Raw genomic sequence first — 71,800 nt, 5'->3', positions numbered from 1 at the left:
CACCGCTTCTTGCACTGTACGTACTTTTAGCCAGACAACACTCTCCTTATTCAGACAAAAGCCAGAGGGGATGAATCACAACTTTTTTTTTTTTTTTTCCAGTTTGATAACCGTCTTGTGACGAATGAAAAATACCAACCAACATGCACATGTGGCTTTCCATCAAAAGCGTGTGTGTGTGTGTGTGTGTGTGTGTGTGTGTGTGTGTGTGGTGCGTGTGTGTGCGTGTGTGTGTGTGTGTGTGTGTGTGTGTGTGTGTGTGTGTGTGTGTGTGTGTGTGTGTGTGTGTGTGTGTGTGTGTGTGTGTGTGTGTGTGTGTGTGAAACAAACCACTGCTATATCAGATGGAGCTTGACGACATCTGCATAAATAAATAAATAAATAAATAAACACCACTCAATCCTGAGGTGGTCAGTTGAAATCAGTCAAGTGGCATAAATGCAAAGGACAGCATGATGGGAGAAGACATGCCAGTGGGACCGGAGAAAGATGAGAGGAGGAAGCAGAGAAATCCACTTGGTATGTCTGACTCAGGAGAGAAATGGAAAAAATGTATTTTAATTGGCAGCTGAGAGTGGGAGGTGGGAAGAAGTGCGGGCGAAGAAAGTGGAATCGAGCATGGAGGAATACTGTTGAGGGGGAAAGCATGTCAAGGACCTGAATGGGGGGAATAAGCAGAGTAGAAAACTCACACAGAACTCTGTGAAGCCAAACGCCTGGGATGAAGAGATTCTAAACACACACATGCTCCCAAAAAACAATGTGATTGTCTATAAGGAAATCAGTCATGTGCAAACATTTCTGACTCTTGTTGAGGGAATTTCCTGATTATTTTTCACCGCGCTTGTTTCGTGAAAGGAAATATTTTCTCACTTAGCTGTTGAGGAAGACAGACAGACAACAGAAGAAGAAAAATGCGGAGAGATTAGAAGATCTTGCATTTGCTTGTTTTAATTTTGCCCTTAAAGGAGCTTATTTGATTTATTACAGTTGGTTTAAGCTCAGTGACTCCATCGACAGCAGGTATCTGTGGCCATATGTCATCTGAGGGCTGGCGAGGGTCAAAGGTCAGCTTCTCAGCAATGATCACCTGCTGAAGCGTGACACTTTGACTCATTGTTTGTTTGTGTTACCACGGCGACAATACAACAGGCCGCTGCGTTGCAATCCGTTGAACACACCTCCCTCCGGTGTCATCCCAGCTTTTAGAAAGTCACGCTCAAGTAAACATCAAATGGTATGAAGTCAAAAATGTTGGACGTCGATAATCAAATGAAAAGCAACTGGGTCGAGAATTTAATAACTTCAAGCATAACAAGGGGCTTGATTCTTTGTAACCTTGTGAATTCAAAGTGTGGGTGGGAGGAGGGATGTGCTTTAAACCATGGCCAGTAAAACTTTGAAAAGTGTAGTCTTTTGGCTTTGTATCAATCCTGCCACAAGGCCACTGCTGAGAACTCTGTGGGGTTTGTATTTTAGGAGTATCTCAACATCAAATGAGCTGAAGGTCAAGAACGACTCACAGCAGATACAACAATATGAAGAGTTTATTAAGTATAAATGCAGATAAGTAGGTTTACATGACACGTGTTGGCAATCTACTGTCTTTACCACAGTTTTAGGTGTGACTTAGGGTTTGCTTTTGGGTGTATGTGTGTCCCTGTGAGCAGGTTTTTGTTTGTGAGTTCTTTGTCCACGTGCAACCAGCTGGCCGGTGTGTTGCCCTTTGTGACTTGCGTGAGGAACCAAGTGAGGGGTGGTCCGGGTCAAAGGTCAGACAAGGAGTCAAACTTTCTTTTTTGTCGCAAATGTCACACTTTATGGCCACTCTTTTATTCATATTGTGAACATGTGCACCGGAATGAAAGCGTTTAAATAAATATTTACCGTTTCCGATAAAAGGTTTATCGATGTTGCAAAGAAGAATTAGATATGTAGATTGATGACACTCGAGTATATGTTCACATGTCAAAAAGGAGCAAAGCAAATGTCTTTTTATTGTTGTACCAGAGTAAATCTGTGTATTCAGTGGCCCTATTAGACTCAATTTGATTTAGAGTGGGCCCAACCAGTAAAATGGCATCATAATGACGTCCACATAAGCACAATTCTATAGGTCTGTCCTGAATATATGAAAATTGACCAACATATGTTTGGTAAAATATTCGCAAAATACTAAAAGTTGTAAAAAAAAAAAAAAAAAAAGTAAAAAGTTGTAAAATACAAAGAACATTGACGCAAATTCAACATTATCCCCTTTTAAATCATAAATCCTGGTGCAAAAACAGGGAAATGTCAAAAATATCATTCAACAAATGCCTTTCTTGGTTATTTTCACACTTCTTGATCATCTCATGGACCACATGGGACGCCAGCCAGTTTTTGCCAGATGATCATATGTTTGACACCCCTGACCTAGAATGTCAACTGGCTCCTCTTCAGAACCCAGAATTAGTTCTGCATATAACAGTATCAAAGATTAACTGTCCTTTTTGGGTCAGGCTATAAAACAAAATGGGTCATAATAAATTGATTAGCCTGTTTTTAACTCTGCAGCCTCTGTGCTTCGCCAAGCTATGCTACAACCTGCTGCACTCCCAATACTGGGAATCCGGATCGTCAGGAGAATCTCATTGTAGCATTTACAGAATTCACATGACAATGACAAACAATCACATCAGAACCAAATTAAATTAAATTCTGGTTGGACAAAAATAAATTATCATTATATTTGTGAAAAACAAAAATCATGATCTTTGGTAAATGTCAAATAATCAATCTTGTAAATGTAATAATAGAGGGTGTAAATATACAGAGGGTGGATCAGAAGTAATTTGTAGGGGTTTAGGCCTTATTTAACCTACTGTGTGGAGGTTTAGGGAAACACATTTTGTTTGGGGGGGGGGTTGTTTTTTTTGTTTTACCAATTTAACTTTCAATCGCTCTCTTTCCCTTTCTTTATTTTTATTTGTGTTTGAAATAAAATAAAAAAAATCATCTTCACTGACAAGATGGGGACAAAAGGAAGCTCAGGAGATACATTTTACATTTATGCTACAATTATGAACATCTGCTGTCCATATGTTACGATGTTACAGCAATCAGGGCTCAGATAGAGGACCTGCGACAAGCGATCGGGGATTTGTGATGCAGGTCGTCAGACTCATAAGGGATACGGATAAAGAGACTCCAGGACGATGTGAACAGGCTGTGGTCAAGTCGTAGAGGCAAACCAGAAAGACTTCACGTAAAAGGCCGTGGTAGAATGACAGAAGGGAGACACAAGACACCTGAGGAGATGAAGGACAGAGCAGACGTCCAACACACCACAGACATTATGCAACATGAAGCCGTACAATTACTTCAGCCACAACATGAAATGTGAACCACATCACCTTAACTGGAACCTAATGCTTGATCCACAACTCTATATTAAATCCACAACGACACAAAGACCCATGAAGGACACTTGAGATAAGGAAGACGCACAAGTCATGAAGACGACTGATATTAAATGTGCTTTTGCTCTGAAAACTCCTATTTTCCAGTCACTTGGATTTTTTTTTTTTTTTTATGTACATGTCTTGGTGACAAACTATATGAGACGAGATTGTAATATGTTTTACGCGTGAGTAATGGTGGTTAGAGTTAAGTGAGTCAGCTTAGAGGCGCTCAACTCATCCATGATGATTTCACGTGAACTGAAATGTTCACCGAGGGGGAGCTGTGATCTGAGTGATGGCCATGGTGCCAACAAGCTATAGGAACCATGCTTTGAGAACCGGGAAAGAAAAGCCAAGAATAACTTTGGGAGACAGTTTGACAAGTGGACTTTAATAAAGCTGGAGAAATGCAGACCAAAGTCAACTGAATATATGAGCAGATTTGTGTTCGTCCTCACTTACACCCAACCGGATCTGCAACTTTGAAATAAAATCTTTCCACATCCTGAAATCCTCTGAGAAAATTAGATTTTGATGAAAAAGCCTGAAGAGTATCCTTCTTCTATTAGATCATTTTCTACTGTTATATTCTTATTCACACAAACAAATACTTATCTACACTCACTATAAATCCACAATCCCCCCCCCCCCATAGACTCAAGAATCTCGCTGCATTTCCATAATTTCCCACTTTCTGAAGTTGGCTGCCTCTGAAAGACCTCCCAGTGTGTGTGTGTGTGTGTGTGTGTGTGTGTGTGTGTGTGTGTGTGTGTGTGTGTGTGTGTGTGTGTGTGTGCGTGTGTGTGTGTGTGTGTGTGTGTGTGTGTGTGTGTGTGTGTGTGTGTGTGTGTGTGTGTGTGTGTGTGTGCGTGTGTGTGTGTGTGTGTGTGTGTGTGTGTTTCCACCACCTTAGCGCTCAATGCTATGACTTACGGCTCACGCCACCGGCCTGTTATTCATGGATCCCTTTCGGCCTGGCTGTTCTTTATTTACCCTTCTGTTTTCTGGACGATCACATCACAAATCAGACCAAAACCCCACTGCTTCCAATGACTGAAATATATCCCAACCTGCTTTACATTGACAATCTCATTTTCTGCAGGAAGACATTTGTTTTTGTTGCCCGAAGAGAACATTTGCCGCCGTTGTTTTACGGCTTTGTTAAGGCTTGTCGGTGTACACGCAGTGTTGAACTGGTAACATTACACGTAGCCTTTGAATGCTATGCAAAGAGCTGTCTTATCTCCAGTGGTGTCCAGCTCCTTCCTTTGGGGACTGGCACAATAAAACACTAGCTGGTCTCATGCTGATTAACACATCCTCTCGCTCGGCAACATCTGTGGCCACGAAGAGGGCGTGCCCCTAAAATCACTGAACATGCGCCCATGACAGGCCTTTCTCTGGCGAATAAAGGAGAGGATTAGTGACATCTGTTCAGTTTTACCAGATCTTCCTATGATTAGTTTCCATGTGCATCTGAATGTTGTATTAAGCTGCAATAGTCCTCTTGGCCTGTTGTACCTCATCCATTTGGATCAGAAATATAGATAATTGGTCACGCAGCCCACACAACTTTATCTCCATTCATAGCTCAGTATTTGTTGAAGACAGATCATCTAGTGTTAACAGATACTGAATTGGTCCTTTGTTTGTCCCCCTGCTCTATTGAGTGAAGTGTCTGCTGGAGTGGGGGCCATTGTCGCAGTGGCATGGGGGGGGGGGGGGGGGGGGGGGGACATTTGGTTCTGTGCAATCACTCGCCTCTCTGGCCATAACTCTGATGTTTCTCACACCCCTCACATCAGCGAGGGGACAGGAAACAACTATGTCTGCAACTGTGGCTGTCGGGTGTCTGTGTCTCGCGATGGAAATATGTTGAGATGCAAGAATGCTGCACGGAGATGCTGGATTCCGAGGAATCCCCCCGCTGACGCAAGGCCAGCCAAAGACATCTGCTGCTATAGTCCTGTTAAACCAGAGAGCAGGACACGTGCAGCCTTTAGACTGAAAGACACTGCGGATACTGCATCATGTGTATTGTTACCATTGAACTGGTGCTATAATGCTACTCTAATCATCCGATGTCTGTAGAGGTGGAGTTTGGATTTAGGATACACCAGTGATGGTCAAGAGAATGTTTCTGTTGCAGGCCGATGGTGGTATGTGGCTCCCCGCTTTCTCACACTGCCTTGAGCAAAGCACACGTAGCCCTCCCATGTAGTTTTTTCAGTTTGTGCCCGACCAGAGAACGTGGACCACTGGTCACCATAACTCAGGCTGAGCTCCAGGGCTAGGTCTCAGTGACCCTTGTTTGGGTGGGGGTACATGATTGTTTGTGTTTCCTTGGTATGGGAGACATTTGGACATGTTTGTCTGGGTGTTCATTCTAGACCTGTTCACTTTGGGTGGCCCTTCCAGGAACACTAGAATTCAACATGTGAGCCAGACAGACAGTCACAGGGTGCTATTACATCTAAATATAGTTAGGTGTAATAGTTCTTCTTCACATGCATGGGTAGATGGACAATAATAACAATGGTGTCATGACTCCCAGTCCATATTCTCCTGGGACTTGGTAGCTTTATAGTTGAGAATCACTTTCATAGCAATCTAACGTCACTGTTTGTCCATAAGAATGTCCATTTATTTACCATTGTCAATAATTAACGTGTATTGATCTCTTGTGCATGTGTGTGAATGTGGTTCCATGACAACAACCAACAGCACCCACTAATGGCCCAACATGCTTTTTTTTCTCATGTCAGTTTTGATGGAAAGACAATAAAAATCATGTCATACATTTTAAGATATTTATATTTAATTACATGGAAGGTGCATCAAGATGATGTTAAACTGTTTACTTCCTCAAAACCCGATGGTTGAAAAATCCCGTCATGAGAATACAAATCTCTTCAAAAGAAATGACGACGTGCCCAAATCCAGTCCGACAGGAGAGGTTTCTGGGACCTTTGATGTAACTCTCACCTTTATCTGGAGTGTAACAGTAATGAGGAGAACAGTGCATGTCCGCTGCTGTATGTGATCCACAGCGCTGATCAAAGACTTCAGAGATCAAGTCAGTCATATGATCCGTCCAGGCAAAAGTTAAAAGACTCGCAGAGCAACGACTTGAACAAATTCAAAGCTGATGAACAAGGTTCAAAAATGTGTTTGCTCATGTAAACAGTTTAAGGATGTTTTAAAGAGTGATCTTCTTCAGCAGCCTTTTTGTCCCGCAAAATACATCTTTCCATCTCAAAGGAAAACAATGGGTACTATTCACTCATATTCAATCTTTAGTTGGTTTTGTTGATCACAAATTGACTCTGTTTACCTTTATATCTTGTCAGATTTTGGGTGTCTCATGGTGGAAAGCATCGAGACCTGCCCTGGTGAGAGGATACTTATTCTATTGTGTACTAATCTCTGCCTTTACTCACCAGTACAAAACAATGACTTTGTGTCTACATTTTTGTTCTCTGTTACTCAACTGCACAAATCCAATAGATTGATGAGGATTATATAAGCGAATCCAAGTCATTTTGCTTAGTAACCAAGTGTCTGACTGAGGTGCTTTGTAAAGCTCCACATTCCCCTTTAAATTTCCAAAATGTCCACTGTCTGCACTTTGTCACTTCTCAGCAAAATAATGGTAGCTTCCATTTTTCTTTTATACGGGCTTTTTTTGTGTGATTTACTCCCTTTCAGGCGAATCTCCAGGGTAGTCCCACATTTCATTTACTGCTGATGTTAAAGATTCTGAATTTCAGGAAGTGAAGCCATTCTGCTGCATGCTGTATGCACGAGCCATAAAATATGTGGAAAAACTTCTACGTGCTCTTAAAACAGCAGTAAAACACTGTTTGCCCTGATATGTTACATTGAGCACGGCCATATTGAAAATTAATGGTGGCTGCCTGAAGTTTACTGAACTACCATCCTGAAGTTGGCTTGTCTGTGTTTGTTTTTGTTCTACAGCTATAAAAAAGGTTTGGAATCATGAGCCATGTAGCCAATGGACAGCAGCATAAACTCAGGGCAGCTTCCAGTGTGCAAGTTTCTTTTTCAAATTGGTAAAGTTCTCCACACATCAGCATGAATAAAACATTCTTTTCATCTATGATCAAGAAGAAATTGTGTCAGTGAAGCTTTACTGGACAATGCAATATTGTGTTTTGCAGGACTTTACAACAGTGTATGTTAAAGACAGCGATGTCAGCAGTCGAAGCAACTTAAAAGTAACATGTGCACTTAATCTTTGATACATGGTGGCAGCATGAGATACTTTAATACAAGTTGTGTGTCCATGCAGTTCACACAGTCATAATGATGATAGGTTTAGCAACAATAACATTATATGATGACGTAAACATTAATGAGTCAATGAATGAACTGGCTCAGTGGTTTGTGTCCCACACAATGAAATCAAGTTCACTTTTGGTCCATCAGTTATATGAAGTTCCACGTCTTACACTTGAACAAATTATTAAATTGATCATCAGAATTGAACATTTTGAAAACTTAGAGATTTAAAGAACACTGGTCAGAAGTTAAAAGCTTGTGTCACAACCTGTTGCTGAGTTGTACTATTAGTTCATCTCTCAAGTATTTTGACTTGAGTTTAATGAAGTCATACGTTTCCCATGCAGAGAACTCGTTATTAGAACCTTTGATCCATGCAGACTAACAGGATCATCTCATGCCGGAGCTAAAATACCAGTGAAAATTGCGAGAGTGGTTTCAGTTAGCCGCGTAAGGGTGTGAAGAGGACGAGCACCGCCCATGTTTTCAGACACTCTAATCCTGACACCAGGTGTAAACAAGACAGGAATGTGAAAGTGACTTCATTTCACCTTGATGCACAGAAACTACAAAGGGCTGGCATGTAACCGAGAGCTCAGCAGAATGCCCTTATTAGGCTGTAATGCCACGGCATTCCCCGCATGTCACTCTCAGGCATCGACTTGATTCCTTCGGTTAAAGGAGTCACGGAAAAACTGTTTTATATAAGCAGCACTTCATGTGTCTGAGGTCCTCTCCTCTTCTTGCCACGTTATCTCCTGCGTGCACAGAAAGTCAGCGTCCTCAACCCAAATTATAGGCTGAAAAATACTTATGTAATAATTACTGAGTGTGATGGATTGTGGGCATAAATGTTCGCCTGCGATACAGCTCGGATGATTTTTACAGTTCCCAGAGGATCGTGCAGCGCGGCACGATTCCCAGGCCTTGACTCTGACCTTTGTCCGTCGTCTCATAACCACTTGATAGATTCAGTCTGTCCGAAGACGTTCAAGACGTCACAACCAGCGCCTCGTTCGCTGCTGGAATAAACCCTGAACTCTGCTTTCGGATCTCTGATAGATTGTTGGAGTGACTGGAGGAAGCCTCTTTAGCGGTAAAACGAGAGGACAGTACACTGATATGACAAAATGGGGAGTGATGTGTGTGATAAGCACGTAGCACCATTTAAACGGTGAGCAGGCGCTCACTGGAGGGACTCTTGTTCTCTTAATGTGAAGGAAGTGATGCAGGGAGGTGATAAGACCCAGACGGCTTCTGGGAATGTTTTGTAAATGCATCCTCTGCACAGTCTGGGAGGCTGCGCAAAACAACAACATTCATGGAATTCAACTGTTTATGTAGAATAAACGTGTTGTGACAATAAATAACTCTCTATTCGGATATACAATCCAACAATTGTTTTTTTTGCTTTTGTTTTTATATATTTCAAAAAGCATAATATTGATAATAATCAATGGACTCTTTCATATGATAAGTTGTCTCAACAATGAATGCTTTGAAACAAATTGACAAAGTGAATCCCGTAAAGCAGTTTGAGAAGATAATACCAGTATAAAAGTAGCAAGTAAATGAAATGAAGTTAAAAAAAAAAAAAGTAGGTAAATCAAAGAAAATAGAGACTTTTTTTATAGTTTCAACATGATTTTCTAAATAAATGACTGAGGAGGAGTTCCTATGTGTCACAATATTTTCACTTATCTGATACATTATAGAGAAAACTGTCCACCAATATATCGTCATTCCAACATATTATCCTGAATAAACTTCTGTTACGGTTTACTTTCAGCACGGCGCCACATGAAGAAGAGAAACAGAAAATCAAATCAGACGGAAAACGTCTCACCTCGATACTCAACTTGTGTAACGACTTATTGTGGATTTCACACAAGGGCCGGGCTATTTTAAGTTTCTCTAAATCTCCCTCTGATTGCACAATCATGTTGATGACACAACCGAGGGTGACAGAACAAAACAATGACAAATCAGCAGAGGCATGTCAGAAATGAAGACGGACGACATTGCTCTCTGCTGCAGCCGTGGGAGAAAATGATTTGTTGTGGTAATAACATGGATTAGCTGTGAACTGTGAGAGTGTGTGGGCCATCGGAGGAGGGTAGTTAACGAATGGTGCAGGGGGAACACGATCCGTCAAACATGACAATTAGGGAACGGGGAAAGAAAAAGTGCTGGTGGTGATTGATATCTCGCAGGTTTGTGTGCAGGTGTGTAAAGATTTGGTCCTGGGACCTGAAAGTCAAAGCGGTGATTATGCCGCTGTGGTATTGGGGAGTGGTGGGGGGTTCTGGCCTTTGACAGACATCTTTCCATACTTTCACAGCTTTCCTTTAACATCAAACCTATGCAACCTAAAGAAACAGGTGGGGCATCCTCTCCTGATAGAAAAGGGAAAATAAAACAGGTCACAGAAGATAATACAGGAGTGGAAAGTCTGAGGACGTTTTGTGTCAGTAATTAAATTAAATGATGTGACTTTAGTATGCATTTGAGTATAAGAAATGCAAAAAAAACCCAACAAAAAAACCCTGCACATTTTAGATTGTTCAAATACAAGGGGATTCTTTATATTGGGCTCAGTGAATGCCACATATTCCAACACAATACATGTTGTTTTGTCTGCACACTTGGTAACAGAGTCTCCACAGCCAAACAAAAGCAGGTAACCAGGTGGTGGGTGGAGAGCTGCTGATTTAATCTGTCTGTGAACAACATGTGACAAGAATGCACATTGTTTGTAGAGATGGTTCAGACGAAAGTAAAGCTGAAGCCCACTCTGTAGGAGCAAAAAAAGCAAACAAATCAAACAAACAACACATTTAAAACACATTTCTTATAATGAAAGTGGTAATGATAAACCACCCTGCCTTTGTTCAGTGCCAGGAAGATATTTTGAACATTCTTGGGCAAATACCAGCATTACTGATTCACCAGCCGTGCCCCGACACACCACCCATCACCTTCACTTACCACATCACAGGTGAGGGACTGATGCATGACGTGCCTGGTATTCACCAGCCGCTGCACCTGGAGACACAGACAGACGAGTGGAAAATAGTGTATGGGCCAATTACTGAATTGGCCCCTTTTGCACGATAAAGTTTTGTGCAAGCGCATCATTTTTGCATTTTTGTTTTAGAAGAGTTTTACATGAGAACATTCTAAAAATGATGTCTGTTTACGTGGAAATGGCAGAAATGCTGAAGATGATGTCGTTAGCATGTCCATCTATGGCTGTTGTGCGTGTGCACAGAAGCAGGATTTCAGAAATGTTGTATTTTCATGTAAATATAGTACGAGTGTTTTTTAAAAGTTATGGAAACTTGAACACTGGTATTGAAAAGTTATGGAAAAATAAATGCAACATAAGATACAGTTTCCATGCTTATAGTAAAACTCTCTAAGCACATTTATGAAAGTATCCTCATTTTAAAGGTTAAAATGACAAATCTATTGGAAAGTGACATTAATGCTGCTAATCCCTGGTACACGAGCAATGGATTTTTCTTGTCCTAATTTCTTTTTTTTACAATGTATATTTCTAAATTGAGTGTTGATGTAAGTGATTGTGTTTGTGGACTGGTGACCAGAAGATGAAATGACTTTAAATGACTCAAACATTTTGAGATTACTTCGATTGATTTGTCGCACGAGATGTTTGTCGTGTGTTGTCTTCAGGTGTGTTTTCTCACTCAGACCAGAGGTTTGACGGATCATATCTGTACTTGAACCGTCTGAATTTGGTTGTGCGTGTTATCTAACAAGCTGGATCTCGCATTGAGACAAACCTTAGATACATAGTTCAGATACATTTCAGCCCATCGACCAAACAAAAAAATCCTCATCGTGGTGCAGCTGCAGGAGGTATGCATGCAAATCAAACTGACTTCTTCCTCTCTTTTTTTTGTTGTTTTTTCTTGCTCCAGCCATGACAGAGATATCAGTGCTCAGGCTGAACACAGGTCAGGTCTAGTCCCACGACAGACTGGAGTGCTTGCAGGCTCAGAAAGGAGCAGGAACAGGATGTCCCCAGCATAATGGTGAGAGAGAAAGTCTTGCACAGTTGAATCGAGGCGGAGGAGACATTTCTCATGACACAATCCCGGCCATTTCCTGCAGCTCTGAGGCTTTGTATACAAACGCTCCTGTGGTATACCAAAGCAGCAGGTCAAGCGTCGGCTCCCCCGGGGTCTACAGCTGACGTAAAGCCTTGCGTACAGTGGGTGCTGTGAACTCTGTAAACTCTATGAGCTAATATATCAAAACCTCTGGGGGGGGGGGGGAACCATGCATGTTTAAAAAAAAAAAAGATCCCTGACTATGACAGGACATGAATGATATTTGGTTTTGCTCCGGGATGAAGATGAAGAGGAAGATAAGAAGATCATGTGCAGGCTTGGGGTTGTTTCTGTGCAGAGTTTGAATTGTCAGTTTCTTCTTACTGTCGCATAAAAATGCATATTAGGTGAATTCACGTCGCTAAATTTAGGCAGATGGGTTGAAAAAGAGTCTGTGTGGTTATCTCTGTGTTCAGATGGGATACAATAGTACAGAAGATGCATGAATGGAGTGGGAGGTAAAAAAAAAAAGTGTAGAACACAGAAAATTAAAATGAAGATTAGGAGCAGAATATTACATTAAAGGCAACTAATCTAATCTAAAGAAAAACATCCTAAATTGTTCTTATCGTGCAGGGGTGTTGAAAACATTTTAGTTCAGGGGCCAAACACAACGCAATTTCATCCTGAGTGGGTAAAATAGTGCCATAATAACCTTTAAAATTAAACTTTGTAGTTTTTCTTTGGTGTGTTGCAGAGTTTACGTGATGAAATGTGTCTATATTCTAACAAAATCAAACAACTACTATCAAAAATTATACAATCTCCACATAAAGCCAATTTCAATGATACTTTCTGGTGCATAATACAGTGAAAAGTCCTGATCAAAGGATGTTTTGTTTGTATTTTTTTTAATATATAAATCTCGAGCTTGTTTAACAATATAACTATCCTGAAAACTACCTTTTTGTGTGTATGTGAATATCACAGGGAATAAAGTTCTTGTTGACTCTGCCTCCATGTCTGTGGGTCCAAACCCTTTCATAGTTTCCACTCTGCCTCTCTTGTTTCGTTGATGATGGTTTTAGCAGGAGTGAAGCCTCGCCGCCTGCATGAAGCCTTGTGAAAAGCAGACTGTGCATTTCTCAGGCGGTCTTTTTTCCCCCCTCTTTATTGGTGGGAACTCGATAAGCCATCAAACTGTCAGAACAGAACCATCGCCCTGGGGTTTGGTTTAATAATTCTCGATTACGTTCTGATCCGAAGGAAATCTCACTTCACTCACAGACGTCCTGATGGATGTGTTCCACTTCACGTTCACCATTTTTCACCTCATATCTCCACATCAACAACAGTTTTCTTTTATTACTTGAGTAAAAGCTTGAAGAAAGGACACGTGTATGCGGTGAATGGCAAGCAAAGGTCACACGGGGAGTAACTGTACCTCACCGTATGCAGACGCTCATGTTTTTTTAAGTGAAATGAAACCCGCCAGGCAGGTGGAGAGGGAATAATCTGATAACTAATGCAACTCCAAGAGACATCCAAGCACATTTCCTATTACAACAAATGCAAACATATCAAATATGCCATCCTCTAGTGATCACAAATGACAATGGTCTGTAATTAAGAGCAAAATCAATGTTAAAACAAATTTCCCTTTTATTGTTTTGTCAAGACCAAAAAGTACAGGGTTGCCTGTCTCTCACATGTACTGTCTCTAATTCATAATGAAAGAAGGGCTCAGGTATATTCACAGTTCGTTCATTGCCAAAATGAAACCGCAGTTTCCCTGATTATGAGTCTCTCATTGAAATGCTGTGCCTCAGTCTGTTATATGAGGATGTGTCAGGGCACTGTTTCGCTTTTACATATTTTTTCTGAGTTGATCCGTAATAGCATCAATGCAAAAAAACATGAAAGATGTTTTACCAAAGAATTAAAACAGAACATAATGAAACGAACACCAAACAGAAAGAAATGTAGATTTTACCATCTTGATGTCTGACTGAGAGTGAAACCACTGTGAAGATCCGGCAATAAAACTTTGTTGTAAATTTATAATCCCCTCTTTTGCTTTTGCTTTGTTTGTACATCACCTGTAGCTGGTTGATCACATTGCTTCCACTCACATCCATGTATAAACCTAAAGTATCTTGAACTTTCATTCACAACAAGTCAAATGTTCACATGTCAGTAATTCTATGTTGTAGGTACAATATAGGTGTTTTTTGGTGGTCAGAACTTTCACCTCACAGCGAGATGATTCCTGGTTTTATTCTCGCCACAGATGCTTTCCCATGTTTTCCCGGTGCACATGAGGATTTATTTTTCTCAGTGTCCAGTTTGCTGTGTTTGTCCTGTAATGTACTGGTGACATTTGCAGGGTGACCTTGACCTTCATCCCCTTATAGCTGATGAGCTCCAATAACCCATTAACCCCGGATGGATAAATCAATATTAAAGATCAATGGCTGCACCTTAACTAGAGAGTCCCTTTGCTCTTTGTCTTATTGGACTTATCTGACTGTATTAGCACATCTTATCACATGTAAGACAGGCAGGCGATATTAACTGCATATTGAAACACCTTATCTGTTTTATCTTGTTAGCTTGCATCATAAGGTGTATGTTTGCAAGAAATTAACTCTCGGCGTAACGTACTGCTAGAGATGACCCTGCACGACAAGAAGAAGCGTTGTGCTGTCAGATATATCACGTGACAATTAGGCTTCACCACAGTCGCCACGACCCGTATTCAGCCGTTTCACTTCCCCTCAGAAACTCTCACACGGGGCATCCTGTCGAGTGCATCTGCTTCTGCAGACTCTCAGTATGATAGGTCTTGTACTGTATAGTGCCGCATGCTCGCTTCTTCACATGTGTCTGCTCTTAAATAGCACAGTCCGCCTCCACAGGCTGAGCACATGAATGGACCCACACCAGGGAGTTGTTATGCTTCCCCACCTGGGACAGTAGAAAATACTCCTTTCACTGTTTGCACTGCGGCTCCCGGGCAGAATCTATGACCTTGAGCCAGCCTGGCGCCTCAGCTGTGTCCAGAAAACACTTTTCCTTTTCTCTAAAAAAAAAAAAAAAATAGGCAGAAAGACACACGGCAGAGCACACTGAACTTCCTTCTCTAAACAGCTGTAAAATAAAATGTGTTTGCTCTCAGTGCTGGAGACCGGTGGTCACTAAGGTTTTTCCAGGCCACTGTGCACCACCACTGGACCTTCTCTCAATAATTACTGGGCTGAAGGAAAAAGTCAGGCCACGTGTAGCGGGAAGCGTCCCAGCTGCAATGGACCGTGCCACGATGCCAGAATAGATTCAAAGAAGACTAATGGAAGAGTTGCAGTCTGCGCTTCTTAATGCTGCTGGACTGACTGTGTTTGACAAAAGTTCAGTCAATTTGCATGAGGTCATGGGTCGTCTTTGAAAACATTCGGATTAAAGCACTTCAACTGTTTTATGCTGTTAATCCATCACCACAAACATTATCAGCATTTTAAAAAAAGTGATCACGAATAGATGCATGAAGTTGAACGGCGAAAGCTCACTAATGTCCGAATGTCCAAGGTCAGTCAGTTCAAGAGTTTGGACAATGCTGGGCAGTTGTGTAGATTTGAAAGAGGTTCAAGGCCTGCTGTTATCTGTCCCACAGATTCTGGGACAGTAGCCAAGCTGATGCCATCTTGAGGGGAGAAGTGCAACAAAATAGCAGGAAATTCCTCCTTGGTTTGCTCACATCAGCAGCAGAAAGTCCTTTTTTTTTTTTTTTTTTTCCAAATCAGGCTGAAATGTTCCATAAAGATGCAAATTCTTTTGGCTGGATATGAACTCAGCTGTAGGAAAATGCAAATGCAATGGTAACCACTTAAATTTCATGGAGAGCAGAAATGAAACGACCAGATCAGAAAAGTCTTTCACTAATAAAAGCCTCAAAATAAAATGTATCTAGAAGAATTTCACCCACAATATCAATAAAAGTAAATGACCTGAGCTCCATCTGCAAAGTGTATTCTGTCTACAAAGTGTCTTAGCAGATAGAAGTCATGCTACATGATCAACCCTGTGCTACGTTAACTTTACCAATGATTCTTTTACGTAATCAAGGTTTCAAAGGAACTATCTCATTACTGTAAGTCTGTATCTTGGCAGCAGATAATAATTTAACAGGAACCAGTCATCTTTAATTGAAGAAGAAACAATTGAACAAAACAATTTTGGAAATGTGTCACTTACATAACAGGTTTTCAGTGACTGCGAAAGAATTTACATGATGGATTGTTTGAAGTGTTCAAACTCTGGATTTTAGTTCAAGTTCCTTCATTCAGAAAGGTCCAGGTTTCCCTTTCACTGTAAATAAATATTTGTGAAAATTGTGTTTGAAATCTGCAAATCCTTGTCAATCCAACAAGACTTGCCTTCTTCTCAGATAATTGATTTTGAGAAAAGTTTAAGTTTTTCTCTTCTGTATTTTTTTGGGTTGGGGGGGGGGGGGGGGGGGGGGGGTTGACGCACGTGTCAGGATCACAGCTGCTTTATCAGATATCAGTGTGGCTTCGGTTACCGTGTTGTACTACACTGATGATTTGCTGCCATCTCGTGTTCAACTTGTGTAACGTTATTCACAGTTTCCAGTGAGCCAGGACCACAGTTAAAATAGATTTTTGTTGCACTGATCACTACATCCTACAGGTGTTGAAGACACAAACTCTCCGAATCTGTGGAAATAGCTGCTGTTTCCCACACGATTCAAGGTCAAGACAACTAGTCGAAGCCATCCAGGTGTCAGATGTCTACAATCAATTGGCCTTGTGATAGTACAAGACAAAACACCAATGGCTGAAAAGTTCCCACACCTCCTTCCCAGCATCCGTTTCATTTGGTGATGCACCCTCCGGCGGCTCAGAGCTGCTGTCAGATGGAGGAGGACATTGGCGAGCCAGGCTCCATGGACAAGAAGGTGGTTCTCATCACAGGCTGCTCCTCTGGGATCGGCCTCAGCCTGGCCGTCCGGCTGGCCTCCGACCCCAAGAAGACCTTCAAAGGTAACAAAACCTGACACACAGCTTGTGAAATGTCCTCTCGCGGAGATTTGGCTCAAGAATTTTATTGATGGTGACCTTTAGAGCAACTCCAACACTCTTACACAAAATTTAACTAATCATCATGACGACTTTCTTCAGATCCTTTACGGTCCAGTGTGTGAATTCCTTATTTACGTCAACGTTACAACATTCCACTTGTTTCTGTTCAGTCTATGCCACAATGAGAAACCTGGCCAAGAAGGAGCGTCTCTTAGATTGTGTCAAAGGGCTGCACAGAGACACACTGGACATCCTCCAGATGGACGTAACCGACCAGAAATCCATCCTGGATGCAAGAGAAAGAGTGGTGGAGAAACGAGTTGATATTTTAGGTAGGTGGCTTCTTCACTGTGGGCTCATGACGGCTGGTTTAATTAACGAGGCCACCAGCAGGTTTTACTAGGCTTTTCCTCGTTGTTTGCAGTATGCAATGCTGGTGTTGGCCTAATGGGACCACTAGAGGCGCAGTCTTTAGACTCAATGAGGCAGATTCTGGAGATCAACCTTCTGGGGACTGTCCAGACCATCCAGGCTTATCTGCCAGGGATGAAGGCGCAGGGGCAGGGCCACATCCTGGTCACTGGCAGCACAGGGGGGCTCCACGGTGAGACAAGCTGATGGTTGACAGTATAGAGAATGTCAGCAATGTGGAGCAGGTGCAGCTTTAAACCAGTCACTCTTCTCGCAGGGCTTCCGTTCAACGAGGTGTACTGTGCCAGTAAGTTCGCAATCGAGGGCACGTGTGAGAGTTTGGCTGTTCTCCTGCGACACTTCAACATACAGTGAGTTTACGGTCACTTTATGTTCTGGGTTTGTCAAACATCTGGCCCGTGGTCCATCACAGGCCTGCAGGAACATATAACATGGCCGGTTGGATCAGTGCAAAAAACATTAACCTACTGTACATTTTTCAATGAAAGTATTTGCTGCTTTTTTTTTATTTTCTTTGTTTAATGAGGATCTCAGTCACTAAACAAGACCGTGTTAATCGGCAAGAAGAGTAGTGAACATACTGTAACTTCAGTCAAGAGATCAGATGATACAGATTTAGCTTTAGGGGGTGAATTTCTGAAAATATGCACGTTGAAGGCCGCACCTACCGAGTGCAATGAGCGGTGAAAGGCTCATCAGGCAGGATTCCAGGCCCTGGATTTGTGCACTTCAATGTGTTTTTCACCAAAATGCATCGTCAAAGCCGTGTATTGACTGCATGCTCTGTCCTGCAGTGTGAGTCTCATCGAGTGCGGTCCAGTCAACACCGACTTCCTGGTCAACCTGCAAAAGGCAGAGCTCGGTGACGTAGCTCTGCAGCAGGTCGACACTCAAACGCTCAGTCTCTATGAGAAGTACCTGCAGCACTGCAGCACCGTCTTTCAAAATGCCGCCCAGGACACCGATGACATTGTGAAGGTTTGTCCACAATCTACAGCAGATGACCAATATGCCAACACTTCTTTGATCATTGTGAAATAATAAACTAGTGTTTTGCCATAGATCTGCCCATAAATGTGTGTCAGCGGATGAAATCTTAAATTTCTCTCTGCTCCTATGTGTTTCTTGTGTCCTCTCAGGTATTCCTGGAAGCCATCATGTCACCCAGCCCTGCATTCAGGTACTTCACCAGCGGGATCATGCAGCCCCTCACCAAGCTGAAGATCACAGATCCTGATGGACTGCAGTACATTAACACTATGAGCAAGATGATCTTCACACAAGAGGAGCAATAATGTGTTAGGTGAAAAACCTGCTAGAATGATAGGAAAGAGACAACCCCAGTATCGAGAGCAATAATAGTCACAACAATCAACATTTCTTGCGCAAGGGCAGAGAGTGAAGTCACCTGACAGCTCGTTCATCAATCTCCACCGTTCTTCCCTCTGCTGCCCGCTTTTATTCCCAATGTTGAAGTAGGCGGTTACATTCTTATTCCATGATACAACAAAGCAAGGTTAACACTGGATCTCAGGCCTGTGCATGTGTGTGTGTGTGTGTGTGTAAGTACATTTCTATGTGAGCTGAGAAGGTAGGAATTCCCTAAGATAAGATATTCCTCTGGCCTGAAGGTCAGAGACCTTGAAGACATCTCAGAACAGCGCAGTTAAAATATCTTCTCAAAAGTACAAGGTACAATGACTCGTGGCCTGGCAGGCGTAAAGCAGCGAACAACACAAACATGCATGAATCAACGATAACTTGCCAAAATGTTAACTCCCATTATACCAAGTACTAATCTTTAATATAAAGTACAAATTTACTTATCATAAGGTTGTTCCCATCTTTTTCTCCCTTTAATTTTAAACCAATGTGCAGACATTTCTCTTCTTGTGTGCAGTGATCATTTGCTTCTGTACCTTTGATCAACCAAATAAAGTTGAAACACTCTGACTCACTGTTGTTTAACCGGAAAAGGCAGAAGGTTTCAGGTTTTGAGACTTCACAATGTTTCACAAGGACTTTCACTCTTTCGTTGTTTGTTTTTCACAAGGTCAAAAAATGAGTTGTACGAGTGTCACAAAAAAAGCTAAAAATACTAAGAAATACACATTGAAGACTGAGTAAATTTTGAAAAACTGAAGAAATGTTTTAAATATATTTACACTGATTTAAAATGACAAGAATGTATTGACGTAGAGGAAATTTACAGGCAATGTTTATTTAACTTTTGACCTCGAAGTACAAGGTTGCTCTGACGCCCTGCAGTGGGTTCATGTTGCCACAACAAATGGCAATACAATGACGTGGCTTATTTGAGAATAAAATGCAACAAAAGGCTCCTTTTTCATAATTTGCAGTTCCTTGTCATTTGATCTCATGCCGTTATATCTTATGAAGGTGAAAGTTCAGCCTCGAAAGGTTAAATGGAGACAATCAGTGATAATATATGACATAAAAATGTGGATTACCCATAAACAGAATCAGTATTGCCTGTATGAACCAGTGACATTGAGTACAATGACCCCATGACGCCAACAATTAAACCATTATGCAATCTAGCCAGTGTCCTGTGACAATGACAGATCAGAAACAAGAAATGTGAGCCACAACAGCTAAAACGGATGTTTTCTCACAACTTTGTATTTAATTAAAGTATAAGGGTAAAGTCTCTTTGACTGTCTTGAAAAGCACAATACAAATAAAATGTATTCTTGTTCTTCTTGTTCTGGTTCTTCTTCTTCTTGTTCTTGTTCTTCTTCTTCTTCTCCTTCTTCTCCTTCTTCTTCTTCTTCTTCTTCTTCTTCTTCTTATTAATATTATTATTATTTAATATCGATCCATCTTCTATAGGCTTCCTACTTTATCCAGTACATCCATGTACTGTAATTTGTAATCTTCCTGAATTAATTGCTTATTGGTGTTACCAAACTGTAGCTTCATGAATAAAAGACTCAAGAAGTCTCACCTATTGCCCGTCCATGACATTTGACCCCCATCTGTGACCTTTAAACCCAAGAGTCTATTATTTGAACATGACACAGGTTATCTTGTCTGTCCCTCCTCAGGCTACGTCTCTAACCTGACTGTGATCGGACTGACTGAGCTCCTTAAATCCTTCCCTCATCAAATGCCCTAATTCAACCCTGGACATCTTGAAATGGCTCCTGAGCCACCAGGTCTGCCTGTTACAGCACAGCCTCTTAATACAGCAGAACTTAAAGGTGCAATAGCCTCTTAGTCCGTGAAGTCTAATACCCGCTATGTTATTATACTGATCTGTAGATTATTTTAATTAGAGTAGGGCTGAGGCTTCTGGAACATCTGAATCTGATTTTACCTCATTTTTTGTTGTTGTTTTTTTTTTTCTTTGACTGAATGATGACCATTTCTTGGCAGTATCAAAGTTACCAGTCTCGATTGCACTCCAGAATTTTAATTCAGCTGACTATTATAATGCTCGTGCAAAAACTATGTGAGAAAGTGTAGGTTTTGAGTCCAGACTGAGGCTTTCTGCGTGGAGATTGCATGTTGTTCGTAGGTTGTCTGCTCTGGTTTCACAGTCTGCAGAGAATGTGAATGTGTGTCTTGTGTGTTTTGCCCTGTGGGAGACTGATGACCTGTCCAGGGTGTGTCATGCCTTAACCCTTTGTGAGATTGCATCAGCTGTGACCCAGAAATGGAAAAAAAAAAAAAAACAACATTAATTGATGAAATTCTGATGTACCATAATTAATGCATAGCCTATTGGGTGACATCATATGAAGTTAATGTGAATTATGGGCACATTCTGTGTTTTTATGATGCCCAAAAATGACATTTGGCTCAGTTGGTAGAGTGGATATATGCTTCTAACTACATGTTAAAATACGTCTAGTATTCCTCTCGCTGTACTTTTTCACATTTAACACAAAATACAGCCCTCCACGGATAACTCACGCTCCAGGGTCAGAGAATGTTCCACGATTTAATTTAACCACAAAACAATCCGAAGAATCCTGACAATGTTGCTTCTGCAAGGAGGACATGACGTCCGGACCCCGCAGCACGAAACGGGGGGGGGGATAAGGCGCTCAGCGATGTGATTGGCCAGAGTCACCGGTACCTGTCCTGACGTCACTGCCCTCCAAACAAGCACGAGGGAGCGGAGCGAGTCGGCATCAGTCAGACGGACGCCAGGTAACAACTGCCGGTCACAGGAAAACTTTTCATTTACTTTAAAACAAGCAAAAGGACCATGGCGAACAGGAGGAGCACCTCGCTGCTCCTCAGGGCGCTGCTGCTGGACGTCACCGGAACCCAATCCGCAGGAGCTGCGCGAGGAAACGTCAAGAGAGCACAACTCAGGTGAGTCACGAGAACTTTACTGGAGAATCGTCTCACCTGTTGGAAAATGTAATCAATATATAGGATCGCGTTTTATGAGGGGGGGGGGGGGGGGGGGGAGTTGAGAAAGTATGCGATCACGATGGGAGGTCTGTTTCTTCACTGGGGGGCGTTAAAGCGCGCGCGCCCAGCCCCCCAAACTTTACGCACGACGCTTTGTCTCGGTTCAGTGCTGCCCTTAGAAATAACACTTAGATATTCACCGCTCTTCCTCAGTTCTGCTGAGAAAACAATGGAAGAGAGATCCTTCCTGCGAGCATGTTTAAGTGTTACATGACACTATTGCCCTTTAATCTGTTCCTGTGAGACTTTAAGCTGCACTGCTCTCAGTAACACCACCATACAAATAACACCACACCTGGACAAACTAATTTTTTAAATGCCCCTTAATTTTTTACTTATTTTTTTAATGCTCTTGTGTTCAATATATACTGTTCACAACATCATCTCTGGTAAATTTCCAATCACTACCAGCATTATCATGCAAGAATGTAAACTAACGTTGCTTTTATCATGTTCTTTTTTATGTTCTTGTTACTGTTCTTATTGTTTTTTCATACTTCCTATTGTTGTTTGGATTCTTTTCCTACTCTTTTATTACTATTCAGTACTGCAACATTGCAAATTTACCCATTGTGGAAGAAATAAAGTATTGTTATATTATCTTCATCTATTCATGACATGGATCTGCTAATTATTTTGCTTGAGTAAGATATAAAGTATTTATTTTAATAATCAACAAGCAGCAACAAGAGAAAATGAAGAACAAAAAATATTATCCGTGTTAGAAAATGATTGTGAAGTAAAGAAAACTTGGAGTTATTGTTTCACTGCCACCTCCCTCAAACAATCCTCAACAGAAGTAGTCGGTCTCCAACAAATGGCACCATTCAAGAGAACAAAAGGATCCAACAAGAAAAACAAATGGAACAATACCATTAAAAGGAAAATAATAAATAGCCATTTGAACATTATTTAAGTTTGTCATCCAAACTGTTCCTCAATCTCACCTCACAGAGCGAGACACAAAACATTTTTCAGTTTGTTTCAGTCTTCTATGAATATCCAGTAGCTCCTCACATTCGATACTGTGATTCCTCGACTCAGACAACTTGTTTCCTGTGGGCTCCTGGCAACACGGAGGTCGAGTCTCCAGCTGCGTCCTGCCTCCGCTCTGAGCCCACCGAGCCGCACGTTCATCAACCTCGCTGCTCCCATCATCACCCGGAGGATGGAGTACAATGAGAGCCGCACCATGAGGTGAGCTTCGCCCTTAAAATGATCCCCCCCCCACTTCAACAATATACTGTATGTATTAACAAAACCTTAAGCTTTAACTATCGTTTCTGTTTTGTGTCTGTGCTCAGGTTCACCCCGGAGCAGATGTACACTTTAGTGGCCAGTGTGGACCAGTACCAGGAGTTTGTCCCCTGGTGTAAGAAGTCTCGTGTCAGGACGGGGAAAAACGGTGACCTCCGGGCAGAACTGGAAATAGGTTTCCCTCCCATGACCGAGCGATACACGTCCGAGGTCTCCCTTGTTCCAAACCACCAAGTCAGAGTAAGTCCTGGTTCTGGAAGATCCAGAAAGTTAATTCTAGAAATATATGATGTTATAACCTATATAGGCATCTTTAAAAAGTCTATCCAATAATGTTTATTTTAAAAGGAGGGCTTTCTGATATTTAAGAAAAGTGGGAAAAATCTTCTGGATGTTTGTTAATATTTGATTTGAATGGTCTTAGTTTAGACCAATGTGTTATGTTAGTGATGGATTATATATATATTCTTAGGTTTTTGGGGACAAAAAAAATGGACACTTATAAATCATATGAGTCACGATTGTGTGTGTGACTGGATTGGGATTTTTTTTGAGGAATTATTTGAGAAACTGCAAAACTAAATATACAAACAAAAACACAGGGAAAGAAGAATATGTAAACTTCATGTTGCTGGAGATGTTTCACGGTTTTGAAAAATAACTGCATGAAAAATCAAGGATTTCTGTATTCATGTGAAGCAGATTGTGAGTTGTAAACTTCCAAAAAAAAGACTTTATTCTTGAGTTTGTGCTGCTCTAGAAAATAAGATTGAGAGAACATATCACTTTGTGGCGATTTCTCAACAACTCGTTTCTTTTGAAACAGGCCTTGTGTAGCAACGGATCCCTGTTCAGCCATCTTGAAACAATATGGAGGTTTGCCCCTGGAGCCAAAGGTCAAACAGACTCCTGCAAAGTGGATTTCTATGTAAGTGTATGCAATTTAATGACTTTCTAAACTTGGTGTGGATAGGAAATCATAAGTTTGTGTAAATGATGAGAGGAATGTCAGAAGAAGTACTTTACATCTAAAAAGCCTGCTGAATTTACATTTTTAAAAAGTTGCTCAAATGACTTTGAGACTTGTTTCAAGCCTCCGTTCCTGCACTGTGGTGAATGGATTACAGACAGAGGAAGTGTTGCGTAAAATCTCATTACTCTCTAAATTGAGTGTTGCGTAGCACGCTGGTGTGTCTCGTGGCCTGAAATAGCCATCAGGAAAGGGAACACCGCCACGGGAGGCTTGACCTTAATATAGGCTCAGATTACCTCTCTTCAAACCAGGAAGTGTCGGATATAAGCAAAGCTTATAAAGTCTAGCTTTTAAAAACACTGTGAGTTGATGTTGCTTAGTAAAGATTTGCAAAATAAAACCCTGCATGCTTGTGTTTCTAGAGTACGTGAGCATTGATTAAGTGTTTTCTGTAGGTATCCTTTGAGTTCAAGTCGCTGCTGCACTCTCAGCTGGCCGGCCTGTTCTTTGATGAAGTGGTGAAGCAGATGGTCAGTGCCTTTGAGAAGCGAGCGGTGACACTCTACAGGAGCCAGCAGGGGGCATCGCTGAGGAGGCGGTCGGCCTGAGGCAAACTCTTGGACTCTCCCCCTTCAAACACACAGATTCAGAAGCAAAACCTGCCAGCCGACGCTTTAACCCACGATGGAGCCTCGCTTCCAAACCGGAGACTGGATCTCCTTGTTCTTGATTTCCCTTGCACATGAAAGACTGTTGTTTTTTTGTTTTGTTTAATAATTCATCAGTTTTACGTATTGTATACATCTTTTCAAATAAAATGTTAAGTTATTGTGATGATACTCTTGACAAACGGTTGTAAACTACTGATGAAATCTCTAATGATTTTATAGTATTTATTTTCTTAAATAAAAACGTTACTCTCACTTTTGTTTTGTATTATTTTGGTCCATCTTGCCTATGTAAATATTATTAATGAGTGATATTCATTATATTATAAGACAATGTCTGTTACATTGGTCATATGGGTTTATGTTGCATAAACAATGACCTGAAGCACTTTGCTTTACTCAGTCAGTCACATATACACAACAGTAGAGTGAAACTTATGTTTGGGGAACAACTCATTAAACAAACTCAAAGATCAAGAATAATTTATTTGACTTGTCTTTTGACCCATTTAAATTTTCCTCTTCGTCTTTTTTCCTGATGGAAGATAACTCCTCCATTTTGCCCCTAATAAACATTAAACATGATTCGAAGCAACAAAAGTACTCTTCATCTCTGAAATTCCTTTATTATTGTGTAATTTCAATACATACAACTGTACATCCCCCCCCAAAAAAACCCTGAGTCTGTAACAATGTGACTTGTTTGAAATTTGACCTGTGTGAGATATTTTCAGTCAGGCCTCATAATGTGCTGTCGTCATTAGTATTACAATATGAATGTGCCACACAACAACTAGCAACACTCAACATACAGTCTTTATACATCTTTTAGACAATAAAAATCTACTGAATAGTTAATTTGGCTGAGCAGGAAGTGTCTCCGTGGTCATTAGTGGCTCTGCAGGTGTAAATATTGGTGTCCTCGGGGACGACCTCGGCAAGAATCAAGGTGCAGCGCCCGTCTTCTTCATACTCGATCTGCACTGCCGATGACTCCTCCAGCGGCTCCTCGCCACGCAGCCACACCACCTCTGGGTCGGGGTATCCTGCCACAGTAGATCACTACGATAAGATCTGCACAACAGAGCTTTTTGCTCCAACATGTTGCAAACATTTTCAAGGCAGAGTGTCTCAGGGTTCAGACCCTCTTTTGTCATCTCAGTTTAAATCCCACCTGTGAGGTGACACGAGAGACGCGCGCTACATCCCCGAGCCACTGTCTGGTCCTTTAAGCTCTCGGTGAACAGGGGTGGTCCTTGCATCTTGCGCTCGAGAGACAGCAGGGCATGCTCGGCCTCCGGGCTCAGAGGTGAGTCTAGGAAGGAGGGAGGAAGTAGGATCTTAAAAACATCCTAAGTGGGGGGAAAGAAAGCAGGATTTCTTTTTAGGGAACAGCTTGAAAATGGAAAGAAAGATGGTCTCACCCGCTCCTGCGCTCGTGGGGGATACACAGCTGTCACTTTTAGACAACAACGCCATTCTCTTCAGAGCCAACAAGGCCTTGCCAGCTTTCTATAATGTAAATATATGACAACATTAAAAAAAAACAAAAAACTTCAGACTCAAGTCAAGCATTAAATGTGTTTAAGGCCTTAAGTACCTTCCATTTTTGCCTGGCCAGAAATTTCTTCATCTTTTCCTTTGACAGACTCTTGGTGGCAGCATGATCTTCAGAATCGAAAGCCGCCATCCAAGGGTGAGCGAGGGCTTCTTTACAGGACAGCCTTTGCCTACCGACACGGACCGTTACAACAAATGGTGCAGTAAAGAGACGAGGCTGAGCAGGAGTTGAATGCTCACCTGGCGTCCTTCTTGAGCAGGGAGCTGATGAAATGTTTGGCTTCCTCTGTAATATCTTCAAAGCTGTCCTCATCAAACTCCCACTCGGCGGCGGTGACCGAGGCCAGGGTCTCTGCATCGCTGTCTCCCTGGAAGGGAGACTCGCCACTCAGCCTGATGAACAGACCAGGGGGTCGTGTCACTGTGGAGCAGACATGGCCAACAAGTCGCACATCCCATCTTCTCTATACTCCGCAGCCTGCATGCCAATTTCCATGATTGGAACTTACTGATAATGCTTGATAATGCAAATACTCATTTTTATCTAATTTGCTACCTTGTGTTGGATGGGTTTGGTCACAATTTGGCCCTGTGGCAGTGAGAATCACACTTGCGGCCGTCACCATGAACAAAGTTGCCCGTCTATGAGCTATCTTCCCCCACTAGGTAACAGTGAGTGGCTAAAAGTATTAATAATTAACTATTCACTTGCAATAAAACCACTGCAGTGTCCAGTTTCTATGTAAGTGTGTCTTACTTTGAAATCAAATATTTGATATTTGAATGTGATTCAAGCCAGACAAATCTGCTCTCAATGATGCAGATTAAAACACCTTTTGCTGGAATCGCATGACGCATACACTAAAGTGTTCCGTGCCTGAATAATGGACGAATAAAAGGTTTCCACCTGAATCCACTTAGGTAGTTTAATTTTGTCTCCTTGTCCTAAAGTAAGTCTCTTTATAAATGGCTTTAAAGCTTACTAATTAACAGCTCATGTTGTTTTTAATCAGGTTAAAAAGCTGTTGAGTAAGATCAGCATATAGTCTTGCGTAGCTTTGTTTGATCCTCACTGCAGAGGGAAATATCTGCCTTGTTTTGTCTTTGAAAAGCGATGCTTTGAGAGTGCTGAGAATGAACCAAAAAAAAACCAACTGATAAATAATGTACAATGAAAGGAGAAAAAGCCAAGAAAAGCAAAATACCCAGGTGATAATTCACTAAAATTACCAGCTGTCAATTTTTTTTAATAGTGTGAGATGATAGTTTGTTCACTTGTTATTACTGTTATTACGTCCTTGCTTTTCCTTGGAAGAAACAGAAACCTGCTCGATGGTAAGGCAGCCAAGATATACAGAGGCAAACTTGACCTATTGCGCAACCAGACAGAATGCTATTGATTGTTTCATTATCCCCTACAAGCAAGAACATGAATATTCTCACTGCCAACTTTGTGCGGGTGTGACTCACAATATGTAGCAGATGACCCCGATACTCCACATGTCAGTCGCCAAGCACACCGGCTCAAAGCTGATCACTTCGGGTGCTACAAACTCTGGAGTCCCATGCATCACCTTCAGAGGTGTGTTTCCATCTTGCAAACCAAACAAAATCACAATTCCTTATTGAAATATAAACAAACGAATCACATAAACACAAAGGGATCTGCAAATTTCATACCAAGTTGGCTGGCTAGTCCAAAGTCGATGATCTTAATGGCGGTGCCGGCGGCGTTGACACACACAATGTTTTCAGGCTTGAGGTCCAGATGGACGATGTTCTGCTGATGCATGTATGCAATCCCCTCCAGGATCTGCCGCATGTAGCTCACACTGGCAGGCTCAGTGTGCTCGAAGTTGTCGTCCACAATACGCTCAAAGAGTTCCCCGCCTGCAATACTGCGAACAGACGGACCAGTTAAGTCACAATACCCTGCTGCCGAACAGCACGTTTGGGTTTTGATCACAACACCTACAGCTCCATGACCATGACTATCTCGGGCTTGTGATCGTACGCCGCTATACAGTGAACCAGTTTGGAGTGGTGCAGGTGGTTCATCAGCTCGATCTCTTTGCGAGCAGCCTCTCTTTCCTTGGCACGGCGTCCTTTGTAGAATTTTCCAGCACACACACGGCCGGTCTCCTTGTGGATCAGCTTGAAGACCAAACCAAATTTTCCCCTGATGAAGAAAATAGTTTATTTTGATGATTGAGTCTCGCCAGATGAAGTGTTATTCAACATTTCGCCACTATTACTTATCACAGCTGCTATAACTGATGTTTTCAAACAACACTGGTGTGCAGGACGATGTCTCTACATGCAGAAACGTAATCCTCCTTCCACAGTACTTGGCAACATCTCCCCTCCTCCCACATGGATTTTGACTCTATAATGTTAAGCTTCCTTGTTCATGTCGCAGCCTCTGTGTTGTGTAATATTCCGTCTTGTCTCAGGTCTTCATGAGATGTTTCGCTGAAGTTTTTCCTTCTCTTGTGTTTTAGGTCTTGTTTCGTGGCTTAAGGCTTATGGCTTATGATCCTTGTTTTAGTTTTTTCCTGTACATATTTCATAATGTGGCTTTGTCCATGTTGATGTCGATGTGTTTGTTTTGGATGATGTTGAGCATTGTCGGCTGTGATTTGTTGTCTTCTCTGAGCTTGAATGTGTCATCTTGCCAGTTGCCAGTGTGTCACATTGTGTCCTGTTATCTCATCTTTGTTCATGTTTTTATTGCATTGGTCTCATCAAATCTCACAGTTTTCTTTGGTTTCTGATCAGGATTACATGTTTCTGATGCTCCTTTTCTACTCAAAGTGATTCTGGGTTTTGACCTTACCCAGTCTTTTCCCTGAATAAATTGCTGGGTCACTGTATTTTGCAGAAGGTGTCATTAAAATTGGCTTTATGTTGATATGTTGAAATTGTAGCCATTTTTCAAAGCAAATGTTTGCTTTTGCGAAAATATTTTCATCACATATACTCAGCACCACAAAAAAAACAAAAACTTAATATGATGGTTATTATGGCTCTATTTTACCACTCAAGATGAAACTGGACTGTCAATGACCCCTGCATTCAATTTACTTTAACACCCCTCTGGTTTATCATTTATCATTTGTACTTTGTCAGAAAATGCCTTTTGGATCAATTTTTGAACAACTGGCCTCAAACAATCCAATACTCACGTTCCCAGTTTCTCCTGCAAATCGTAGTGATCCGTGACTTTGTTGGAGGAGTCAATGGTGACGGAGTTATACACTTGAAGAGTGGACTCATCTTCCTTTTTCTTTGATCCTTGACACACAAATGCAAAACTTTCAACATGACCTGATTAACTGTGTTTTCAAATGAGGTGTCAATCACCCACAGAGCCTCACCTTTTTGTTCCATCTTAACCACTGGTGAGACTGGACCTGGTTCGCTCATTCCCACTGCGTTAAAGGCCCTCACTCTGAAACTGTATTCTTGTTGAGACTGTAGCTCAGAGGAAACCCTGTAAGACGTACTCTTACAATGGGCTGTGAGCTCACGCCAATCTCCCAGATCAGGAGACGTTTGGTTCTTTACTTCAACCACATAGCCCAGGATGGCACTGCCGCCGTCGTAACAAGGTCCCGACCACGACAGCACGAGGCTGGATGCGGAGACGAGGGAAATAACAGGGCAGGACGCAGGAGGCTCTGGCCTCTCTGGTGGCAAGAGGAGATAAAAGGTTCTCAAAGAGGTTCACAATCTGACAGTTATCCAAAATGCATTTCCTTACCAATAACAGAAAGGGGGATTATGTGTTGTGCTGAGCTCCTTCGGTCCTTTACCACAATAGTGTAGCTTCCTGCGTGATGTGGTTTGGCCTCTGCTATTACTAAAGTGCTGCTGCCATCTGCGTGTTCGGTCCACAGCTCTGCATCGTCCACCACCTGCAGGAGGCCACATCAAACACAACCCTGAGAAAAAAAGAGTGATTTTGGAAGGGAGAAGCCAGTATTTTCTCCAGGAACCTGATCTTTGCACCTGATCTTTGTTTCGGATCCAACAGGACACCACAGGGGGGCTACCGGTGAAACAACATGTCAGCCTGGCAGTTTGCCCCAGTTTGACCTCATGGTGCTGTGGTGGGTTTAGAAATTGTAACACAGGGCCTGGAAAGGACAGAAGAAAAGAAATGTTTTGACTCAAAGCCCATTGTCCTGTCTCAGTAATGTCATCAAGTGACTGCCTAAAATATCTCTGTGAAAGGAAGTTAGTGGACGTGGTTTGTGAGATAAAGACAGTGGAATACTTTTGGGATATGTTGTTTGTACGTCAAACGTAAAGACTGACTGCAAGCACTTTATCATAAAGCACTATTCACTATTCCTATAAAGGATATATGCGCTTTTACTGCAAGCCTTAGGAAAAAAATAAAAAGCTCTGGCTTCAAAGGGTTAATGCAGTCAGAATAGAAGTGCACTCCTTCCCTCCCGAGACCCTCATTATTGCAGTACGAAACACAGCAAGTGTCTCAAGTAGAAACAAAATGACCTAGCAGCACACACGACACGAACAACCAGTCCTTGTGTAATCAGATGTGCTGGTGGTAAAGTCACCTGTTCTTTGAGAGCATGTATGGATTGGCGGTACCTAACATGTTTCTAACACTCACATCTGTTATTTGTATCCTTAGATAAAGCAAATACAGAATGCATGTGAAGGTCAACCCCTAAATCATATGTAAATATACTATTATTGTGTTATGAAACCAAAAACTAAATCAGTAAATTATTCCAATCAAAAAAAATAAGGTTAAAGAACAATTATTTACCTTCTAATCTCTGGCTACAACCTTGTCATACTCATAAAACCATAAAACACTTCAGACATACCCTGTGCACCATTAACAATCTCTGTATTGTGTAAGCTTGTCGTGCTTTTGTTCTGTCAGCCTCCACCCTAAAGCAATGTTTCTCTGAATGGAAGTGAACAATAACTTTAGAGCCGGCATTAAAGCCAAATAACGGCTGAATAACAGGTGCAACTAACCAAATAAAGTTACGGCACATTATTCTGACACCAACATATTTAATAAAGCAAACAAGGGTGGGCAAATGTAGAGAAGGACTTTCATGCTTTTCTCACCTGCTCCTGAGTTGGCTCTCTTCTTTGGGATGACTTCTGCAGAGAATGATGAAGCACAGGTAGGTTGAAGTGAGGGAGAATAGAGGTGTGGCTCTGGTCAGATTATAGCTCTCAGTTTACTCACTAAGCAAGTTTTACTGTACAATGAACTGTCCACTTCCCTACATGGTTTTTACTTGGGAGAGAAAACTTTTAGTGGGTGTAGCAAAAACATTGTCATGTGTAGTGTTATGTGATTGGTTGACAAGTGGCCAGAGAGCCAATCACACGAGGACTGGAAGCGAGTTTCCTTTTCTAAGTATGGCATGGATATCCTGGAAGATAAAACATTGATAAGGTAGCCAAACTATTTTTCACACAGTCTGTGACGCAAACAGGAACTTTAAGTATGTTCTTCCCCTGTGACGAATAAATGTATGAAAAATGCCGTCAGATTAAACAATCAATAGAAGACAGCATTATGTTGAGTACCTCTTGGAGATGAGACTGGGGTTTGGTTATTGGAGCCTGGAGGTGAGGTACAAACGGATTCTCTGAACAGCTCATCTTTGGAAGCCTGTGGAGACTTTCCATTTCCTATAATGCTCTTGGACGCAGGACTGGGGATCTTTGAAACACCGTTCGGCACGCCACAGATACTTTCAAAGTCTGCGGTGGTTGCAAAAAAAAGAGGAAATGGAAAAGACAGAATCAAAAATGAAACTCTTGTTGATCGTCAGGAAAGATTAATATCGAGCTTCAATAGTCAACTTGTCCCTCACCTCTGACATACACAGCGGCGCTGCATGACGTTTTCCCTGCGCTGCTCTCTGCCAAGCAGGTGTAGGCCCCAGCATCTTCCGGTAAACACTCCTGCACCATGAAACTCACTTTCCTGCCATCGAAGGAAGCATTCCCAAAACGAGCCACCTCATCTGCCCACAGGAGCAAATAAGAAACCCATTCTATTAACAACAATAACAACAAAAACAACATCCCCTAAACAGGAGCAGATGGACTATGTGCATAAAATAAAATTAACAAAAATGATTCATTCTAATTTTAATTTAAATTTTTGGGTCCACCAACTCGTCTCATGATGCCAGGTGTTATTCTGGGTGATATTTTGCTTGTAAGTGGAAAATGTATGAGAGTTACCCATAGAGAAAAGTGGACATACAAACATAAATATATTGTATTCACACTAAAGTAAAACATGTGTCTTCACTAAAATGTGTTTGAATATAATACACTGAAGCAAAAACGTTATTTCATTGTATTTGATATTTAAGTTAAAAATTACTAAAGTGTATTCTTGTACATTGTTATGTTATGTTATAACCTTCTGTGAGAATTTTACACCCAAACCTGGAGATGGAGCAGTGAAAAGTATTGCTGCTTACCATTATGCAGCCACACCACTTTGATGGGCTGACTTCCAGCGAGAACCCCTCGCAGTGCGAAATCGCAGCCCTCGTCTACACTGCAGTCTTCGAGGGGTTCTACGAAGACCGGCAGCTCCAGGGTTTTGCAACACGACAGGCTGGTAGATTCTGTGTTTGAAAGACAGATGTGGGGAAAGTAAAGAGAGACAACCAATGTAAGTTTTAATGTTGGTGACTTGACTATAATTGCCACAAAACTATAGCGGAACGACAATATGAAGCATCTCCCAATCTTATTTCCTCTGGATTGCCTGTCTCTGGCATTTCTGATTTGCTTCACATTCCCAAATATTACAGTGAAGCCAGGTCAAAGGTCTGCTTTGGATTCCGGGACGTATAATATCAGGATGCAAATCTACACTCAAGACGGAAGTCCATGTATCTAGACAAGGAGACATTGCTAATATCAGAGGTCAGAGGACAAGTTTGAGATGATAGAAGGGCAGCATGAACTCAAATAACCTTCTTGTTACAATCAAGGAAGAACATGTCTGGCTGTATAACACATCACATCTTGAAGTTGACGGTCTAGAGCAGCACAAGACCACACAGGGTGCCAACAGTGTTGAGTTTTCCATCCAATTGGGCTTGTTGATCGGGCAGGTTGATGAAGTTTGAGCTTCTGTTCATAACATGAACAGGCTTCCACCAACCACAGACAAACTGCTGTATCATTTCAGTCGTATCATTGGTTCATTCATTTATGAGAAATGATCTGATCTGCCTGACTATCATTATAGTATAATCAGTGACTGTCATTGGTTAATCACTGTGAAATGAAGAAGAATTAGTTTTAGCCATTTGGTTGTGTGGCTGTACTCTTGGTAGAAAGATTGTATGTTGTTCCATTTTTGTCAGTGGTTAGAAGAAAAAAAAAAAGGGATTTAATATGTTTCTGAAATCTTGAGAGTACACCGCAAATTCTTCACTACACATATAGTTGACGTGTTTCTTCAGAGGTTCAGATTTTTTTCTGGAAAATCAATTAAATGTCAGATCTGGCAACCCTGGGCGCCATTCACGACAGGTAAAAACAAGGAGCTGAGGCTTCAGTTTGCACAGTCTCAATGGAAGCCGAGAAAAACATTTGCCTGATCGGATTTTAGGTAAATAACACAAAATCATGGATCCATCAACACCCATGTTCATCACTTCATGACCACAGTGTGCCATCTTCTGATGACTGCTTCAAACACGATCATCCACCATGTCAGAAACACCTCAAGCATCTTTGAGTTCTGTGGACGCGCCAAGCCTCTATCGTCACCAGATTTCAGTCCAACACAGCATTTTGAGGGATTTAATATAAGAAAAGATTCAAATCCTGCATCAAATGTGCAATCCTGACTTATTGATAATAGACCCAAACCTCCGAGGAACGTTTTCATCACCTTGTTGACTCTAAGCCACCAAGAATGAAAAGTTCTATCATGGTATAATACTTTGAGTAAATGTCTTCACCCCAGAGCAGACTCTACTGATCTTTGTTGACATATTTACAGTGACGTCTGCTGAAAGAGGTGAGAACATAAGGTTTGTATTTACAGGTGTTTCCACCAAAAGACTTCACACCTCTTTATTTCTGGCCTTCCTCTTTTACGCTTTACTATAAGTTCATCACTGCTCAGGAAATAACTGCGTGGTCAGTTTACGTCAGAGGTGTCAAACTCATGTTAGTCTACATAGTCTGTAGCTCAATTTAAATTGGGGTAGGCCACACTGGTAAAAATAGTGCCATAATAACCTTTAAATTTGAACTTGTGGTGCAGCGTATACGTGATGAAAATGAGTACAATCTTAACATGAAGCCAATTTTAATGAAACCGTGGCAGGTTTTAGTTCACAGGCCTTATGTTTGACATCCCTGGACTAGAATGTTCTCTGCCTATCTCATCTGTTTGAGGCTCTGCTTCTCTGAAATTCTCTTTTTATATTCAGCCATCTACTGTAAATAACTGTTCTGAATTATTTTTTTTCCCTGCAACCTCCTCTCCAAGTCTTTTCTTGTTTTTTTGAGAACTTATTTTAAGTCTTCCTACCATCAAAATTCTAAATGAGATCATTTTCCCCCAGAAAATGGTAAAAAAAAAATCTCCATATTTCACCATCTATTGTCTGTGGCTGTATGAAAAGCGCCGATATGCAGGCGAAATCTAAATTTACTGAGGCTCAAAGCTTGGGCTTGTCCTGCTGGGTGGGTTTGACAATAACTGAAACAGAGCAAATCAAAGTGATTGTTAAAGCCATAAATAAATAGTGATCAAGTTATGTTCTAACAATAAAGGTGATTTATCATCAACCTTTAGCCATTGTTTACAATGCTCAGTTCTTCTCTCTACACACTCATGTTTAAGGAAAGGTACTGAATACTGAGTATTCACTGCAGTTACACGCAGACACATGTTGTACAATAGATGTATTCCTTTAAAAAAACAACAACATGCAAATGTTTTTGTTTTTGATTTTTTTGAGTATGAAACTTGAAGCTAAAGTTAAAAACATTGAACTGTTTTAATGTGTATTTAAAATGTTATCTTGTGTTTGATATTAGTTTTGCATCGTTTTTGTCTTCTTCAAGGTATTTCCCACCCACTTTCCTTTCCATCAATTTAATAATCACTCTTGTAAAGCCCTTTTTCATTCTTCTCTTGTATTTTATTTGTTTGGTGTCCTTGTTATTAGAGGATCAGTCTTCCTGAGAATCACTTTTAATTGCATGATATATGTTCAAAAAAAGTTTGATTGATTGATGTCAGTGAAGCGTTTAAAACGATAGTCACAGGAACTGAAGCGTCCTGCAAAAACATTTAAATCTGCAGAAAATAGAACTGTGAGGAAAAACACAAACCTCAGAAATGCAAACTTGGCAAGTTTCTTATTCAGTTCCTGGATTTTTAAACACGCACAAGGTGTAAAGTATAAAGCATGCCAGAAGAATATATGTTGTTCAGAAAACATTTACATTGAAGGAGCATCAAATGTGAAATACATATCTAACGTTTTATGAGCTGCTGGAAAATATTGCATTTGAATTTGTATATGAAATATCATCATGAACGAATAGGCCTTAAAAGCATCTGAAAATGAAAAGTTTCGAATGCAATAAACATGTTTCTTCACTGCGCATTACAGGAAAAGCAAAGCACCGGATATTAGAGAGTAACAAACTGTGTGTGGCGTGTGAGATTGCACTTTCTTCAGCAAATAAACTCTTTATGATCCCCCTGCTCTGCTTGTCAAAATACTTGCGTCAACTTTAACAACACTGGACAGACACTGTTGTAATTACACAAGGAGAAATTTCAGGAGTCTGTTTTTCCAGAGTTTTTCCCACACCTTTATCAGGACGCATCATCATGCTCAGACTTGTCTATTCAGAGGCTGATGTTTAAAAAAAAAGAGAGAGAGAGAGTAAATACTACCACTTGAAGCCTTTCCAATGAAAATGCACAATTTCAAACTACCTGCCTCTCCCTGTCATGCGGCCCTTACCTTCAGCAGCACACTTGACGGAGGTCCTGCTGTCAAAGCTCCCTGGTGGAGGTGATGCCCGGGGCGGCTTGATGTACATCCTGAAGGTTGACACATAGCGTTGTTCGCTGCCATCACTACTCATGTCTATTGAAAGAAATTAAAAAAGAAAAAAACCCAAACAAACCACGGTCTCTGAACGGAACAGCAAATAATTCACACAGTCACTTCCCAGGCCGATTATCACACTTCCTTTCTCTGTCACTGTGCAGCTTGGCCTTTCTCACAAAACCTGTGTGCCTGTGTCTGCTGAGCCAGTGGTGCTCTGCTCTCACTGCTCACACTTTGCTCAACATGTTGTCTCACCCTCCCCTCATCTACACTAACTCCACCTCCATGACAAATCTTTCTGCTTGACTTTGGCTGTTTGTTCCTGGGCTGGCAGCTGCTTATCGCTGCAAAACGACTGCAATGTCATAACCCGCACCCACAACTCAAACCCAGTTTTTCTTTTCTTTTTTTTTTTGTCATTGCTAATCGACACATGGCCCACGTAGAGAAAGGAAAAGCAGATTTAACATGTAAAGGCGGGTAACGGGGGGAACTTATCAACCCATCCAGCCAAGGGTTGTATTGTGTGGCGTTTGTTGATCTCTCTGTTTGCCTGCTCACTTATCTCCGCTTCTGAACTTTGTAATGCCTGTGTCATCGGCATTGCAAGGTTCATTTCACGCCTGTGCACTCTCTGGCTCCGATTGTGGACAAACAGACTCGTAAAATGCATGCGGCCTCTGAGAGCCCGCACCTCTACAGTGTAACCCAGGGGACACTCTTTTCTACAGTAACAACGTCACTTCAACAAACCCACTGCCGGCTGCTATAGAAACCAGCCGGCGTCTCTGGAGGATCCTGCTCTTGTTGTTGCTATTGTTGTTGAGAAGTGAAGAGCTGAAGCTCCACCGGAGAGAAATCACGCAGGAAGATTATTTAAGAGATATGCTTCAGGAGTGCTGACTGTCAGTGACCACTGCAGAGGCCCATGGTGTGATTATAACATCTCCACTCCACTCTTGCCCCAGCTTTTTAAATTCCACTTCAGTGATCACACAGAAAAGCCCTGCGAGGGGGTTGTTTTAGTTTCTGTGAGTGGAGAATTCCCAAATCAAACATTCGCCACAAGGCCGAGCAAACAAAGACATCGTTGGAAGAATATTTTCAGGGTGCATATAAATCTAAAAAATATACCTTTTCTGCAATAATAAAAGTAATATAAGATGTTATAGATTGAGTTTACTTTGTTTTTGATAAATATTACATTTGAACAAGGAACCAGAATATGAAGTAAAGTTTGCTGAAACTGCATGTTTTTTTTTCCACACACTCATGGTGATTTACACAACAAATGCAGAGTGTAGCTGTGTAGCAGCTCGTATTGATGTAAACTACATGAACACCCTCCCTGAAAGGATCCAAAGGTTTCCAAAGCAGCATGCTGTTATTGCACAGTGTATATTCTGATGGACAAATCATCTAATAAGATCTGACCCAAAGCTTGAAATGAGTCGTGACAGTTTCCTGGGGGAAAAAAAAGCAGCTCACGCAGAGAAAGTTGGCAAAAGCCCTCAAACTACAGAGCTCCTCATTAGAAGGAAACAGTCAGATAACGCTGCACTTCTCCCACAGAGGCTTCACCTCCAGCAACATAATTAACATAATTCAGACTCCAGGTCACCTGCAACTCACAAACACTGACAGAGACTTTGCGTCTAAGAGATTGTTGTCGACTTCATGCATAAACATCCAGGTGGTTCAGATCAGCATCTCGACCTGAGGGAGGAGATGTAGACTGGAGATAGACACAACAGAGCCACCGCAGACTGATAATGGTCTGCTTACTGGTATCCATCCTTCCATCCGTCCATCCATCCATCCATTCATCCATTTATATCATAAATATGTGTCTACATGACGAAAACTATTTCTCCTGAAGGTCTGTAAATGGTTAGGATTTTTTTTAATCCTCTTTCATACATTATTGAAGTGTCCAACAATATAATGTATTATCCCGAAGTATTATAAATATGTTTGTATGTATCTTGTACAAGTTTGTAAATGGACTTGCATCTTTGTGTGCACAGTTAATATTGTCATTAACGATTTCAAATAGGGAAAGACAAAATCATGTTTAATGTTATCAACAATCCAGACATCCTGCACAACCATGTTCCCATCAAAGTCATCGGCCTTATCCTGGATTACTACAACAATTTCAAGCTCAGAGTCACTGGTGGCCAAACACATCAGACTGGCTCTGACTTGAGAAAGACATAATAACATCTCAGTCATCCTGTTTGTCCTCACCATGGACATTATCGTGAAATCAGCAGAGGTGGAGTGCAGAGGTCCCTTGACAAGATCAGGAGTACGCCAGCCACCAGTACGTCCCCTTATGGGTGACCTGCCTGTCAGCAGCACATCTGTGTCAGTCGGGAGATCCTCCAAGGTCCCGAGGAGCTGAGTGTGACAGCTTGTAGTGTCACTGTTCAAGCTTAAATATGATGGATTTAGCAGTTTCAATCAGTTGAAACTTGTTTCTTTTACTGGATTAACCGATAGATTAATGAAGGTCGACCACATGCTTGGCGTGACCTGCACAGAGAAAGATTTCACATTTTATTCAACCTGCCATAACATATTGTATTTGAGAATTGATGACTATTTAATGTTTAATGGTGACCCTCATAGAGTTAAAAACTGGAAAATTGGACAAAGGGAACCATCAGGAGAATTTCCTATAAAACCAAGACAGAATACACAGGAATCAGACTGCGAGCATTTAAATATTTTAAGAGAATTTTAATACATTTTTCTTGCAGAAAGAGACAATGTCACAGTACAACCTATGGCATTTGTCTAACAATGAAGTCGGACGGTGCTTTCTTAAAGGCTGAGTTGTTTTGGCAAAGATCCACCGGCTTCCTGGCACACCAGACACTGACGAATGCAAAAGTGCCAACACGGGTCATCGTTCAAACACAGAATGCAAAATGAATATTCATTCTTTATGAGACAAAACAATAGTTTATTTAATATTACATCTGGACTGTAGTAAAAAGAAAACAATCTGTAGATTGAACATAGACAATGAAACACACAAAAGCCAATAGAGGATGAATATGAGGAATTTCTATCTCATAATGACAATGAGGAAGTCAGTTCATCTTTCCTATGGGACACAGTTAAAGCCGACCTTGGAAGAATGCTTATAGTCAAAGCTGCATCTCTGGAAAAAACAAAACAAACAAACAAACAAATCTATATATATACAAACAATTACATCACCTGGAAAGTAGACTCTGGGTCCTGGAAAGATTGCATAGTGTCAACAAAGATGGACTCTGATGCAACCTATTAAACAGGAAATAGACAAAAATGTATAGTAAAGATAAAGAGAGAAATATAAGGTACACAAAGAAGAAGTACAAAGAGGCTCGGACAAATGCTGCAAAATTGGAAGCTTGGAGACAACGCAACTCACAAGAAGAGAGGACAGTTTATATAATCAGAGATACAAACACAAACAGACTGACCACAAAATAAGATACAATTTAAAACTAATTTCAAAAACATTATATTTCCTTGTATCCACACATTAGTGAAACTAATGGCGCTAAAATGTATTAACATTAAATCCAAGTAAAATCATCAGCCAGGGAAATGCAATAATTGTCAGTGGAGCTAATGAAGAAGAACTGAGCCTAGTTCACCATTATCCTTTTCATTTTTTGCTATTGATACTTGCTGTAGACACACTTTTACTATAGGTTAGTGAACGAGGCCAACTGTCAAGTAATCTTATAATGACTTCGAAGTCATTCTGAAATCATCAGAGCTATTGTTGAGTGTCGTCTTTCTGAAATCTAGACATTAAAAAAAAAAAACTAAAATTATGTTGTTTATGTGATTTCACATATAGCATGTATAGGCAGAGGGAGTCAGGGAGGGGGCAGGACAACTGTGGAGGCACGACCGAAGTTTCAACAGGAATGAGGGCGCCATCTAGAGTATATATTGATACCAACACAACAGATTTTCAGGATTTTTCATCATGGGGGAGTAGATTTAACCCTGTAATGCCTGACCCCAGAAATAATGGTCAGAAAATTCAGATTTTTTGAATCTGGAACCTATATTAGGCCCTTACACATAATCTGAAAAAAAATTAAAAAATTTTTTTTTGCAAATATGTTTTTCATTTTGTATCGTAAATGATACATTGGGCATTACATGCAGTTCTGGCAATACAAGAAAAACGTCAGCCTCTTTAGGCCTCTTTCTTTTTCTTTTATTATGAACAGTGGTAAGCATGAAAACATCAGTTAAGGCTATTTAACTAGAACATTAGCCTATTATTTTTTCAAAATGCTACCTTTTCCCGTAACTTTTTCTCGTATTATGAACAGTAGTAAGCATGAAAATAGCAGTTCAGGCAATACAACAACAACATCTGCCTCTTCATTTTTTAATACTGTGACTGTTTCCCAAGACATTTCTTTTATGATGCCATGTGGTAATCATGGAAACAGTTTCTATCCTTGTTCAGGCAGAGATGGACGTTGCATTTTCCACAGCGCATATGGGGAAAGTGTCCTGTGCAGTTCTTGCACCTTTGTCGCTTTTCCCAGGATGAGAAGTGGTTAACCATATCTCTCCTCACATCTGGAGGCACACTGGTGGATGGCCACCTCCTCTGTGGTGGTGGTGGTGATGTTGGTGACTGTGGTGGAGAGGACCACCAGGACCATGGTCCACCAACCCTGACTTTTGCTTTTACTGCACTTACCAGGGAAATGCTAACCCATGCCTGAAATCTTCTCAGGGGCAGGACATTTTTCTCTAGGCCTTCAGGTCTCTTTGGTACAGGGACCAAGTATTGGTGAGTGCCACTGTGGCACTATGCCACCAGATGTACAAGTACCATCTTCTGGTTTTGAAACTATATTTGTACAGGGCAGACTGCATATCCATAAGATCTGCACCCCCCCCCCCCCCCCCCCATGAATCTGTTGTGTGTTTCCACGATGGATGGTCTGGGAACCAAGACATATTATTTGATCTTCCCAGTGTTTCAAGTGGTCTTGTGGAGTGATGCCCACAAAAGAGGACACCAGGTTGACGGGTTTGTTGTCACACCACCTTACAACTATTACGTTGGGTTGGTTGACTCTGTAATCCATGGACCCTCTTGCCTGTTTCCTCAGGTCTTATTCATCCTTCATGCTGTACCCTTCTACCAGAACTGTTTTGTTGCCCGTGACCTTGTTAGACCCTCCTCTTCCAACCCATCATCAAGAGTTTTATCTTCCTCATTGCTGCTACTACTAGTACGAGAGTTGTCTCATTCAAAGCCTGCATGAGGGGCCCAATCTTTATCCCAAACCTTATCATCTTCTTACATCAACTCCTCTACATCACTTGAATTGCCATCAAGTAAGCATAGGACATCTTAAACGCTGTACCGTTTAGCCATATAAAGAAATATAGGTTTATCCATTTTTGAGTGCAATTATTTGTTGTAAATATCACATTTCAATCTGTATTATGTGTAATTGATTGATCAAAACATTTTTGTGACACACAATGATCAATATAATGCATATTGCACCAAGAAATAAAAGCTAATAACAATTGGGGGATTTACTACTAAATTCCATTTTTTACCTGTAGTATCAAATTTGAACACAAATTTTATGCACGATTTTACTATATACTAAAATGCAAAAAAGTAAGTAATTATAACTTGCTTCAACAGATTAAGTACTCATGTTAGAATATTATAAAAAATTTCATAGAAAATGTCACTGGAAAATCATAAAAATTCCAATTTTCTTGACCCTGATCCAGTGAGTTGTGAACCATCTGAAAGTGGCCATCTTGGATTGTCCACTGTGCTGTGTCTGAATTGTTGTAGTGATAAAGGTATCCACCAGGGGGTAGAAGACAAGTATCAGATTGGCTACAAGAGGGTTTTGAGTGAAGTTTCTACCATAGGGTGATGCAATAGGCCTCAGAAATGGTTGTATCAAATTTGATGCATTTGGCATTATAGGGTTAAGGGAGGAAGGCAGAGCAGCAGAGGGAGAACATGCAAACTACAATGAAGGGCCTGCAAGTCCTGACTCAAACAGGATATTTGAACTAATACTCCAATGCCAGTCCAATAAAATGCACTATATGACAACATTTTCAAAAATTCTTTAGCAACTTATGAACTCTCTTAGCAAACAAACGATCACATTTTAATTCCTGTACACTGCTCTCATGGTGATCTTTAAATGAAGATCTTTACTTGAATGTAATTCACAACCACAATCGATACCATGTAATATAATAGCTGAGTTTTATTAATTTCTCACAATTTGAATTATTACTCTGATCAGCACTTCTGCAGATGATGTGTTTTTCATTTCCACATTGGTTTGCAGAATAAATTGCTATTGTGTGATTTTTCTCAAATGTATTTCAAAGGTCAATTAAATCATTAAGCCCCATTAAATGTTGACTTTCTCTTGAGTTTTCCCTTGAGTGCAATTTAAGCAATGTAAATGCAGTTGGAATTGAGTACAAATTTTATTTATATGCTGGTAAACCATATAGCTATGGTAATACAACTCAGAATGATACAATTTTGTGAAACATCAAACACCTTCACACCAAACCAGCAAAAGACTTTGTGTCCCGTGACATAATTTTTAAACTGAGACAACTTTCAACGTAACCAGATAAGCTTCACTTGAGCTATGAAACTGCAGAAATATTCTTTCATTCCAACATTATTCCAGTTGTGCCTGTGTAATTCACAATTTGCACAAAAAAAACCATCAGTCTTGACCATGGAAAGCTTTTAAAAATATACAATGTACAACAAAATTGGAGAGCTGTTGGATTGTGATGTGCAGAATGTGTGTGAATCAGTGAGTGTGTTAATTTAATGTGGCTATGGCCCTGGTAAAAATAACAACAACAAAAAAATAACAGTTTCTGAGTAGTCCATAAAAAGCATCATCATTCTGATAAGGAGAGCCTTGAGAAAACATCCCATTTTCCACATATTTTCTCCCACATCTTATCAAATAAGTGCATTTGAAAACCGATTATTGTCTAAAATAGCTTTCTGATTATCTAACCATCATACCAGTGGATTTAACACTCCCTGCGGTGTTTTAATGGAACAATGCACGTTCAGTAAACTCTCCACAGACTGAGCTCATGATGTGTTTCTCACAGTATTTTGGAGCAGTTCATGTTTCAAAACAGCAGGGGGTAGTATTCACCATGACAGTACAGCATCAGCGCTTACACATTTTTAGTTTCCAAAAAGGAAATAAAAGGAATGATTCACTCAGCATATTTAGTTTTTCCAGGCCATTACATGTTTCACTGCCCTGTTTCTACATTTTCTGTCCCGTACACACAAAATACCTTCCGTTCTGCAAGGGCTTCTTGCGTGCCCAATAATGTCTCTCTCCTGTGGCTCAACAAGCAAATAAGCCCTGCGAAGGTATACTTAAAGCTTGACCCTGTTGTGCCAAAGGTCTTGTTGTTTTTTGCTTCATTGATTTCACACATTGACCGTGACTGCCTGGCCCAGCGGTGCTCAGGAGGCTTCAGGCAACAACCCCACTTGTACTGGGAGCCAATAAAGGGGCAAAAATGAACCGAGAGTGCAAAAGAAAACTGCTAAAAGTTTTAATGATGTTGCCAATGAAAAGAAATTCACCCACTGGACTTGAGATTTGTGCTCATCTGGTTTTATTTGGTTAAGTTTTATAGTTTTGCAATTACGAAATTTAAGTTGAGAAAACCTGCGTCGCACGTCTTTGCAATAATGGAGAAAACTGTTTCCATTTATCGATTACATTGGTGACGTTGGGTCCCGTCCTTCATCCTTTAAAGAGAGAGCGAGCATTGTGTGTATGTGCGTGCGTTTCACTCCCACCTTTGCAGTGAGGCCCCTCCACCACACTGTTGTTGGCAAGGGCCACATGGAAGTGATTATGCTGTGCAGAGAGTGAAATTACAGAGAGAACCTACAGAACCGGAGCCCTCCTATAACCACTCATTCACTCAGATCGGAGACAAGTTCAGAAGCAGAGAGGCAAAGAAAGAAAAGACTAACTTTACAATTCAAGGACACGAAGAATCAAAAACAAGTTCATTACTCGATAAACTCTCTTCCTAGATAATATCTGTCATGGTACAGGCAATGTTAAATTTGTACCTCTCAGACAGACTCAATGATATCAGGCAGACAACTTTCTGTTGGATGCAGTGTAGAATAAATGCACTTAAACACACAGAACAAGTTAGATTATGATTATTTTATTCACTTTTTTTATGTTTACAATTTACAGGAACTTTATAAAGAAATGCATGCACACATGCGTGCGCATGGGAGCTCTGCTGCGACTCCGCCTGGGGCTGTACGTTTCCACCGCTGCTCGTTCTGTAAGGACAAGGCTGCTTTTTGCTCCCCTCCTCGCCTTCTCTCTCCTGGACTGGAGTGAGATGGGGCCAGGGCTGTAAATTCCTCAGAAAGAGCTATTAAGAGGGCCTCCATTAAAATTGGGGGGGGGGGGGGGGAGGTTTTGCTGGCGCTCGCCAGAGAGGAGCCGACTCAATAAGTCATCATCGAGGCCTGAGGCCTTTACTGGGGCTCACGGGAGAGTAACAGATCGGATTAGAGCCCGACGACTTTGTTCTGTTTAATACACTTAGTTCACTCTGGGGGCTGCGAGTTACATGAACGGATCTATTTACAGCCTCCAAACCGATGTGCAGCGGAGTTGATTGATTTATCAGCCAACACATCAGTTATATTTTCTGCAGCTCTGACAAATGAACCTTTTTTCGACGAAACTGAAGAAAATTCAAGCTGAGCCGTTGTCATTTCATGACCCAAAAAAATGGTTTTATTAAAAGTATATAACAAGTCAGTAAGTATACAAAACTGCATATGGCTATGCGGGAATAATATACTTTAAGGCAAGAAGACACAGAGACACATTGCGATACATCAGATTGGGGCTCCGTTTACACAAAAATGTTTTCAAGTGAAAGCAGAAAACTTTCCTTGCATTTTGGGTGGCGTTTTATGAAAACAGCTCCCAATGTGGAGCTATCTGAAAACACTACAACTCCCTCCGTCTCTCCTTCCCTCCCGTCGGCTACCGCACATGTGCACCACCGCTGCAGTAAAACGTTATTTTTAGACAAGTTAGATAATTTGGCTTGTTTTATAGTATAATTTTGAATGTAGATTTAAAAATCTTATTTCAAGATTGCTTAACCAAAATTTACTTGCTGCATGGAAAGACAATTTCACTAGTTTTAAGTAATTTTCATTCTCAAAGTTAGGGTTTATATGTTATATTTGGGCTACATTCTTTGGCAGTGTGGACACTCTTCAATTTAACAGCGCCTGGATTTCTGGATAATATGAAGCCTTGGGTTCCAACCTCAATATCTTGAAGATCAGTTTGCCAAACACTAGTGGATAAACCCACTCTCCTCACCATCCAGCAGAAGTCTTTAAAGGTGCTATGAAATGTTTTCCAGGGCTGCTCTGGATTCTAAAACGTGTCTTACAATGGTTTCCTTTGACGTGCCAATCTAACCTTGATGACCTCGGAGCAGAAGAAACTTCTGATCTCTGACCCCCCCCATCCAAAGGGTCTCCAACCCAAGGTCGGAAATCACTGATATGTAGGATGGGAAAGCGCTTTAACCTGGAATCCTAAGATAAGTTTACCGTGCATCTCCTCCTTTATATCTCAAAATGTGGCTGCTGCGCTAAAAATGTGCAGCTCAACTGAAAAACAACGGCACTAAACTTTAATGCAAAACACGACTACCACAGTAGCGTAAAAAACACTGGACTCAATTATTATCCCTCCATGTGGTATAATTTGCTCAAAGTGCTATCATCCCGACAGTTTATGAGAGTGGCATGGTTTGTGTACCCTCTGTGGTGTCTGGATGCACATTAACCATTTGCTGCCTTCCTCACTCACTCCTCCCAATCAAGACCACTATTATCCCTGGTGTGCTGCAGGGCTCCAAAAATATCATTTACGCATCCGTCGGCACCTCTCTGTTCAGCAGCTGGAGAAGCTGTGAGGCACCCTGCCCCCACTAATGCCATCAGGCCTGGCTGCGGGCAAAACAAACTCTGCTCACGTCCCACAGTCGGCCTGAACACGACGTGCCGCGTTTGTCTGCTTGTCAAAGCTGCCCCTACTCGGTCTGTGCACTTACGGGCAATAAAGAACCCGACAAATGGCGTGCACGAGGCGTGGAAACGAGCTGTAAAGCAATGACATTTGGCACGCTAGGCTCTCTTCCAAGTTTAGTACTGCATTAGCCTATTAGCCCTCAATCAGCACGAGGCGAGCGCTTCATTGGGGCGGCAGCGGATTAAGAGGTTTTAAGAAAAGCAGACACCTTGTTATGCATGGCGCTACTCATGTTTATGACAATGGATTTAATATCCAGTACTATGCTATGCTGCTTTGTCCGTCTTAGGATTGTGGACGCTGGAACTGATCCCAGCTGCCTTTGCACAATAAGCACAAATATACAACTCTATATTTAACAGGAGCAACATGGAGGTCATGATTTAAAAGATCATTTTGGAGACAGAAAAAGCCACTTCCCCGTTGCAAACTATTCTATGACTGGAGGCCACGAAATCAAAGTCTGAATCTGAAATGTACATTTAAACCTTCAGTCTCCTGCCAACTAGTTTTCCTACATCCCACTCACACTGGCCACCTCAGAAAGGAACAGCAGGACAAGAGAGCGCATCGTGTATTTCCTGTGGAGATTTCCAGGGAAAGCAGGACAGATAGATATAGTGCGTGTTCTGGAAAATCTCAAGTGCTCTCCTATGGTTAGGATAATGTATGACTGCAGCTAATCCAGCCTTCTGAGCATGAGTCCGTCTTGAGATTGTGCCAAGATTTGATTGGAAGCAGACTTACTACATGTCTAGATACCTTTTTTTTCCTGCTCCCCCCCCCCCCCCCCCCTTCCATACCATTTTCCTCCTTTCTTCAGTCCTTTGTTGTAATCTCTTTCAAGGAGCTGATTTAATCCTCACACAGTTTAAAAAAAAAAAAAAATGTCTATGACACAGTGGCACAAATGTGAACAATGGCTGCATAGTGCCAGTGAGAACACTGATGCCAGTGACTAACTACATGATCCCTCTCTGACATGCCAAGGCCTTCCTCCAATAAGAGCGACATCATAATATCAACTTGAGACGCATTCTTCCTGTCTTCCTGATCCTTGGCTTGTCCCTTCTTGCCCTCAAGCGAGCAGGAAGCGGCTGCATGCAAGATTTAAGATGTGAGATCAACAACAGGGGGGGAGATTTCTGCCACTAGAAAGTGGGCATGAAAAGAGAAGCTGGCTCGATCAACTCTCTATAGCGACCATCGCTTGCAAACTTAACATTAACTTTTATTCCTGTTGAATTTGATTCACAATGCCTTGTTCATTCAATTCAAACAGGTTACATTGCAGCATAAACAAGATACATGATTTACTTAAAATATTCTGAGATTTGTTTTTTTTTCCTGGCACAAGTAATAGGGACAACATCTGAATCGAGTTAGTCTTGATGGTCTGAAATCCAAAGTTTGAGTTTACATAATATTCACAAAATCACTATCGCGTCTCTTCTCATTTGGATTCCTCCTTTTTTTCCCCCCTTTCTCTGCTCACCCTAACCCATTTTCCCTCGAAGAAAGAAAGACAAAGGCAACCAAATAATGCCGAATTTTCCATCGCCCTCTCCAAACCCCTCCTCCCCTAAACCCTAAAACAATCTCGCTCTCTCCACCGGCAGCACCCCACCCACATGCCGCTTCTCTTCATTCTCTCACTCTTCATTCGTTTCTCTGCTTCAGTGCAAAGCCAAACAAGCCAGCCATTAAGTTGAGTTAAGCGCAGGAAGTGGGCCTTCGGGCCAGGCGGCACTGTTTACAAGGAGCTAGTCAGGTTTCAGCTGCGCTTTGAAGTGAGCAGCACACAGGAGACTGTCTGTCACTAGGCGAAGGCCCAGCACCACTCCACTGACTCACTCGCATTCCCCCCATTCATCTGAGCGGAGAGAGAGAGACAAGGGGGGGGGGGGGGTGTAAAAGGGCAAAATGGAGGAGGTATAGGTAGATTTATGGTTTTCTTTCCCCCCTGAGAGTATCTGTTCCTACCTTTAATCACTCTAACCTGTCTTGTTATTACAACCCCTCTTTATTTAACCCCTGGTGAGGATATAAGGAAAACAAACATCAACAGGTCATGAGAGAAAGAAATAGTGTAGCAAGGCTTCGTTGTTAACTCTGACATTTTTTTTTTTTAACATAACCTCCAATGGTACAGACTCATAGAAGCATCATATGCAGCTTTATGAGTTGTTCTAACCCCTTTGGTCTAACGATATAAATTTACTCGCAGCTCGGCGAGGTACGTGCCATTCTCTAAACGCTCGGCCTTCAAGCGCAGAGCCTCTGCTCAGAGGCAAACGGGATCATCTTTCTTCCACACACCCATCAACTTCATGACATCACTGCCAAGACGGTTCAGTTTCAGCCGTGCATGGCTTGGGGGATTCCAACTTTGCACAAAAGCACCGCGGCGCCAGAGAAGAAACATCCCAGTGAAGCCGAATACCCTTGGTCCCCGCCCCCCCCCCTCTCCCCACGCAGGAACATTCTCACACCTCTACACTGAGATCTCTGGACAGATGATTCCTGTTGGTTTAACCCAGTCCTGTCGAACAACAGGCCAAGAAAGGTCCCTGTTTTGTTTAACACATGAGGGCAATGTTGGTGTACGTGTGTGAAGAAGCCCTCGGCACCAGCTTCTCAGACACTAAACAGGAGTGTGAAATGTTTCAGGACCGCAGCGCAGGAGCTGGTACTGCACTGCAAAAGGTGTAATATCTGGAGAACTCATTCGTCGTATTTCCTGGAGAGCTGCAGTTTTGTGTTCCGGGCTGATTTCCGAAAAAGAATTTGAATATTTGTGTTTTACTGCCAGTCAAGAAGGCAACAGATGTTCAGGTGTGACACAATCCTCTCGCTCCTGAGAAAACAACATGGCTGTCCTCCTATCAAAGAAAGAGCCTTGTTATCAAGAGTGTTTAATGATCGGAAAACAGCACTGAACATACGGAAGGAGAACAGATAAACATGAAAACGCTGTTGATCTTGAACCACAAAATCAAAATCCAACATTTGATGGCGATGTGGGGTGATATTTGTACATTCCTTAAACACTCAGCACCTTTTGGTCAAAAAAGAGTGACGATACGAGAAAAAACGTCTTGAATATCATCCAATATAGACACTGTTGTTATTAAAAAAAAAGCAACATAATTTATGACCAGGAATAAAAATAAAACATGTCTAGATCCTGGCTTGAAGCATTTTTACAGTGCAAAATAAAAAAAAGTAAGTAAAGCGGGTACACTTACAGATAGGATATTATTACTTTCTTTAAATACAAATATATAATTTGATGTTTTCACTATTTACAATATCAGAGAGAGAGATAGAGAGAGAGAGAGAGAGAGAGATTCCTCCACAGCTCATTTCCTCAGTCTCAGTGTCTCAGGCTGCTGGCTGAACACTCCCCGGGAGTTTATGGTGGTTTGGAGAGAAGAGCCAGCGAGGGCGAGGGGAGCGTTACAGCACACGGCGTCGATGGCCATGATTGTTATTTGTTCAGACAGTAAGGTTCAGTCCATGTTGATCTAGGTAGTCCTTATGTCAAAACCTAACCCTCAGTTTGGCATGCATGTGTGATTATAAAGCTGAGGCTGAGGTCCTACTTACCCATGGCATGAGCAACAGGTAATACACCAAAATAAGAGTACCGCAGACAGTTACGTGCCCCTTCATTCTACACAGTGGTCTCTCCGTGTTTGCCATTCGTTAGCCTTGTGTAGAACTTATGCCAGGACTGTAGAGTCTTTCCAGACCAGATCCAGAACCCAGAGGTGATGCCCACGATCAGGGTCATCAGGTACTTGATCATGTAGACGGTGAAGTCTGGGGTCATGTGTGGCCCCGCCTGCAGAGGGCACGGGATGGCCAGGCTGCGGCAGTTGTGGCTGATCCAGCTGCGCTCCCAGTGGGGGCGGAAGGCCTGCTCGTAGAAGAAGCAGGCGATTACAATGGTGGCGGGGACTGTGTAGAGCACGCTGAACACCCCGATGCGCACCATCAGCCGCTCCAGTTTCTCCGTCTTGGTGCCGTCGTGCTTCATGATGGTGCGGATTCTGAACAGCGACACGAAGCCCGCCAGTAGGAAGGAGGTGCCGATGAAGAGGTAAATGAAGAGAGGCGCCAGAACAAAGCCCCGGAGGGGGTCCAGGTTGCTCAGACTCACGAAGCAGACCCCGCTGAGCACGTCGCCTTCGATCTGCCCGATGGCGAGGATGCTGATGGTCTTGACAGCCGGCACCGCCCACGCCGCCAGGTGAAAATACTGAGAGTTGGCCTCGATGGCCTCGTGTCCCCACTTCATACCAGCGGCCAGAAACCAGGTGAGAGACAGGATGACCCACCAGATGGAGCTGGCCATGCTGAAGAAGTACAGCATCATGAAGAGGATGGTGCAGCCTTCCTTTTTGGTGCCTTGCACAATGGTCCTGTAGCCGTCAGGGTGGAACCTGTCATTACACACCACAGTGTCCCCGAGGAAGTATCCGGCTATGTAGGCTATGGAGACCATTGTGTAGCAGCCAGACAGGAAGATGATCGGCCTCTCGGGGTATCTGAAGCGTTGCATGTCAACCAAATAGGTTGTGACTGTGAACAATGTGGAGGCGCAGCAAAGCACAGACCAGACCAAAATCCATATGCGGGAGAACTGGATCTCCTTGTCGGTGAAAAACATCTTCCCACCGCTCCTGGAGGACTCACATGGAGCAGCACAGTCGCTCTCCTCCAGAAACCTGTAGTTCAGATATGAAGGCACCGTGAGTCCAGGCGGACAGCGGAAAGGCCTCTCGTGTGCAGATCCCACGGGGAGGTCCTGGGTACCCGGGTCGGGCCTGATGGGAGGCACGGTGGCGGCGGAGGAGTCGTTCTGACCCACACAGATCTGGCCGTTCCCCAGGACGGGGAAGTTCTCGCAGCGCAGCCGGTCCGGCCACTGGAAGCCGAACTTGTTCATGAGAGCCTCGCAGCCCTGCTTGGCCCGCTCGCAGATCGACCTGCAGGGAGGAATGGCTTTCTCCAGCACCGTGCACACGGGCGCGTACATGGAGCACAGAAAGAATTTCAGCTCCGGGGAGCACTGTACCTTCACCAGGGGGTAGAACTGGTGCACCTCCAGCCCCGCGTCCTCCTGGTTGTAGTGGCCCACCAGGTTGGGCATGATGGTCTGGTTGTAGGCGATGTCCGTGCATAGGGGGATGGAAATGGGCTGACAGAATCCGTGCTCCGGGATCACGATCCCGCTGTCCCCTTGATACTGAGCTGATAGCAGTCCGGCCAGCAGCAGCAGCGCAGCGCACAAAGTCTTGAGAAAAGTCATCCTCCACGAGTTCGACCAAACAAGAACTTGCCGTGAATATATTTAGAGTACCATCGGATCCACAGTCTTTTACGAAGAGACGAAAATCCAGACAATGAAGACGCTGGAAGCTGCTCTCTTTGTGTTGCGTTCCCAAACTCCGGGCAGACTTTTTTTTTCTTCTTTCCACAACTCTTCAAGAGAGTCAAGCAGCCACAAACACACTCTGCACTTCCGGTTCAACACTGTCACAATTACACGCGACTGGAATAACTTACTGGTTTCATAGTTTTTCAAATAACGGTAAAGGCACGATTTTTTACTTTAAATCGACTAAACTATATTAAAGCAAATAATTTATTTAGATCTTATTAGTATCACTATTACACACCAACATAAACAAGTCCTCATCTACTTCATACCTCTGCTGTTAATGATATAAATTATTATTATTATTATTATTATTATTATTATTATTATTATTATTATTATGAACTTAAAACAAGATAATGCTGTATAAAATTGATCTTCAAAATATTGTTTGTTTGATATGAGGGGGAATTTTCCTTTCATTTTGAAGTTACTATTTCTTGTATTCCGGTTGCATCTATCTAACTTTATTCAACAACTGGATCTGCGTGGCCCAACCGGACTTTCAAGATCTTTATGAACTCATAAGTCCATGAAGGTTAGAATACTTTTATTGATAGTACATAATAATAATAACAAAAATAGCAACAACAATAGCAATAACAAAAACAATAACAATAACAATAACAATAACAACAACAACAACAACAACAACAACAACAACAACAACAACAAAAACAATACTACTACTACTACTACTAATAATAATAATTATTATTATTATTAGTAGTAGTAGTAGTATTATTATTATTATATTATTATTATTATTATTATTAGTATTGTTGTTGTTGCTGTTGTTGTTGTCATTGTTGTTATTAATAATACTAATAACAAGAATGTATTTACATAGACCATCGAAAAGAAAGTTTACATATATTCATGAACGCCAACATTTTTTCATATTCATGTAGTTTAATGACTGTGGATCAAAATTGGCTTACAAGAAGCTTCAAATCCTGCCCGCCAAACCACCACGCATATTGTAAAAACTTCAAAGAAAACATTGATTTTCTTTTCTTTTCCCCTAAACAAATTTCTTAAGAGTAGCTGGCACAACACAACAATGAAACCCAGCTGACATCCCTGATGCTGCCAGGAATTACAGGAAACAATCATTAGCCTCGAGGCAACGCTGTCAGGGTGAGTTTGTAAAAACATGAATAATGCAGCAGCTATAATAGAAGTATAGAAGCAAAATACAGTGAAATGTCCCCCATATGTTGCATCAGAAGGTATGTATGTATGTATGTATGTATGTATGTATGTATGTATGTATGTATGTATGTATGTATGTATGTATGTATGTATGTTTGTATGTATGTATGTATGTGTATGTATACACTCATACATTAAAAAATATAGAATTTTCACAAGGAAATGTGCTAATGTTTGCAATGTGCAATATGCAATAATTAATGCATATTAAAATAGGTGCAAAGAACCTGGCTATAGAGTACAATACTACTATTTCAGTGAATGTGCTTGAAATAATAAGCTGTTTGATGGCAACTTTTTTTTTTAGATAATCAGTGTTGTTATTTATCCCAAATGAAATATTTTACACAGGGAACTCATGAACAGACAGATTCCACTTGCCTCGACTTGGATTTTGCATTTGCACCACCAATGTTTTGGAAGGACATGAAAAATAAATTCCCTCCCATTCTTTATACTGTTTGAACAACCAAACTTAACACCGCATTTCGGAATATTATTTGTCAATCTCATCTTTTTCTTTATCTCATTGGTGCTGCGCTTGTGTTTTCTTACTTCTAAACGGGAATTAGACGTGATGAAGATAATAATATGAATATTCATATTATGAATACAGTGCAGGTGGACTGAGCCAGTGCAGGTGGACCCATGTTACACTGGTTGCTGTGCGCGTCGAGCGAATGCGCGACATGGATTGGATGTAAATATAATCTTCCTTCAGCTCGGCCAATGAGCCTTCAGGTCACGAGGTCAGTATTAAACTTGGCCATCGTAGGCGAGACGGCACGCGAAAAAAAAAAAAGTGTTCTCGAAGCGCAGAAAAGAACCCTCCAAAAAGTCCCGTTTCTGACTTTCTTACGGTAAGTTATCGCTTAGATTTTTTGTTAAATTTCACTGATGAGTAAAAGCCAACAAGAGTCGGTTTTAAAGTGTCGTTCTGACTAGCTAACGAGGCTCGAAGCTCGCAAGCTTGGTATATTTACATCACTAACGCCTGCCGGAAGAAAGTAAAATTAATTGTTCATGACTGCTAATGAGGATCATATACTTAAAAAAAAAATCAAATCCTTGCATTATGAACCATATAAAGCTATATCGGATAACCACGGTTGAGTATGTTGTTCTTTTAGAGCGAGTTGGGTGGGGGAAAAAAACGTTGACTTTAAAATGGCTTTCAACGGGAACCAGAGCGCTTTTGCTGATTAACTGTTTCATTAGGTTAAGCAAAACTATTAATATTCCCGAATTTATAACTCCGGGTATTTATGTAATCTACAATTGAAAAAAATGTTTTAAGTCAGGAATGTGAAATATGAAGACAGAGGGTCAATGTGATGATGTTTCACTTGGAGTCAACATTCTAAATTTACAAAAACTTATCTGAAGCAGAGATTACTATCAACACCGGTTTCATAAATCACTTCACCTGAAATGTTCTGGTTCTCATTTTCATCTCTTCTCCTATTTAGGTAGGAGGTAATCTGGGCGCTGGAAAGGGTAGTAGTGCTACAATCATTGTAACAATGCCAGGTTTCTCCATCCCTAATGCCTTAAAGCAAGATCGGCACACGACATCGTTTGTGCCATGGACTCATGATAACTCAAGGTCTTCTGGGTAAATATACGTGAATGTGTTTATACACGTATGCATGTTCAACTAGCACTGTTCATATAGAACTCGGAAAAACTTTATTTTTCTTGAAGGAAACCGACATGTACTGCCGATTTTGTCTGGGAGACTGATCTGCAGGGTCTCGTGTCAAACATCACGGACGAGGCTGATTCATCAGACGGCTGCTTTAATGAAGGGTGAGGAGAGGTTTTAGTTTCTACAGTTTAAAAAGATGATTAATCAACTTTAGTGTTCGGCATCGGCAGATGTTGACTTCACTGTTCGATGATTGAATCCTGACAGAAAACAATTGTGCAATTGATGTTTCAGCCTCCCACCAATGTGCAACTCCATCTGGTGTCCAAAGACGATGAAAGGAGAGCTGCTGCAGTGTCAGTTTGATGGTAAAACACAGCAAAGCCCTTCATTTCCCGCAAACAACACACCCCAGAATGGTTTCAGGAGAGCACGGCAACAATCAGTGGGCGAAGACGTTGAAGGGCTGCATCAATGCCTCAATGGCCTCTCTCAACAGTGGCTTTCGACTGGTCCAAGTAGCGATAACCACTCCCGCAGTATTCACAAGCAACCACAAGGTTTTCCCACTACCAACAGAGAAAACAGCTTTTGGTCACAACAAAGCAAATACGACAACGATCAAGCCATGAGCAGCCTCCCTGACCCCAGGGGCGATTTTAAACCCCCACATGAAATGAACAGCTCCTGCTTTGGTCCTTTCTATGAAGAGCACTGCGTTCAGAGCAGCGCCAAGCCCGTCTATCGTGAGCCGTATGCGGCAGAAGGCGTCAGCCAGCTTCAGTCACTCGCGCGTGCCGAGCACGGTGCGGTGCGCCTCGGCTCGTTTCCAAACGTGCACAAACAGATGGCGGGTCTGAACCTGGACGACAACGTAGCCGAACAGTGGAATACCGGTCCGTCTGCCGTACTCATCCCAAAACAGTCCGGAGGAGAAATTAGGCGACTCTGGAGGGAACAAAACGAAGGGATGAAGACACAAACGTTTAAACCCAACATTTTTCAAGATGCTCCTGATTTCAGCCCGCAAAACTACGGTTTCCATCAGCAACCCAAGTCAGGTCTCTCACAGGTGAACTTCTTCAATCAGAAGCAGAAGAAGATGCCCAGGCACGGAGACAACTTTCACATGAATGGATACTTGAAGCAACACACTCAACTGAAGCACATGCAGAGTAATATCAGGCCGCAGATGGTTATGGATGGCTTCAGGGGAGGAAGCTCTCCAATAGGAGCCCAAACAAACACTCCAACAAGAGCCGACGTGAACCAGCCCATCTCAAAAGACCCATTTCTGGACTTCCATGGGAGTGTGCAGCCGCAGAGGTTTGGTGGAGAAAATTGCACCTATCCTGGAAATGACCTCAGAAGACCCCCGAGAAAGGCCTTCAACTACAACGCACTGCCTTATGGAGGCGGCGCTTCTGGCCCGACTCTGGGTGATATGATGCCGGCCAGTGAGGCTGTACCTTTACCTTTAAACTACTTCACCCGCAGGGGAGAGAACATGAATCAGATGACTGCTTTAGCTTCAGTAAACTCCATGTTTATGAACCAAGGAGGCCCCGTGGTCCAGTTTCCACTCTACCTGGACGAGTGCTATGAGCAGTGGAGGTGTCTGGAGAATGACAGGTTGATGGTATGTTATTACATTTTTTTCTTATTTCTGCAGATTATTAGGACCTACTGTATTCTCTTGTTCAGAATCTGTTAGAGAGTCTATATTAATGACACTGATGTGTATTTTCTTCTATGTCAGGCAGAGGGCTTCCTCATGAAAACATTCACGGGACAAAGGAGTCCAACAAGATCAAACTCAACTCTCCCCAAAATGAGCCCAACCCCTGCAGTCATCAGTCAGCTCCTCCTCAATCAGATGAGAGAGCAAACCAAGGTGAGAGCTGTGAATTACCTGCCTCTCTGCCGCCACCTTCAGGCTGTTGCCGCAGCTTTCACCTGCGCTGGAGATCCTATTTGCAGCTTTAGAAAACTGTGTCGAAATGTGTTGAATCGTGTTGCAGGTGGCGAACCTCCTGGATAGAATCGAGTGCGTGCACCGACTTTCCCTCCACGCCAACATCCACTCGGCGCTGAGCTGCCACTCCATGGCCGTTTGTGTCCTGCGGAAGAGACGCGAGGAGGCCGACCTGAACAAACAGCAGCAGAGGCCTCGTTTCACCGAGAGCAACGGTAACCCACGTCCCATTGAGACACCCCTCGCGCTCTGCCGTCGTCGGATCACTAACTCGTCTCCCGTTCCGTAGACGTCGTGTTGATGGACGTCGCACTGAAAGGCCTCGCCGCCGCCACCAGACGGCTCCGCACGGCGCTGTGGTATTCCCTCCAGATGATAACCGCCTTCCACGTCAAGACGCAGGACCAACATGTGAACGGTGAGGATGGCCGCAGCGAGAGCGGCGTTTCTGCCTGCCAGGGATTCTCTTTTAACAAATAGCAAGCATAAATTATGAGCTGAATAATCTACTTCACACTGCCCTGATTCTAAACTGCCCCCGCAAGGTGATTAAAACAAACGCTCCTACATTGTCACTGCAGAATACTCGACAGGTAACTCGAAGCTTCCTGACTGAATCTTCGACACCAAGAAGCTTCTGTTGTGTAGGAAATGCATGAAATCTTAACTTTTCCTTTAATTGGGTTAATCTCCAAATTAAATTGAATCTTGCTGCATGATATCACCATTGTATTTAAAGACACTATTTATGTGGGAAAGTTCAGTGAATTTTTTTTTTTTTAAATTCTAATTTATTGGACTGTATTAATACACAAGTTTTGATTATTCCCAAGTAATAACTAAATCACATTAAATATAAATGTTGTTTGAAGGGTTCCAATTAATTTTTGCCATTTATCATGGCATGATGTAGCCAGAGTAGATTAATATTAATATTCTGGAATCTGATTCTTTTTTAATCTGTGACTTGGTGAAGTTTGAAATGTGGCAACCATATTCCAACTCGTCAAAAAACATCAGTGACGTTTGTGGAACGATTCTCAATGCCATGTCTTGTAATTTGTAACGAAGTTTAAATTATCCATGCCTTTGTCTGAAATGTTCCATTTTATGTTTATTTTAACGTCTGTGGTTAAATTGAGGCATTTGCGTCGTCTGAACTGGAACCCTGTTAATGTTGAAATGGGTTTTTATCAGTAAGACGTGTTTGTTAGCGAAGGACCAAATATTTATTCATTACTAAAATAAATAGTTGTGTGGGTTTACTCTGTTGGCTCTAAAAGAGCCCGTTTGCTTTTCCACCTGAAGCTTCAACGTTCCCGTTTCTTGTAATGTGTTCTGTGAACTTAATACACACAAATAAAGCCAAAACAACTTGCTGAAACCGTTTATTTATTTAAAAAGATTCCTTACATTAAGATTGTACATGATAGATTTGAGGTATAATTTCACAACGGCACCTTTTTGTCATCTCAGAGTGAACACACTGAAACTGTGAAATGTGACACGGTGAGTTTTTATTGTTCTTGAAGGGGATCAGATGTTGGCACAGAGAATCATTACACACACACACACACACACACACAATCCACTGAATTGTTGAGGATGCAGCGCTTCCATTTCACCAGTGGCAAGGTTTACAAAGGGAGGAGCTTTAAACGTGACACACTCAAAACTGGGGCTTTACATCACGTTAGATTGTAAAGTTTGGATAGTAAGGAAGGAAGACAACCTGTCGTTTCCCCCTCCCCCCCATCTGAAGCTCTCTGGCGCCCTCTGGAGGAAACACCGCCTACACTTTGAAAGCCTCAGTGGAGAGTTATGAAGGAAAAGTGACACACTGGAGCATGAGATGAAGAATCAGCAGTATTCCAACAAAATGATGCACCTTTCTTCCCAAAGTGTCTCCTGTACTTGACTATATTAGTGTAAAAAAAAATGCAGGGTTTGATTTTGTTCTCACACGAAACAAAATATAATGGACAGGGAGGCTTTGACATTCATGAAGGTGCAAGTGAGGGTTAGCTGAAGACATGAGCCTTCTTGCAGTTAAAAAAAACCAACTTGTTTTTTTTTTTTTTTTGGAACACATTTGTCCATTCTTTTGGTTTTATCTCTTGCGTTCGCCTTTCTGTGTACGCTTCTTCTCCTTCTCTTTCCGGTCTTGTTTGGCGAGCTTGTCCTTCTCTCGCTGCATCTTGTCCGTGTCCTTCTTCTTCTGGGCGTCCTCACGCGCCTGTTCCCGCTTCTGCTTCTGTCGGTTCATCACCTCCTCCACGTTGGTGTTCTTGAACAGCGCTGACACCGAGTGAAGGATCAGCGGATCAAAGCAAGACGCACTAATTCAGCATTTCTGCTTAATTCATCAGTTACAATTGTAGCAAAGGCTTGTAACTTTTCCGTAATTAGAAACAACTGATGAAACATTTCTAAATTAACTTAAATTTTTTTTTAGAGACACTTGTAATACAATTTGATTAAATGGTATTAAACATCTTCCAATTGAAAACGGCTTTTAAAGGATACATTTCTCATTTCCAGTGAAGGCATTCGCACAGGCTGGCTCCTCTTCTTCCACTTCAGTGCTTTTTGTCAAGGAGAGAAAACTCATTTCTTAAAGATCAAGTGACTGCATCGGGCGATTTCACTCAATGGGATTAAAGGATATTCTTCTTCGTCTGTTATGTTGGCATATTGAGCCAGAAGGGCCTCTTTCCTTCTCTTCGACTCCTCAGACACTTCCTTCTGTTTCACCACTATCTGAGCTTGTTTCTCGATCATGCTGGCGATGGCCTGGACCTCCGCTGCAGGAAGAGAGAGGACAGAGACACGGTGGATCATAGCGTTTACTACATTGCAGTGCGGCATGAACAATGACTTTAGTCCAGACCTGCTGACGACAACTTTGGTTCAAAGTTACTTAAAGCACCTGAATATATGACCCATTGTCTTTTCCTCCAAACTACTTTTATTGGTGTTTAAATATTTATTTGTAATATTTCATGTACTACTTTTGATTTATTGTCTTTTTTAACCACTCTTACTTCACCTTTTATACTGCAGTTATTTAGTGTTGAACTTGCTGTTTTCTACTTTTGTCTTATTATCACTGTATCATCTTACCGTGAAGCAACTGGGATCATGAAAAGTGTTGAAGTAAAAGGTCGATTGGTTGAACAATCCCAGGAACACATGTGGTGTATTTACATGTAATTGAACTTACTGAATACTTTATTGCAAGCTGAGGAACTGTTTAGTTTTTAAATACGTGTAAATGTTTAATCTCCGCCTCTCCGAGACAAAAGTGTCTTTGTGGACTCGGCTGCAAACTCAAACCAAATGATCTTAAACTGAAAGAGCGACTGCCTCTATTTAACCGGTATTACCGACAGCCTGCCTAGCAAGCTGTCTTTTTCTATTTATTCAGAATTTAAATGTGCTGATGGGCCTGCTGGCTTGTTTTTAACTGCTCCTTTTAAAAGGTCTGTATACTCTAGTGGATTTTGGTGTGTTTGCACTAATGCAGGCAGTCATATCGTCCCTATTTGCTTTAAATCGCAGGTGCATTATGTGTACACTACTGTATGTCAATGTTTCAGTAAGATTAGCAAACATCCGGCCAACTCCAGCTACTCACTCCCTCACTGTAGCTGAAATTTCTTTCTTGCATGGTGCATTGGAAGGAAAAGCAAGTTCTGACTTTTGATGACAACAGTAAGGAAGAAAAAAAAATGGAATAAATACCATCTGCATCTTTTTTGGCTGCTGATCTGCTGCAAAACTCTGTCCACTGCTTGATTATCTGTTTACAGACATCTTCCATAGAGTCCCCATCCTGCACACACAAATGTGAGTCATATTCTGTTTTCATTACATGACGCATGGAGTGACAGCCAGCTCTCGGATTACAAAGCAGGAATGAAACACGTAAGAAGACATATTCAAGTCCCACCAGTGACAGATCACTGCACTTTTTTTCTGAGCAGTATAGATCGAGTCACCATCATAATCGTAACCAGAGACGAAAATGCTGCTGTGTCATTGCCAACACTTGTCAAAACTACATGTGGCTAAAAATCCTAACTTTATGAATAAGGCTTGGCATGAAAGACGATCCGTCTAAAAAAAATATCTGTGGTGTCTCGACCTTCACTCATGATCTATGGCTGTGTTTAACGTCGACAAATAGCTCCACAAATACCAGATGACGTGCGCTGTCACTTAAAGCGGGCTGGCAGAGAAGACTCAGCTAACATCAGATCAGCCTGGGCGGGACACGCCGCCTCACGTATTCACCAGAAAGGCGGACAAAATCCCTCGAAGCGCATCTTCTTTCTCCTCGTCGTTCTCCTCTTCTTGCAGGATCCCTAAAATGTAAGCCCCATACACCTCTCGGTCAACTTCCAGCGAGTCCAAACGATCATTTAGCCAGCTTTCAAACTCCCCGGCGTCTGGCATGGGCGCCGCCATCTTGGCCTTTTTGGGTCCTTCGCGGTTGCTCGACTGTCCATTGACATTGCCCGACGAAAAAGAAATTACAAACGCACACGCGTACGCCAACACAAAATTAAGCAAGAACCAACAACCCAGCTCAGGTAAACCATTTTAAAAATAATTTTTCAAATAAGCAAACAGAAAAACTATCAGATATATTAATGTAACTAAAAAATAATAATAATAATAAAAAAAATATATATATATTTTATTTTATTTTTATTTTTTTTACTGAATATTGTAAAACACTCCTATATTTTACATTTACTCCACAAATGATTTTCTAATAACTTTCTCAAATATACTTTACAAATCAAATGAAACAGTGAAGAAAAAAGAGAAAAAAACATATTAGCAACAGAGAAACGGGTTTCGCTGGTGTGATAGCAGTCTTCATTATCTTCAGTATAACCTGTCTCAATTTTATTTATACAACATCCTGCAGATTGTCGAGATAGATCAGAGCTGGCTGATCAGTCTAGCTCAGGAACATCATGGTCATCAAAGCTGGAGGTGAAAATGCAAATCACGAATTGATTGAAAGACGTTTCATGGTCTGAAACAACAAATCAAACAAGAATCCACTTTTCCATGCTATTTGCAAATGTTTGAAAATCACCAGTTTGCAACAGTTGATGTACTCAATAAGCATTTCCACAATTTTACTGATAATTCAATAACATTGCCAATCCACCAAACTCATACCTGCGATCTCTGGAGTACCAAAGTCTCCAATAAACTCCATAAACTCCACTGGCTCTAAATCCAACAGTGCATTACGTTCCCAATATTTTTTTGAAATTCAAGACCCTCCATAACCTCTCTTCTCTGTAGCTCACTGACCTCCTCCACATCTTTACATCCAGCCGCACTCTCAGATCTGCCTCCCCTCTCCGCCTCACTGTACCTCTGACCCACATGACCGCCATGGTGTCCAGAGCCTCCAGCCGGAGCCTTCAGCCACCTCTGGAACTCCGACATCAGACATCGAGAGAGAAAGACGCACTTTTGAGAGCAGAGAGGTCAGCAGAGTTTTTCCCATGACAAACAGCAGGTTTACTATCAACATGCGCTCAGAAGAAGCAACTTTTGAGAGTGAGAATGAAAAGAGCAGACATGTCCTCGTGGGTTCACTCAGGAGCCGCTGCTGATTCAGGTGAGAAACATCCTCAAACCAAATAAAGATTTTTGTGAAAAGAGCTTTGATCATTAAACGTAAAGTAGCACGGAGCAGCCCTGGAATGGAGCTTCTCGTGGGACAGCTTTGACCCACGGACCTTATGTTTAACACTCTTAAACCCTCAGACACACTTAAAACTCCTTGACGTCTGCTTTCAGATCAAGCAAAGGTTTTATCACTTTAACAACAATATGAGAAACAAAACTCCACAGGCGGCACATATAAGCTAAATTACAGCTTGTACTCAATTAACAGAGGTCTTGTCAACGGTCCAAATGGAAGACGATTGCTCTGATAACTGCTAGTCTCGCTTGGTGGAATAGTTTCAATCAGTGGTAAACGCTCTGGGTTGGCAGTCACGTACATACCCGGGGACACTGCCACCAAAAAAACCCCAACATTTTTTGATTGGAAATCACTGGTTGATTGTCCCGCAGTTTACGGAGGCACTTATACACTGTCAAGGGTTTTGGCATGAGGTGGGCCAGGACTAGTCTAATTGAAATGCTGAGTTAAAAAATAATGAGCTATTCTTTTTTAACTCTGTGGGCAGCTGGCAGTCCAACGGCTCTTGGTGGAACATTATCAATTACAACATACCAAAAATACTGAAATACTTTTTTTTTCATCTCTTACTGAAAGAAATTCTCCTGTGAGGATTAGCGTGTGTGATTGTAAATCTGGATGAGAGTAAAGGTGGCTGGAATGACTCAGTTACAGCAAGATTAGGCTGAAGTATGTCAGACACCATGTTTTTTTTTTTTTTTTTTTAAAGTAGCATGTATTTACTTTTGCACTGCATTGAATGTGATTCCAGTGTATATGCCAGGCACAGATGATGTCCAGATGTTTTGCTGCCAGGGAATGAAACCAACTTAGTGACGTTCTGTTTTTAGCCACTGGGTGGAAGTAGAAGACAGATTTGTGTCTTACTCTTTCAAGATACAGTTGGACTTCTTTTCTTTTTCTTTTTTTTTGCATGACAGTATTTTGGACCTTATTTAGTGTGTGATTCATTTCAAATAGCTCCATGCATGTGTATCAGAGTCACTTTGTTAATCGCTGTAAGCAGAGCTGTGGAGCAAGAAAATACCCCGCCAGATGTTTGTTCGTCCTCTTTCATTTGACACTGGGACAACAGACAACACCTCCCAGCTGTTTGAATATATTAAACAATGTTTCCATGTGAATGGCTTGATCCTGCTTCTAGAAAGCACTTTATGCAAGGGTGGTTATTAGTTACCCCCGCATCCTCTAGTTATACCCCCAGCACACACACACACACACACACACACACACACATGCCCCCTTCCTGCCCCTCCTACATAATAGCTTCACACGTCGCCGGCCTCGCAGTAATGAAGTGTGAAGCGTCTGCGACACCACGGGGAAGCTACCGTGTGGAACTGTACTTCTCTGTAGTACTGCACCTTTAAATTCTTCAGTATGTTTTATGTGTGTGAACATTTCTGGGTTGGTTTTTGTTCGTGTTTGTTTTGCCTCCCCCAAAACTTGGTGTGTCACCTCGAGTTCCTCTTACGTCTGTACTGATGAACACACGCCACCGAAATATTAATACCACATTGGAAAACAAGAAATTAACCGCTGGCTAAAGTTTTTATAAATTAAAATTTCAACTTTGAAATTGAAATTTGATTTTTTTTTTTTGGTTTTTCAGACAAGCTGTTTAATGACTTTCTTGTCTTGACATGGCGAGGCGCAATAATCTCCTGTCGTCTTAACTGCCGAAACAGTTCCCCGTTAACAGACCGCTCCGCCAGTGAGAGAGAAGCCGCCATTAAAACAGGCTGGCGTAGTCATATTTCAAGCTGAGTGGCCCAGGGTCGATGCATAATGCCATTGCCTCTCATAGTACTGCGTAGCTTTAGGACGCCTGTCCTATTTATATTGAGGGGCTGTGGATTGATGCGAAATGACGAGGGCCGCGAGGCCGCTGAGTGGGTGGGCATCCACATGCTCTGCTCCACAGGCAACCCTCTACTTCTATAAATGCACACACGCACACACGCACACATACGCGCGCAGATGCACACTTGTCTTTGTGTCCCAACGCCACCAGCCTCAGAAAAGCCCTACAGTCTCGATGTGCAATGTCCTCTCTCTGTCAACATATCCTCTATCCCAGCGTTAATGTGACAGAATATAACCAGAGCCCGGAACAACCGGGCAGCGACGAGCAATGAAAAACTGCATGTGCAACTGGCGTGTTTCCTCATCCTCTCCAGCAGTTTGCTTTATCTCTACATGTTGCAACACTTCTGTTTAAATGGGCTGTGAGTTAATTTTGTGTTATGTGATTGGGCAGAAATTCAAAAATTCTCATATTCTGTCATATTGAAGGAGTTAATTATGAGTCGAGTGAACTTAGTGTCAATGTTACAGTGGTTTCCGTCTTAGATTAACTCCCATAATTTCAGTGTGATTAAACCGGTGAGATATGATTGGTGGGTGGATACTGCTGCTATTTGAACTGTTTCCCCAACAAGAATTACACCAATAGTGCAGATAATAATTCAGATAATATTCTCACATCATGCTGTGTTTTATTGGTGACATATGCTTTTTTAAACATTTTTAAATGGGAACATACTGACGGGAACTGTATAAATACAGTAACATATTGAACTTTTTTCTTTGGTGTATGTATGTTCATACATACTTTGCCCTCACTTGTTATTCTAACTGCTTCCCTCCTCAACACATTTTAAAGGTCAATACCACGTGTCTGCAACCTTTATGACCAAAAGAGCAGCTCTTGTCATATAATTCGCCAAAATGAAATTAGCTTGGAGGCGTAATATTTTACCTTTAAAATCAGGATAACATGTTTGATGTTTCACAACAACAGTTTAGAACATTGGACACGTTTTTTTGTCGTAGTTTTAGTGGTTTCATCCTTTTTTTAAAGGTATTTTTAATAGTTTTAGCTGTGTGAGCCTATTGTAGCCGTTTTCACAGGTTTCAATAATTTGACCCTTTTTGCCAGTTTACTTAAAATGTTCCTTATTACACTTTTAACTGACTAAGGCCCTGTTTACAAGTGGAAATGCAAAACTTTTGTTGCGTTTCAGGTGTCTGTTTCCACTCCGACGGTGGTCAGAGCTACTGATAATGTTTGGAAAACGGCTCCCAAGGTAGGTGGAACTTTTTGAAAATGATCTGGCTCCATTTCCATGGAAATGGGGGGGAATATAGTTCATAATCTCTTGGGACTTGGAAGTTTTATTGTTGTGAGGTTTCATTCCAAAAACAACCAATGGCAGAAGCTTGTGACCCTCGCATGCTAACTACATCATTTTCAGTGTTTCTGCTGCTTCTTCATAAACAGACATCGTTTTCATAACGTTGCTGTGTAAATGTGAAACTTTCCTGAAACAATACACGTATGGCGTTCGATAATATAGATGTGAGATGTGTGAGGGAGGGGGGAAAAAAGCTCAAAATATATTGCTGCGTTAGTGTTGAAAAAACTAACTCACAACATTGTCAGTGTTTTATGAGCCTTATTTTACCAGTATGCATCAATCAGGAGCATTATTAAGCAATTAATTAATTACTGATTGCTTCCTGACTTTGAATCCAAATATCAAGGTTAGAAACTCTTGGAAGTTTGCCTCGTCACATTTACTTACTTATTAAATTCAAATACACTTTAATCAGTGCAACATTATTGGATTAATACTTTTTTGTTTTGTTTGAGATAGTTAATTCTCAGTAGTCTGCTTAAAACAAAGTGAACTCATGATTGGTTTTTCACGAAAGCTACAGAAAATCAGCTAATTGTATGTAAACTAGCATGTTGTCTGTGATCTTTTAAACTTTTTTTCAGAAATTCGTTGCGTTTTCAAGCATTAAACTCATTTTTTGAGAGCAGTTGCTAGGTAACAAGCAAGTACATTGGATAGCGAGGCTCCCTGTATAAAAAAAGAAAGAAAAAAAAAACATGGCACCAAACCAAACAGCAATCTGCCTTTGCTATTTATGGACTTCTTTAAATAGAACACATAATGTGTTAATTACAGAAGCCATTTAGTTACCTGAACAGTGAGCTAAGTCGCTCTCGATGAGCGAAGTTAACCGGATACTTACATCAGTTCCATGAGCAGCAGCGACGGTGTCCGTCCTCTCGTCCTCGTCCAACAAACCAACGCAATCCTCCTGCACAGAACAACGGCTGCGCTCAGCTTGAAATTAGGCTGTTTATCCCATCCGAAACGTATGTTTTTTTAAAATTAGACGTCTGACCGTCCTTTTACAGTTTAATCCACTTTCCATATGCGTCGTCGAAACTAGAATCATTTTATAATGTTCACAAGTCCTGTTGTCTTCTGTTTATCGCCTGGTTAACCAGGCTACAAATAGAATTGTTAGTAGAATTTACGAGTGAAGATGCCTTCATTCTCAGGGTCACGATGTAAAATATGTTACATTGAAGAATATAAATAGTATATAGGTGAAGCGTTAGAAATGTAATCACTCTCATTTTTAAAAACATCTCAGTATCTAACATCTTCGATACTATTAAATTATTAGATTATTAGATATGAACTGCATATCTGTCGCTCACATCTTCAGATGTCTCGTTTGAAAGAATGTCTTTTCCCAGCATGCCTCATTTCCTGTTTTTACAAGAACTAATGATATAAAGTGAACTTGATCGTATACACCCAAGCATATTCAATCAAAATACACACTTTTAGATGTGAATGTACTGTAAATGTAAAGAAAACTAGAAGGATCAAATAAGCACTTATAAGCAATAATACTTTCTATGCAATTTCGTTGTACCTGTACAATGACAATAAAGCTTCTGATTCTGATTCTGATAAGCTGTTGTGTGCAGCAGTGCAACAGATGTGAAAGTTGTATGCCTATGACAACCTATGTCATAATGGATCATAACAGCTGTTAACAACAACATATTTGAATCTTAACTTCCTTAATGAGGAATTGATCGTGCTGGGTGTGTTACATAACGTGATTCATGGGCTAGAGCTTGTGTAACCCTGCTATACTTAGATTGTAAAATAAGGTTTGTCCAGCGTAATGAAGAAGTTATCGACAACAAATGACCCTTAAGAAGGCAGAAGGAGGTAGATCCGTCCTGTCTGTTATTTAATTATTTTTTTTGTTAGCTTCCTACATCTTTATAAAGAGAATTTCTATCAACAAATAAACAAAGGCCCTGTTTCCGTGACGTTTTCACGTGGAAATGGAAAACATTTGTTTGCATTATCAAGGTCGATTTACACGACAGCAATGCTCAGAGCCACTTCTACGTGAGCTGACAACTTTGCCGTGTAAAAGGAAAAACCTTTCTGAAACAAAAACGATGCATTTTGCCTGGAAACATTGTGGTGTAAAAGGGGCCTCTTTACTTGTATTATTTTGTTTAACAAAATATCTAAACACATTATTATCAAAACCAGAGCTGCTCAATTCAAAACAGGTTTGACTTGGTTGTTTTTAGTAATTTTGTCTTGATTTATGTACTTTTATGCTTTTGACTTCTTTTGTGATTTGTCTACTGTGGGTGTTGGTATTGTAATATATTGTGCAGCCCTAATGAAAGCATACATTGAGTAAAGGAATGGGCTGGTAGTTAAAGTTGAAAATTGATTCTGTGTTTTGTGAAAGAATATGCTGTTTGAAATTGGAAAAACAAATAGAAGTCTATGCCAGTGACTAAACCGTTATGTCTTGTCACATTTCTCACTCCAATACAGATTATAGGTGTAATACATGCAGATTGGACTTTCATCTCTCTGCATTTGTTTTAAAACTATTCTTGTTCCGAGACAGGGCGGCACTATTTGAGTATTCAATCTGAAGTTCCTCAATTTGGGACTGGAGTTTAATAAGCGTCCTCATCTCTGATGGATTACGAAGGGACCCGTCATTATGCTGGAAATATTTTGCTTGGCTTGTGAAGCGATACACAGAGGACGTCTTCGACTCGAGATGCTACCTGGCAGTGATGCATGCTGGTTCATCATTTTGTTAGAGCCCAGTGTCTTTGGAGGAGAAAAATTAGCTTGAGCTGATAGCTGAGGGAATAATCTGGTTATGTGTAATGAGGGCTCTTATTAGTAGTTATGCGTCTATCAGGTTGAGTGTGCTGGTGGTGGACTTCACACATCTCCCTCTCAGGAGGCACAGCGCTTTTCACTCTGCTCGTTTTAGTCTGGATTGTAGGCAATTATAACCCCGCCATGTGAGTGTGGAGGAAAAAAAAGGAAAAAGGTAATGAATATGGAACACTCAGTCAGAGAAGTCCACAGAGACCGCTCGTCGAGTTCTGAGGTTTCCTTTCTCCAAATCATTGGGAAGCACAAAGACCATTTGACAGCGTCCCGTCCCCCCCCCCCCCCCATCTCGCTCGGGGTGTGTGTGTGACTCCCCAAATGACGGCCCAGAGGTTTTAAAAATGCGGGGCCCATTCTTTCCAGGTTGGTGAACTTGCTTGACCTCTGGCAGCGCGGAAAAACTTTTTGTCGTGGGTTTGGCGCCCTGCCTGGCTGACCGTGCCAGCTCTCGCCGCTTCTGAGCAAAACAGAGGAGTGAAGGGGAAAGGGGGCTGAGTGGATGTGTCTAGACAGCCAAGAGGAGGAGGGCAAATATTTAGCCATGCCACTTGGGGAGGAGATGCAGGCCTCTTCCCCTCACTGAGGCATGCCTCTTTGCCATAGAATCAGGCCATGTCTCCATCACGTTCCCTGTGCTGCTCCGCACTCTGTATTCAGGGTCACGGATCTCATTTCTTGGATAATATTTCAAGCTGGCCACAGATGGAGAATTAAATTGAAGACCTTGCCTGGTACGGGGCATAGAGGATAGATTTTGGTCACTTCAGAGAGGTGATATGAGGAGGAAATAGATACAGTAGACTTAGCCATGCTAAGGCTACTTTTGGGAGTCTCTCTAAATGGCAGGCATAAACGCTGAGTTGTGAGCTTCCTGAAAGCAGAACAACAGCTGCAGTCATCACATATTATTCTCTGTGACATGCGAGTCAACTCATTTCAGCTCATTTTCTATTTTGCTGCGGAGAGCTGAATGTAATTTTTTTTGCCCTCTTACAGAAATGAGAGTCAGTGAGATATTGGACGGTACATTCAAATCCCCCAAATTCCACCCAAATGCACAATCGCTTCAACGTAATGACCCGTTTATCCTACATGCCCCTGTGTCTGGTTGTCATGTATGAATAAGTCTGGGATCAAATTAATTGCTGTCAGTTGTCTGCCTTTTCCATCCATATTGTATTCTCACTTTATCCAACTCAATATCTCAGCGGCTGGAGCCGATCCTAAAAGGGAAGGTAGACCATGGACAGGTCACCGATCCATCACCGGGAAAGCAAACAAACAAACAAACGTTCATATTCACACTCCATGGCATTTTAGGCCCCGTTTACGCATTTCAAGTGAAAACGCATCATTTTTGCTTTTCCATTTCAGAAAAGGTTTGCATTTACATGGCAACATGTAACAAGCGATTAGCAAGGCACCGGCAGAAACACTGAAAGCAATGTAGTTGTCATGTTAGGCCACTAGTTGGTGCTGTTGTGTGATTTTGCAGGGATGTCAATTCTTCCACCGAATTTGTTGAAACATTTTGATCCACTTTTCTTTATTAAATCTGCAATATAGTTCAGTATGTCAAATAAAAAAAAAAAGGCTGAACAAAGAAATTATTTGTTCATGTATATTTGGAAATGTAAGAACATAAATATGAATTTATTAATAATATTCATCACATATGACCAATAGGATTTTAATGATTATTGAATATTATGTAATTGGAAATATTTGACCCAATCTTGTTCTTTAGATCAGAATTGACCATGCTCATTATTTGTAGACTGAGAAACTGCTGTGATAGACTGTGTAAGTTGATTTTCGTAAATTTGTAAGATTTAATCCAGATCTTCTTATATGTTGTTTTTAGACAGAATATAGCTAAAATAGCTTTAAAATGGATAGAAATTGCTTAGATAGATAGATAGATAGATAGATAGATAGATAGATAGATAGATAGATGGATAGATTGGGGTTGTATTTTGTTACTGCTGGCCCACACTGAAACACCACCGCACGCTACTGGCTATACATAACAAAACACTCTTACATCAGTACAGATTTAAAATGTAAAAAAAATAATTTAAAAAGCTACTGTCAGTAGAGATAAAACTGCTTAGTCTCCAGTTGTCATAAACACGTGTGTTTACGACTACAGGTATAAATTCCTACCTGGAGAAAACATGTGCACTGAGCAGAAAAACATGCACACAAGAACTGTGGCTATTTTCACTGTGAGGTGGCGACGCAAACCACAACATCACTGCGTTGAGTCTCGACTGCCTAACAAGACACGTCAAATCAGGAGAAATATTGAAGTGTTTTCAGCACAGTTTATGTTGACACTATTTCCCCACACCAGCAACAACAACATGCTATCCCTCCCCCCTTCCGATTTGGATGGATGGTGACTTATGGAGGATGAATATTGGGGGAGGGGGATTGGTCTTGGGAGGCTCATGCTCGGTTGTTCATCCTGAATGTCGGCTGGTTCTGCAGACCGGCGCCGGTGTCGCATCTGCTGATGGGTTGAGTCAACCCTGCTCTACTGGTAGCCGTCACTCACCCTCACATCAGACAGCACGGTGCAGCCTCGCGCCACCTGTGTTTTCAGGATGATTTGTCTCCGCGGCCTCCCATTCTTCATCTGATCCCTCGGCTTGAAGCCGGCACGCAAAGCGCTCGCGTGATGGAAGAGAGCCAGCCATTAATGTTCAGTAGGAAGTCCAACCTCCCAATTTATTTTATTTTCTAACCATTAAAAGTAAACTTGCAATGATTTGCAGATATATAATAATCTGACCAGCAGATCAGACAGCCTTTTTTTTTTCTGATTTCACTGGAGACTGAACATATTTGAGGCTTTTGACTCATTACTTAGTTGAAATTCTACAGTGGACAATTGTACTGGTTGATGAATAACAAATAATACTTTCAGCAATACCAGCGAAATAGGTGAGGTCATGTCACATAAATGTACACCTTTTTGCAAAAATACAGGCTTGGGTGAACGTAAGTGCAACAACTGGACCACAATATTGATCAAAACTGTACACTTATGAGCACACTGGGTGGGGAATATGAAGGCTGACCAAGTTAAATTATTCATTGATTACCGATAGTCACAAAGTCTCAAGTGAAAATGGATCATTTTTCTTTTCAAAAGTTTCCCGTTTACAC

At 41.6% G+C, this 71,800-nt stretch overlaps 5 protein-coding genes across 5 annotated transcripts; 2 read left to right on the top strand and 3 right to left on the bottom strand.

The window, feature by feature from the left end:
* Positions 1-16,781: 16,781 nt before the first annotated feature.
* On the top strand, positions 16,782-18,644 carry hsd17b1 (hydroxysteroid (17-beta) dehydrogenase 1; the record flags this gene model as incomplete). Its single annotated transcript, XM_080512040.1, has 6 exons — positions 16,782-16,878; positions 17,088-17,249; positions 17,342-17,521; positions 17,606-17,699; positions 18,144-18,327; positions 18,489-18,644. The coding sequence occupies 6 exons, from the start codon at positions 16,782-16,784 to the stop codon at positions 18,642-18,644; spliced, it is 873 nt and encodes a 290-aa protein (XP_080368166.1).
* Positions 18,645-21,580: 2,936 nt separating this feature from the next.
* LOC308141495 (coenzyme Q-binding protein COQ10 homolog, mitochondrial) lies at positions 21,581-24,717 on the top strand. Its single transcript, XM_080511679.1, has 5 exons — positions 21,581-21,696; positions 22,843-22,995; positions 23,103-23,295; positions 23,882-23,983; positions 24,484-24,717. The coding sequence occupies exons 1-5, from the start codon at positions 21,587-21,589 to the stop codon at positions 24,634-24,636; spliced, it is 711 nt and encodes a 236-aa protein (XP_080367805.1). The 5' UTR covers positions 21,581-21,586; the 3' UTR covers positions 24,637-24,717.
* A 652-nt stretch (positions 24,718-25,369) lies between these two features.
* mylk5 (myosin, light chain kinase 5) lies at positions 25,370-36,506 on the bottom strand. The gene is made up of 17 exons (XM_080511602.1): positions 36,288-36,506; positions 32,754-32,903; positions 32,133-32,285; positions 31,843-32,019; positions 31,372-31,407; positions 30,268-30,395; positions 30,020-30,173; positions 29,634-29,945; positions 29,442-29,550; positions 28,232-28,435; positions 27,937-28,154; positions 27,727-27,850; positions 26,497-26,649; positions 26,297-26,426; positions 26,121-26,208; positions 25,871-26,011; positions 25,370-25,742 (listed from the first exon to the last, which is right to left on the bottom strand). Exons 1-17 carry the CDS (start codon positions 36,409-36,411, stop codon positions 25,540-25,542), a joined length of 2,604 nt encoding a protein of 867 aa, XP_080367728.1. The 5' UTR covers positions 36,412-36,506; the 3' UTR covers positions 25,370-25,539.
* Positions 36,507-49,490: 12,984 nt separating this feature from the next.
* Positions 49,491-52,005, bottom strand: LOC308141614 (frizzled-2-like). The gene has a single exon (XM_080511821.1). It carries the CDS (start codon positions 51,876-51,878, stop codon positions 50,238-50,240), a length of 1,641 nt encoding a protein of 546 aa, XP_080367947.1. The 5' UTR covers positions 51,879-52,005; the 3' UTR covers positions 49,491-50,237.
* Positions 52,006-58,297: 6,292 nt separating this feature from the next.
* ccdc43 (coiled-coil domain containing 43) lies at positions 58,298-61,315 on the bottom strand (the record flags this gene model as incomplete). The annotated part of the gene is made up of 5 exons (XM_080511678.1): positions 58,298-59,143; positions 59,372-59,427; positions 59,514-59,649; positions 60,590-60,680; positions 61,142-61,315. 5 exons carry the CDS (start codon positions 61,313-61,315, stop codon positions 58,956-58,958), a joined length of 645 nt encoding a protein of 214 aa, XP_080367804.1. The 3' UTR covers positions 58,298-58,955.
* Between the last annotated feature and the right edge of the window lie 10,485 nt (positions 61,316-71,800).

This window comes from Blennius ocellaris, assembly GCF_963422515.1.
Source record: "Blennius ocellaris genome assembly, chromosome: 16".
Taxonomy (NCBI): Eukaryota; Metazoa; Chordata; class Actinopteri; order Blenniiformes; family Blenniidae; genus Blennius; species Blennius ocellaris.
The sequence above is the reverse complement of the archived record's forward strand: the minus strand, read 5'-3'. Positions and strand labels throughout refer to the sequence as shown.

What these genes read in the sequence shown, in the direction of transcription:
- LOC308141495 (XM_080511679.1), top strand. Translation starts at nt 21,587, where the DNA reads ATGGCGAACAGGAGGAGCACCTCGCTGCTCCTCAGGGCGCTGCTGCTG. An exon ending in AATGAGAGCCGCACCATGAG is followed by an intron (nt 22,996 to 23,102) that starts GTGAGCTTCGCC and finishes GTCTGTGCTCAG; the next exon opens with GTTCACCCCGGAGCAGATGT. An exon ending in TTCCAAACCACCAAGTCAGA is followed by an intron (nt 23,296 to 23,881) that starts GTAAGTCCTGGT and finishes CTTTTGAAACAG; the next exon opens with GCCTTGTGTAGCAACGGATC.
- mylk5 (XM_080511602.1), bottom strand. Translation starts at nt 36,411, where the DNA reads ATGAGTAGTGATGGCAGCGAACAACGCTATGTGTCAACCTTCAGGATG. An exon ending in GGTTAAGATGGAACAAAAAG is followed by an intron (nt 29,551 to 29,633) that starts GTGAGGCTCTGT and finishes TTGTGTGTCAAG; the next exon opens with GATCAAAGAAAAAGGAAGAT. An exon ending in CCCCACGAGCGCAGGAGCGG is followed by an intron (nt 26,012 to 26,120) that starts GTGAGACCATCT and finishes CCTCCTTCCTAG; the next exon opens with ACTCACCTCTGAGCCCGGAG.
- LOC308141614 (XM_080511821.1), bottom strand. Translation starts at nt 51,878, where the DNA reads ATGACTTTTCTCAAGACTTTGTGCGCTGCGCTGCTGCTGCTGGCCGGA.